Source organism: Belonocnema kinseyi, chromosome 9, assembly GCF_010883055.1.
Source record: "Belonocnema kinseyi isolate 2016_QV_RU_SX_M_011 chromosome 9, B_treatae_v1, whole genome shotgun sequence".
In the NCBI taxonomy this organism is placed as follows: Eukaryota; Metazoa; Arthropoda; class Insecta; order Hymenoptera; family Cynipidae; genus Belonocnema; species Belonocnema kinseyi.
In genome coordinates, this window is record NC_046665.1 from 61,234,310 (window position 1) to 61,303,061 (window position 68,752).

General features: G+C 28.4%; 2 protein-coding genes across 5 annotated transcripts; both read right to left on the reverse strand.

Annotated features, from left to right (window-relative positions):
• Window positions 1-4,081: 4,081 nt before the first annotated feature.
• LOC117180794 lies at window positions 4,082-10,904 on the reverse strand. The gene is made up of 3 exons (XM_033373302.1): window positions 10,680-10,904; window positions 6,221-6,332; window positions 4,082-4,377 (listed from the first exon to the last, which is right to left on the reverse strand). Exons 1-3 carry the CDS (start codon window positions 10,744-10,746, stop codon window positions 4,152-4,154), a joined length of 405 nt encoding a protein of 134 aa, XP_033229193.1. The 5' UTR covers window positions 10,747-10,904; the 3' UTR covers window positions 4,082-4,151.
• A 4,071-nt stretch (window positions 10,905-14,975) lies between these two features.
• LOC117180793 lies at window positions 14,976-46,754 on the reverse strand. 4 transcript variants are annotated; one of them, XM_033373299.1, is made up of 6 exons: window positions 46,692-46,754; window positions 37,705-37,937; window positions 35,656-35,673; window positions 32,311-32,412; window positions 16,535-16,660; window positions 14,976-15,143 (listed from the first exon to the last, which is right to left on the reverse strand). In XM_033373299.1, exons 2-6 carry the CDS (start codon window positions 37,868-37,870, stop codon window positions 15,055-15,057), a joined length of 501 nt encoding a protein of 166 aa, XP_033229190.1. In that variant the 5' UTR covers window positions 37,871-37,937; window positions 46,692-46,754; the 3' UTR covers window positions 14,976-15,054. The 4 variants fall into 4 exon arrangements, with proteins under 4 accessions (XP_033229190.1, XP_033229188.1, XP_033229191.1 ...); XM_033373297.1 differs by having other exon boundaries at window positions 46,377-46,740; XM_033373300.1 differs by lacking the exon at window positions 46,692-46,754 and adding an exon at window positions 41,770-41,812.
• Window positions 46,755-68,752: the final 21,998 nt, after the last annotated feature.

Below are 68,752 nucleotides of genomic sequence, written 5' to 3' on the forward strand. Positions count from 1 at the left end.
GTCGAACACGAGGTAGTTTAAAACGTTTTCTATGAGAACTTTTTAAGAATTTAAATTTAGTGAATAATGAAAACTTTTCCAAATGGTCAGTCGACGACTCGGGTGCACCAGGTCGCGCCCCAGGTATCTTAGCACGTATTCTACGAAAACTTTCTTAAAAATTAGATTGTGTCAACAGCCAAAATTACTCAAAATTGTGTGTCGACGATCGGGTGCGCCAGGTCGAACACGAGGTAGTTTAAAACGTTTTCTATGAGAACTTTTTAAGAATTGAAATTTAGTGAATAATGAAAACAATTCCAAATGGTCAATCGACGACTCGGATGCACCAGGTCGCGCCCCGGGTATCTTAGCACGTATTCTAAGAAAACTTTCTTAAAATTTAGATTGTTTCAACAGCCAAAATTACTCAAAATTGTGTGTCGACGATTCGGGTGCTCCACGTCGAACACGAGGTAGTTTAAAACGTTTTCTATGAGAACTTTTTAAGAATTTAAATTTAGTGAATAATGAAAACAATTCCAAATGGTCAATCGACGACTCGGATGCACCAGGTCGCGCCCCGGGTATCTTAGCACGTATTCTAAGAAAACTTTCTTAAAATTTAGATTGTTTCAACAGCCAAAATTACTCAAAATTGTGTGTCGACGATCCGGGTGCTCCAGGTCGAACCCGAGGTAGTTTAAAACGTTTTCTATAAGAACTTTTTAAGAATTTAAATTTAGTGAATAATGAAAACTTTTCCAAATGGTCAGTCGACGACTCGGGTGCACCAGGGCGCGTCAGGTATCTTAGCACGTATTCTACGAGAACTTTCTTAAAAATTAGATTGTTTCAACAGCCAAAATTACTCAAAATTGTGTGTCGACGATCCGAGTGCTCCAAGTCGAACACGAGGTAGTTTAAAACGTTTTCTATGAGAACTTTTTAAGAATTTAAATTTAGTGAATAATGAAAACAATTCCAAATGGTCAATCGACGACTCGGACTAAAAATTGTAAGTCGACGATCCGGGTGCACCAGTTCTCGTAGAACACGTATTGTACTCCTTGGTGCTCGATCTGATGTACCCAGATCGTCGACTTACAATTTTCAGTAACTTTGGTTGTTGGAATAATCTAAATTTTGAAAGAGTTCTTGTAGAATACGTGCTAAATTATCTGGGGCGCGACATGGTGCACCCGGGTTGTCGAATGATCGTTTTAATTTGTTTTAATTCTTCACAAAATTTAAATTTTTCAAAAGTTCTCGTAGAATCAGTATTTAACTATCTTGTGCTTGACCTGGTTTACCTGGATCGTCGACTCACAATTTTTAGTTACTTTGACTGTTGAAACAATCTAAATTTTGAGAAAGTTATCGTAGAATACGTGTTATAATACCGGGGCGCGACCTGGTGCACCCGGGTCGTCAACTAACCATTTGGAACTGTTTTCATTATTCACAAAATTTAAATTTTTAAAAAATTCTCGTAGAATACGTATTAAATTATCTGGTGCTCGACCCGCTACACCCGGATCGTTGACTCATCATTTTAAGTAATTTTGGCTGTTGGAACAATCTAAAATTTAAAAAAGTTCTCGTAGAATACATGCTAAGCTACCTGGGGCTCAACCTGGTTCACCGGGGTCGTCGCCTCACCATTTGAAGTTATTTTCATTATTCACCAAATTTAAATTTTTTAAAAGTTCTCGGAGAATACGTATTATACTACCTGGTGCTCAATCTGGTGCATCCGGATCCACGACTCACTAATGGTAGTTATTTTGGCAATTGGCACAATTTGAATTTTTTTAAGTTCTCGTAGAATATGTGCTAAACTACCTGTTGTGCGACCCAGTGCATCCGGATAGTGAACTTACCATTTAGAGACGTGGCGGCTTTTGGCGAACCTAAGATTTTCTTTTGTAATGCAAGCTCATTTTCTCTGACACTTACATGTTCTTAAGAATATTAATTTTTGTTTAGCGTGTCCTAAGCATGGGAAACGGACAGGAGCAAGGCTTGTGCCTGTTGCCATTCAGCCGTGACCCATGCTTTAGCCAGATATTTCCAAGTGTCTTGCCATGCTTGAGCCATGCAAATTTTTTTCATGCGGTCTTTTTCAATAATAAATTATTTCCAATATAAATTAACAAACATGTTAGCACTTTTCCTAGTTTGCAAAGTCATTAGTAAAAAATATTCTTCATTTGAACGCTCAGAACTTCAACCACATATATTTATGATGTTAGTTATTAAGTTTTCAAATGTGGCCAAATTTTAGCCCCCGGAATTTTCGAAAATAAGTAAAATATTGCTGTAAAATATTACTAAATACATATTTTTTTATTTAATATATTCTCTAATTGCCAACTTTTGAGGTCAAATAACATATTGTTGAAATCGTTATAATTTGCAGATTCCGAATATTATATTTATAAATTACTAAGTAATAAATTGACCAAACGCTATATTCAGCCTTTTATTCCTCATTAGGTACACAGGACTCCCAGTAACCAGGATCGACGGCAGCAGTTCGGCTGAGTGAGGGGAAGCCGTGTGGTGGGGGAACCATTCACAGGTACCCAGGGTGGAATTGACCATCACCCAACTTATCAACACAATAGAAACATTTTTGTCTTCTATGGATAAAGAAGTTGAGGTTGGAGAAATTAGAGACCATCTCATTTGTAGAAAAGTAATAATAAAAATCAACGCATATGCAAATGATATTGAAATTGTAGATGGAACTTTCCGTCTTTATTTGTATTTATATTTGCATCGTGATCATTTCACGAGCACTTCGCTTTCTCATAGAAGAAGCATTCGTGTTTTTTTAAATAATAGACAAAGTAAAGTTTTCATCTTGATCAATTTAAGAATAGAAATTTACAACTACAAAAATTACAAATTAATACAAAAAAATTAAATACAATGAATAATCAGATAAATCAAATTTTGTATTTAAAATTGTAATTTTTCGAGCTGGAAAAGGGAAGGGGGGAATTCATTCGCACCCAATCCCTTCCCCAGTTTTATGCTAAGTTAATTCAAGGGCATGCGATACTTAGAAAATTGTCGATTTTATCAGTTTTAGGTTCCACCGGATTTTTTTCGAGAATAATAAATATTTTTTCTTAAAAATTTGGGAAATGATAGCGAACATGCTAAAGGACGTCCCAACACACTTTTTTTGTCGGTTAATTCAAGAAAGTTTTAATTATGCAAAATGTGATTAATTTACTTAGCGCTCAGGAAATAGTATCGATTTTTTCAGTGTTAAATTCCCGGCTTTTTTCCTAGGATAAGAAATATTTTGCCTTCAAAATCTGGAAAATGATAGCGAACATGCTAACGGACGTCCCCACACAGTTTTTTGTGTGTTTTTTTTATCAATATTTTTTGATATTGCTAACAACGTGCGTTAATATTTCGAGGTTATGTGTGTTACAATTCACCCGAGCGTTACTTCCAAACTACACAATATTTTTGGACGAAAACTTTGGACTTACAAATAAACATAGTAACTAATCTCCCGGAACTAACCTTGTTTGCAGGCAATCAAAAACGTTTATTTCATAAATAATTTCCAGATTATCGGAAAGGCAGAGATGAAAAACGACGTAACCTCAAAATAATGCATATGCATAACATTTTCATTTAACAGAATACAATTTTTTGCTATTATCCCTCAAGAAAGTGTCCGGGGACGTCCGTTATGATATTTTATAGCATCTCCGAATTCAGTGTTTAAAAATTTTCATTTTTGTGGAAAAAGCCGGGGAAACTGTATCACATGCCCTTAAGCTTAAAGTTGAAAATTTTTAATTTATTTATTATCTTTGTTATTTATAGTTTATTTTTTGACTGTGCAAATTTAAAAAAATGAAGTACTTTATATTTCCATAATTTTTTACGATTGATTTACTAAACTTTACGGTTTGTACTATTAACCAAATTTAAAAATGTAAATAAAAAATTTAATTCTTACTTAGAATGCATAGACATTTTTTCGTGATTATTTTATATTTAATTTAGGGTTAAAAGCAATATTACATTAATTATTAAGTCTAAAATTCTTTATTTTTCATAATTTGAAATACATTTTTTATTCTGATCATGGCCTATTTGTTCCTATATTTATGTAATAATCTCCGAATTTGTAGTTCTTAAATTTTTAAACTTTTTAAAAGGTTCCGATACTCGTCGCTGCAACAACAATTTGCAATTAACTTGTGTTCGCGACACGAATTTGAGTGCAGGAAACTGCAATCTGCAAGTCTGCACTGATGGGGTAATTCGTGGATGTACGGGTCGGTACAGCAACAAGCGTCATGTAATAATTTTTCTCCGCAGTATGAGTACACTGAACTGTCACATAATGGACACCTTTGTCTGAAAAAAATTATTATTTAATATTTATTGTTATTTTAAATATATTTACCTTTCGAGACCAAGATATTATTACAGGGATCACAGTCATTCCCCTATTATCCTGTGTATTCCTTTTTTTCCCCTTTTTTCTCCCGTTCTCGAAAAACTTGCACTTTTCTCTTTAAATATACTACATTTGAAAATTCAATATTTGTATTACGCGGAAATTCTCTGATGTTTAATTTTTTTAATTTACAGAATTGCTTATTATAGTTAATCGAGCGGTTGAAAGCTTGACCGATGGGGTCTACACTCACTTCTGACTTCAAGATACTTTAGGATATTTCAGTCACTTCAGAAGACTCACTGGCTTCAAGAGAATTCAAGTGACTTCATGGGAATTCAAATTACTTCTGATATTTGAGAAGATTGCAAGTGACTTAATGAGAATTCAAGTGATTTCAAATGAACTAACATGATTTTAAGTGACTACGTTTTTTCATGAGACTTCATGTGACTTCATATGAATTCAAATGATGTCCGATATTTCAGAATATTTAAAGTGACTTCAAGAGATTTTAAGTAACTTCAAGAGATTTCAAGTGACTTCATGTGCATTCACGTAAATCATGTGAATTCAAATGATTTCAGATATTTCAGGGGATTTTAAGTTACTTCAAGATGATTCATTCAAGTGATTTTAAATTAATTGAAATGATTTCAAGTTACTTGACGAGACTTCATGAGACTTCATATGACTTTTTGTGAATTCAAGTTACTTCAGATATTTTAGAATATTTCAAGTAACTTCATGTGGATTAAGTGATTTCAGATGTTTTAGAAGATTTCAAGTGACTTCATGAGAATCCAAGTAAGTTCAAAATGAACTAAAATGACTCCAGGTAACTTCAAGAGGATTCAAGTAACTTCAAGTGACTTCAAGTGACTTCGGGAGAAATCAAATGATTTCAAATGAATTTAGGTAATTTCAAGTGAATAAAGTTAGTGACTTTAAGTAAATTCAAGTAACTTAAAATGACTTTAGATATTTTAAGAGATTTCAGGAGATTTTATGATATTTCATTAGAAATGTACTTCTAACTTCGCGTGTTAACAACCCCTCGTAATTAATTTAACCTTTCAAAATTCATATACAAATTTTAATAATTGATTTATTAATCATGATGAAAATAATCAAATAAATATGTACTAAAACAATTTAAGGATTTATTTATAAATAAACAAAACACAATATATTGTAAAGAAAATGTCACTATACACGTGCAACTAGTTTGAAGTCCTGAAAACTAAATTTCTTTAAAAATAAGCACTGTTAAAAAAAACTAGAACCTGAAATAGTACCAATAAACTATTTACAAAATTTTTATATCAAATATTTCAAACTAAAATATTTAAGATTTAAATTAAACGTTAAATCTTAAATTATTTTTTCGAATGAAATAACAATTCTTGGAAATAATTATGTAATTAGACTTATAAGTATCACGATTTAATTTATCACGGCGGTATTTTTTAAAAGAAAAAATGATCTTGACTTCTTATAAAAAGATTATTTCTTATTTTCTACATGTAAAAATAAATCTTTTATCTTTATTATATTTTCCCTTTTTGCGAAAAAATGACGCTATTTTCTCTTTCCTGAGCTCCTTTTGCGCTCTGATTCCTGTTATAATTATTATTCTTAATAAATTTATCAATTCATTTTTGTGAGAAAATGTACACTTCAATTGAATGTAAATCGCAAATAAAATATATTTAATGTATATAGTCAAAAAATAAAGTGAATTCATGTTTAAATAATTGATTGGAATATGACAATATATAAATTTGTATTTTAACTTACTGAAATTGAGAGGGTGCATATCTTCTGTACACCTGCGCCGGTACAAGTTTTTCAAGGAAGGAAATTGCCCCTAGCTGCCAGCCACCTTCTATACTCTTCGAGATTTGATCGTCTATATTTTCAGGGGCATGAAATAAAATTGATTATTTCTCCAAAAATAATGCTAAAGGATTCGGGCCCCTAAGAATATACTACACTTTATACTGTTTGAAAAGTTGGGTAGCCTGCCTCAAGGATCACACATTTTTAAATCAAAATTTCTATTAAATTAGTAAAAATATTTTACAAATACAACTTCTATTCAAATCTGTGAAAGCATTATAATAAACTTGAGGATATGTTTTATTTTTATAACAATTTTACTAATATCAATTTTTATATTAATTGTGTTAATCGATTATGGAAACCGTTTGTAAAAAAGGGACCTAAGTAGTATAGTGTTATGGCCAAAATGAAAGTAAATACCATACAATTCTTTTTGATACGTAAGAAAATTTTTAATCTTCTGAAATTAACTATTTTAAAAAAGTGTTCAAAATTGTATCATTATCTATCATATGCATTAAATATTGAAGAGTCTTCAATTTCAAATCTAAAAAATTTTTTATTTTATTGTAAATCTTCAAAAGGAACTTTTTTTAACTTGAAAATTACATACTTTTAAAATATAAATTTTGCAAATTGAATAAATTTCAAATGTATTTTTTTCAACATAAAATAAATTTTTAATTTTAACTCTTCGAAATTGTAGAAATTTGTATTGTAAATATTTAAAAATAAATTATTTTCAGTTTTAAAAATTTACAAATAATAATTAAGCAAGTTTTAATGTTTACAGTTCAATGTTCTGTAATTATATAATGATTCACATCTGCCAATTCTTTAATTTGGAAGATTTGTGATTTTAAACTTTTGATGTTCAAAGTCCTCCAAATTAAAATATTTTGATTGATACATCTTTTCAAAATGGAAGAATCTTAAATTGCAAACCTTGAAAATTGTAGAAGCATCCAGTGTAAATCGTCAAAATTGAACTAGATATCGAAGAACGGTAAAAAATATTATTTATTTTATACTGTAAACATCTTAATTTAATGAATGTTCAACCGTAAATATTACGAATTGAGGAATTTTTAATAGCAAATAGTTAAGATTTAATAATTTTGCATTGTGATCTTATCAAATTAAAAACTGAACTAAATGAGAAAAACCATCAGTAAACAAAAATACAACCTGAATTATAAACTGTTATTTCATTGTCAAAAACGGTTCTAAGTATAGTGAAAAATAAAAAATCTGCCCGCTTTGCGGTCAAACTCTCGGCGCGCGCCGCGCGCGCGGCTCGCAAATTTGAGCGCGCCTTGGGCGCGCGACTGTGGTTTCTCACACTTCGCGCTCTATAATATATTTATCTCGCGCTTGATATTGTATTTACCTCGCGCTACGTGCTCGATTTTTCTGCACAGACTTTTTAAAACTAAAGATGAAAGTATCGACAATAGTGATTTGGTGATTGTGAATTCTCTTTTGTTAAAGCTTCTTTGGCTTTAACGAACACATTCTCATCACGTATCTCGTGCTTCCCACTCGAGTTTATCCCGGATATTTTATATAATTCCCATAAATGTATATTATTATAATTCGTAACTTGCATTAGTATTAAAACATGCGAAATTTCATTGTTCCGTTTAAAAAAATGCGCAATCTTTTAAAAAAATGTGGTTATTCAACGTTTTATTGCAACTTTTGTCGGTTTTCCATAAACTGAATTTGCTGATTTCCAATGTTTTCTTTTTAACTTCTAAATGAAATGTATGCACACACACACACACACACACACATATATATTTTTTGAAAATGCATTATTATATTTGAGACTATTTTAAATACTGTGAAAGTGTTGCATTAAAAAATCTAACTTTTAGATCTTCCATTATTTTGTATGCTGTCAGAATTTATTTTTTGATTTATCAAGAAAATTCAAAAAGTTGTTATGACAACCTTCTAGGGCATTTAGAAATCACACTTTTTCTTCTCTTGTCATTCTTTCATATCGTCCGTTAATTGGCTTAAAAGGTTCATTTTCGTGTGTTTTTTTGAATTTTGAAAATACTATAACTCTCATAATTTCTAATTTTATGAAAAAAGTCATCAGATAAATTGTTCGACTTTCTAAATACTATGAATATACATACAGAGAATTCTTGAATTTTGAAAAAATGGTATCAAAAATATTCAAAAGGCGCTCACTGTTTGAATTTTTACCCATGATGGCTGGCTAACGAACTTAAGTTTTAGTTTAGGACATTTAAAGAATGTACTAGAGGCCAATCTAATAGAATTATTTTTTCAAAAGTAAAAAAAATATCGTGCTGACAGACAGACAGGCATCAATACATACAGACAGACCGCAGACATACATATTCGTAACAACCTATTCTTCGGATTTAGGAGGTCTCAAAACGTGGGCATTTGACAAAAACTAGGGAGAGGGGGCGAGTTGTTAAATTTTACAGATGTCTGATACCTTCTCTGATGAGAAAGTAAAAAATGTTTGTCTTATTTTTTTCCTATCTTGCATAGTTTGACCGCATAATGCAATTTTTTATTTTTAATTAGTTATCGTACGGTTAAAATTTGAATTTTTCGAAAAAATTCAAAAAGTTAATATGATAATCCTGTAGGGCTATCGAAAAGAAACATTTTTCTTTTCAAGTACTATGAACGACTGTACACAGAATTTTCGGGTCTTGAAAAAATGTGTACTCTAAAATTTTTTAAATGGGCTCATTTTTAGTATTTTTATCCAAAATGTCTGACTAGCGAACTTGGCATTTAGCTTAGGACACTAAAAGGATGTACCAAAAGCCAATCTAAAAGATTAATTTTTTCAAAAGTTATTGTGCTCACAGACAGACAGAGAGATATAAAGACAGACATGACGACAGACAGGCATACAGATAGACACATTCGTAAACACCTGTTTTTCGGATTCAGGGGGTCTCAAAACGTGGAACTTCTGACAAAAACTAGGGAGGTCAAATTTTTTGAATCTCCACACACGAGACGAAAAAGAAATTAAAAGACGAAAGTAGTGGTAAGAAACTGCCCACGCAGCAGGCATATTTTTTTACTGTTAATCACGTTTTTCATAATTAAAGCCAAAACTACGCATTCTATCAAAAAGTGGTTAATAACAAATTTGTAGATCTTTTTCAAATGCACAATTTTGGTGTATTTATCTTTTACTGTATTTTGCACAGTTTGGCCGAAAAATGTAATTTTTGGATTTTTCATTATTTTGAATGCTGTCAGAATTTATTTTTTGATTTATCAAGAAAATTCAAAAAGTTGTTATGATAATCTCGTTGGGCATTCAAAAAGCAACATTTTTCTTCTCTTCACTTTTTTTCATCTCGCGCGTTCTTTGGCATAAAATGTTCATTTAAGTGTGTTCTTTGGAATTTGTTAACTGCTATAACTCTGGTAATTTTTGATTTTTTTTTTAATAAGTCATCAGGATAAATTGTTCGTCTGTTTGAATACTATGAATATCCGTACAGAAAATTTTGGAAATTTGTTAAAAAAATAGCCTCAAAAATTTTCAAAATACGCTCACTTTTTGAATATTTATCCAAAATGGCTGGCTAACGAACTAGACCTTTATTTTAGGACACTCAAAGACTATAACTAAAGGCCAATCCAATCCGTCAATTCTTTCGCAAGTATCGTGCTGACAAATTAAAAATCTACAGACACACAGAATACACACACAGACACAGCCAGACAGACATACATATTCGTAAAAACCTGTTTTTCGCATTCAGGGGGTCTCAAAACGTGGACATTTGACAAAAACAGGGGGGGGGGGCAAATTTTACACAAATCTAATACCTTCTCTTGATGAGAATGTAAAAATGTTGTTAAATGTCGCTAATAAAAGAGGTTAAGAAAGTTAAAAAATTTTCTATATGATTCAAATTTTGCCGTTATAACTTCTAAAGTCAAAACCTCGGACAAACTCGTAAAATAAATGAGGATTCAGTAAAACTAAAAACTATGCAGAAATAAAAGTAAGTTGAAAATTGTGTTTTATTTTTCAAAAACGCAAACAGAATATGCATCGTTGAAAAGAGATTTCAGCAGAAATATTATGTTTATGTTAGATCCATTTTCCTCTGTAAGGAATTTTTTTGGCAATTTTGATTGAAATTAAGCTTTTAAATTCAGTAAGGTTTTAGTAGAGTTTACGAACCCGATTTTAATGTTTATTGACTTTTTAGAATTTTGCTCATAATTTTGTCTAAATTTTAAAATTTTGCTCATAATTTTGTCTAAATATTTCAATAGAAGGTTTCGGAAAAATATTACAAACCTTTATAAGAATGGTATGTTTGTAACTTGAAAGGAATAAGAAGTATTGAGAACAGTTTGTTTTAATTGGAATATTTTTACTTACCATAATTTTCTGCGAAACAGACGGTGACGATAGCACTCAGAAGTATCAATTTTCTGAAAACAGACATCTTTTCACAAGCAAAAAACTAAACTGCCGGTAGGTTGTCTTGAGTTAAAATATTTTCGAAATTGATTCTGATATTTGGCTCGTTTCTGGCCTACGCTTAACATCACCCACGGATTTCCTTACAAGGAATATCTTTCCAAAGGATCCTGCAAGAGGCTTTCTATGTGGATTGGCGAGTCCGTTATTCATAACTGAAAATCCTCCTCTTTTCTACATGGAAACTTGAAACAGGCTCACGCTCGAAAAAACATTTTAACTACATGTAAATTTATAACTTTTAATGCAGAAAAATGTGATCTTATACACGTTTTTTCACTTTCAGGTAGAAAAAATCTCGAAAATTATATAACTAAAATTAATTTTAAAATATTTATTGCAATCATTTTTGTGTTTATTTACGTTTTAAAATTTTTTAAATAATTAATCGAGCCAGCCATCAAACCAATTTTTGAAGAAAGCCAATTTTTCACATTTTCAGCAGCTTTTACTATTATCTACCATTTTTAAATATTTTCAAAATTCCATGAGTCTTCCCTGATTTTTCCCTGACTAATTTTCGATTTTTCCTGACTATTAACATTAAAATTACAACATTCTAATATTGTAACATTTACGATATAGAATATTTTATACATGAAATAAAACAATTTGAAGTTTATAAACTTTTAATTTGTTATAGACAGCGCTGCCGTCACCTAATTTATTTGAATAAAAGTGAAAAAGTTTCCTATGTAAACCCAAAAAGTGATTAATATGCATACTTAATGTGACTTATTATTTTAAATTTAAAAGTATTCGAAAGAAGTTGATTCATAATATTTCAAAATAATTCACGTTAAATTTAAAAGAATTCAAATAAATTGGATTTTTTTAATTTAATAAAATTCCATTAATTTAAGAAAAGTAAGGTGAATTGAAAACAGTTTAAAAATATGAAAAATATGATTCAAGAGAATTTAAAAGAATTTTAAGAAATGTCTAAGAATTCAAGGTCAATTAAAAAGACCTTAATTAAGACCTTCTTTTGAGATGAAATAAACGAAAACTGCAAAACATCCATCGCAATGACTAGAATTGAGGCAATTTATATTAATGTAATTAAATTGAAGAAATTCAGGAGAATTCCAAAGAATTGGAAACAATTAAAATTATTTCTTGAAAAAAGACCCTACTCCATCTTCACTCCATTGGGAGTGAAGATGGAGTAGGATCTTTTTTTCAAGAAATAATTTTAATTTAAAAATATTATTTTCCATCTAGTCTTATTAAGACGTTAAGCATTTTCTGTTATTGAAGATTCTTAACTTGATCGATATTGTGTAGATTTTCTGCCTTCATGGTTTGGAGGGTTGATCTACTGTCGGTAAGGTACAATCTCTGATGATATAGCAGATAATTAAAGAATTTTAAAATGGAAACCATTAAATCTCTTTATATCTTTGAAATATTTTGAAATAGTATTATCAAATTTCTTAAAATTCCTCAATTGTTGAGAATAAAATCTTTGAAATTTTATTAAATGTTATGAAATCCCTTAAATTTCCGTAAAGTTATATGCACTTTGATGATATTCCTTGAAATCCCTTCAAATATTTGAGATCTTGGGAAATTCATTAAAATAATTTTTTGAGAGCCTTTACAATCCCTGAAAATTACTGAAATGCTCGCAAATCTGATAAAATCCCTTGAAATCCGCTAGAAATCATTTAGAATCTTTTTAAATATGCTAAAATCTTACAGGTCCCATAAAATCCTTCAGAAAAATTCTAGGAAATCATTTAAAACCGGATGGATTTTTTTTTAATTTCTGAAAATCATAACCCTTGATATCTGTTAATTCCTTTGAAAAGTCTTTGGAATTTTTCGAAACACCCTGAATTATTTCAAATTTTTTGAAATTCCTTGCAATTTTTTGAAATCCTAACATTTTTTTTGGAATCTTTTAAAATACCTTGAAACATTTCAAGTCCTTTGAAATCCTAATGAATTACTAAAATCAATTGAAAATTTCTTGGCATATTTTAAAATACATATTTTAAAGCTTTTTAAAAAGTCCTTTGAATTTTCAAAATTACCCTAAAATTTCTTTAAAATCCTTTTACATGCCTTTAAATGATTGGATCGAGAAAATTTAAAAATAGATATATATACTGGAATTCAATAGTGACAAACCCATGGATTAATTTTTTGAAAGAAAAGTGACTAAAAAGTGATTTGAGGAGAAAAGGTTACGACTACAGTCACATTTATAAATGTGACTATGTGACAACCCTGATTATTCTTGGCAGTTACTTTAAGTGTTTCAGAAATTCCCCGACTTTTTCAATTTTTTTTTAAATCCTTGACTTTTCCCTGAATTTTTCTAATCGACAAAATTCTCTGACCGTAATTATTTTATTCCGTCGTTTTTTTAACTCAAATTATTTCTCCAATAAAATAATCTTCGGTTTAATTGATGTATACTTTTATGTTAATATATTGGCATTGAGATTGATGGTCTTGATTCTTCTAATTTTCTCTACGTATGGCAATTTTTAATGATCTGTTTTCAATAAATGAATTTCGTCATATTTCCATATTATCATTTTACAGACTTTCTTAGATGCATGAGTTTGCGAAATGAGAAATTAGGTGAAGCGTAGGTTGTTCATGAATTATAAGAAAATAGAAATTTTTCGAACTTACATATTTCCTGTTTGTGTTTATGACGAATAATCTTTACTATCTTTATTTTGTTGTTTTTTTCTATAACTGTGCTTCATAATTTATTTTAAAGATTGCGGGCTTCGAAGTTTCACACTGTTTACTTTGCTGATACTTTTTTAGACAAGGCTACTTTTTTGCTACTTTTTTCAATAAAGCTAGATGAAAAATTGAGGCAATAAAAATAGATTATTTGATGGGTTTCTTAAAATACCTCAAAGAGTGAAGGTGTAGTATATATTTACATTTGGGGTGGGTCAAAAAAGCAAAATGCAAATCGAAATCGGAACTTTGGTAAAAAAAAATAGTGTATTAAGACCCTGCAAGATTATAATCAATTTAATCTTTATTAATGAACGTCTTCAACTTGCGTGTCAGTAAAATGCTCTTTAAAAATTTATATTTCCATAGTTTTAATTTCTTTTCATGAGTCTACTTTTTAAAATGCTTTTATAAATCTCAAACGCCTCCGAAAATGTGTACAGATTTTTATTTAAAGTTTTCTTACGATAAAAAGTGGAATTTTTAGTTTAAACTACTGGTAGGAATAAATTAGAAAAAATTTGGTTAATCTGGGAAATTATAACTGTGAACGATATAAATTTTAGAAAAAATATTTACATTTATTATTTCCCAGACTCATCAATTTTTTGCTAATGCATTAATTAATGATAAAACTCTTTCGTCATTCCTCTAGATTTTAAAATTGTTTTTTTTGTAACGGGGTCCTTTAAACATAAGTTATTATCGCCTAATAAAGAAGGTTGATTAAAAATCGTTCTTCTTTTAGTTTAAAGTATTTTTCACACTACTTTTGTGTTAAAAAGTTACTTTTTGACCGATTAAAAAAGGCTACTTGTTCATACTTTATTTTTATTTTTTAGGGTAATTTTATCTTCAGCATGATACAATGTTTATACTTCTTTTAGTGCCATAGACTATACAGCTTTAGATAAACCGTGAACTTTGAAGATTCCCATGAAATAACAAAATTCACAAAGGATAGATGACCTTTGTGATGTAATAGCAAAATCTAGACAATCGTTTGCGTGTGGTCATTCACGTAATAGTTTTATCGTATTGCTTTCCAGTATTGCCAAGAAAAGTTTAATTTCACGGTAGAATGGATACGAGTAATATGTCGATAATGTAGTTTTCTACTGTTTGAATCTTGAATCTATCATTTCTATATCAAGTTTATAATTTCATATATTACTAACAGATTTTAATTTCTCGAAAATTCCTATCTAAAATAACAAAGTTCATTTTCTTTATCGCTATCTTAGAACTTTCAGAACCCACATTTACTTCCATTGCCTTATTATGAAGTAGACAAATATTTCATATACCTGGAATCGTCAATCCATTAAAAATATCCAAACATATTGGGATATTATTTTAAGTTTAAAACTAGTTATCAATTTAGTTTAATTTGAGTAATAAAATGATACATTTCCGCTGCAGTATAATTTAATTTTGGCTTTTTCTAGGACATCATTATTATTCACAAAAATAAAAAAAAGCTTATTTGAAGCGATGAAAAAATAATTTATTAAAATTAATGGCGCTGTACAAAGTTTTGGTGTCAGAAATGATCCTTGCAGGATTATCGAAATAATCTAAGCATCAGGAGGACGGTTGAGATCGTTGTAATACTAATCTTCATGCGTGTTGAACCTCCTGCTTGATATTTCCCTGAAAAAAAAAGAATTTTCATTAAACTTCTGTGTGAATATTATATATTTGCCTTTTCTAAAGAAGTCTCTCTTTTTTCAAAGATTCTGTGAATTCTCTATGCATAAGTATTTTTCAAGTAACGAAATTCGCTAATAAAACATAGTAAATACCTAAGATATTGTTAAAACTTATTTTTTAAAGTAATTGTTTTTTACATTCTCATTATTTATAATTGAGAAAGTATTAGAATTGTCGGAAACTTGACATCATACTTTTTCAACGGATCTCCACGTTTCGAGACCTCCTGAATCCGAAAATCAGGTTTTCATGATGTCGTCTGTCTGTCCATCCGGCCGTCCGTCCGTCTGGCCGTAAACACGATAACTCGAAAAAATGAACGAATCAAATCCATCTTTGGCACAATTTTTTTAGATCCTAAAAGAAAGGGCGAGTTCGTGAACCAGCCATGTTTGATAAAAATTCGAAAAGTGAGCGCATTTTGAAAATTTTTGAGACCACTTTTTTCTGAATTTGAAAATTCTGTGTACGGATATTTATAATACTAAAAAGAACAAACAATTTATCCTAATGACTTTTTTCGATAAAAAGAAAATTCTCAGAGTTATAGCGTTTTCAAAAAATTTTTAAATCAACCGATAATCAAAATTTGAAGCCAAAAACGCACGATATGAAAAAAAGCCAAGAGAAGAAAAACATTTCTTTTTGAAAGCCCTACAAGATTATCATAACAAATTATTGGATTTTCTTCAAAAATCGAAAATTCAAATTTTTATTGCACACAAAATAATGAAAAATGAATTATTCCATTTTGTGGACAAACTATTTAGGATACGAAAATATATGAATCAACAAAAATTGTTATCTCAAAAAAGATCTACAATTTCGTTAAGAATCACTTCTTGATAGGATCGGAAATCGAGCGCGCAGCGCGAGTGTGACGATTAGAATGTGTACCTCAAAGCCTACAGAGCTTTGAGAAACTTAATCTTTGACTATACTTAATTAAGTAGACAATTCAGAATATGAAGACGCATATAAATATTGCTATCTAAAAGAAATCTTTTTAATAAAGTTGTTTTCAAGCATTCCAAATGCAAATAATAAATATCCGAGCGCGAGGTGTAATAATGTCCGAGCGTGAAGCGCGAGAATCAACCATCGCGCAGCGCGCGATGAGAATGTGCCCGAGAGGCGGGCAGATTTTTTAATGATAAATATTATATTTAAAAAAATGTTCAGTACCGTAAACTGGGACTGAGAGACATAATCAAGGATGCGCCGATTAGCCGTAGCCTTCGATAATTGAAATGTTTTTTTTTTTTAATTTTGCAAAGAATCTTGAGTTTCAATGCTAATTTTTCTATTTTCAAATATAGTTCATTACTCACAATAAGCAGATAAATAGGAATGACAACAGCAGTCTCGAAGCCTCGAATACTCGGCGCAGTCTCCAGCTTGTACTTTACATCCTTGAGGACCAACTCGGCATGCATGTTCCACAAAAGGAAAAACTTCTGAAAGTAAAATAATATTTGTTAGAAAAACTATTAAAACATGTTTTAATCGAGGGTTTAAACAATTTTATTTTTTATATCATTTATACGAAAATGTCTTCATTGCTGAACATTGAGCATTGATGAAACGATTAAATTTTAAAAGTTCTCTTAATGTATTACTTTCCAATTTATTGATTATTATTCCCATCGTGGGAAATTCCTAGAGCCATACATTTAGGTATTCTTGTAAACCTCATGGGTATTCAAATTATGAAAAAAAAACTATAAAAAATATTTTTAAGCTTTAAATAGTGTATCTGCATGTAAGAATGTCCGCTTGGACATATTAAATTGTTCAGAGCTTCTCGTTTCGATCATCGAAGTTAAGCAGCGCTTCGCTTGGTTGCACTCTCGGATAGAGGCCACTGTACTGAATTCTTCCTCTATATATATATATCTTACTCTAATAATGATTTGACTTCAGTATTGTTTAATTCAAATTTTTTTTATTAATTACAATTATCATTAGTTTTTGAAATAATTAAAATTTGAGAAACTAACAATAAGCTTTTTAGGCTTTCGTAGGCGAATCCCTTCTAAAGTGGTTCATGTGTCTGTCTATCTATCGACACGCCCATAAAAAAAGTTTATTAAAGCTACATGACCCTGAGGTTTTTTTAATAAATCCATAGTCCACGACTATACCAAGCGTATAAAAATATTGAGGTCCCTGAGAAAAATTCTCTACCTATAGAAATTCCAATTTTTATCCAGAAAATCATTTTGAGGTGAAGGGACGGAGAATCAAAGGTTATATTTTATGTTTCTTGAAAACAGTGCTTGAAAAATAAGAAAAATGATAAAATTGAGATTTTTAACCACTATGCTAGAATAAAATTTCATATTGTTATCCAAAAATTACATTGAAACTTTTATCATCAAGAACTTCTTTTTTTTTATTACTAGCACACACCTCCCATTGCATTTAATATTCATTATGTATTTTTTAGAGGTTTCGGCAAGCTAAGCGTGATCTTAAATAAATTAAACATTGTAAAGAAGGATTGATATCATGATAAATTTTAATAAAATGTAATATAAAACGAGATTATACAATTTTTCTAACATCTTTGACCAGTCTATATTTTTAAGAACAATTTAGGAGATCGAAACCCTTCACTAAATGTTTAAATGATTTCCATTCTTAAAAAGTGACATGAAATCTGATGATCTTCCTCGAAATTCCTTGACATTTTTTAAATCTCTTGAAACATTCTTCGAATCCTTTAAAAACCCTTAAAATATTTCCAATCCTTTGAAATCCTAATGAATTACGGAAATAAATTGAAAATTCCTTGGAATCTTTTAAAAGCCTCTCAAATCTTCAAAATATTTTGAAATTTATTGACATTCCTTGAAATCTCTTACAATATTCTAAAAATGTTTAAAATTCTACAAAATCTTTCACTTTTTTTAAATCTTTGAAAATGCATCGAAATATTAAAAATCTTTTCAAATCTTTGAAATAGTTTAAAATGTTCAATTCTTGTAAATAAATTTTTTGAAATTTCGTTAAAATATTATAAAATCCCTTGAAATCCCGCCAAGTTACATTAAAACTGATATTATTTGAAATTTCTTAAATCCCTTGAAACTTCTTGGAATCCTTTAAAATATTCTAAAATATGTACAATCCTTTGAAATCTTTTAAAGTTTTTGACTCTTCCTTGGAATCTTTTAAAATGACCTTAAACATTTAAAATCTTTAAAAACCTCTTGAAATTCCCTCGTATCTTTTAAAATAATCTAAAATCTTTCAAATTGTTTGAAATCTTTTGAAATAACTTGAAAATCTTTGTAAACCTTTAAAATTCTTTGAAATACCTCTATTTTTGTGGATAATTTCTTAAATATTTAATTAAAATATTATAAAATCCCTTCAAATGCCATGATGTTTAATATAATCTGATTATAGTCCATGAAAATCGATGAAATTTTTTAAATCAAAATTTAAGAAATTTAAATTAGATTATAATCCAAATTAAAAATCTTGTTTAACGTCCAATAATCAAATTGATGCAAAGTCCTGTACAAAAAAAACAAGAATCCAACGAACAAATTTGGACCGCAAAGAACAACAAAAAATGCTCATATTGTAAACTGAATTTTTTTAAATTTCGGACAAAAATAAAAAAGAGGAAAGAAAAATGAGAAGGCAACCATCCACATCCCCTTCCTTCTTCTTTTCCTTTCTTTCTTTTTTTTTTATTTTTATTGTTATCAAATTAAAACAAAAGAACATTGAAAAAAATTGTCTTCATTGTTCATCGATTCTTCGTTGCTCTCAATTTCTACCTGTTTACATTTTGCTTGCTATGATAAGGGTACTTACTGTATGAGTACCGAAACGTTGGTAAAATCATTTTTATTTTTATTTTCATTCTTCTTTTGTTGTAATTTGATAATAATAAAAATAAAAAAGTCGACAGAAATGAAAAAATAATAAATAATAAATTTTTTTTTAAATTTCAGATTACAATAGGAGCATTGTTTTTTTCTTTGTGGTCCAAATTTGGGCTTTGGATTCTTGTTTTTTTTCAAGAGCTTGCATCCATTTTTTTAATCGCTAAATATCCGTGAAATTTTCTAAGATGTCCTCAAATTTTCAGGATTCTGTGAATTATTTTAAAACCCCTTGACATTTTTTAAAGCTCCTGAAAATTCCTTAAAATTGTATAACATCACTTAAAATCTCGTGAAGTTACATGAAATATGACATTTCTTTATATTCCTGGAAATTCCATGATATATTTGATGTCTAATGAAATCCTTTGGGATCCTGGGAATGTAATTATAACACATTTTATTGAAAGTCTGTAAAATTACTTAAAATTTCCGAAATCCTCGGAAGTCTGATGAAATACATGAAAATTCCTTAAAAATACGTTCGAGTCTTTCAAAATATCCTAAAACCTAATAGACCCCATGAAATGTTTGGTAATCTAAACACATAATTTTAAATTCCTTCAGATGATTAAAATAACTTTGAAATCTTTTGAAATCCCGTGAAATAGTTGAAGTCTTGTGCTATCCTTTCATATGCTGAAGAATTCATTAAGATTTCTTATTGAAAGCCTTATAAATACTTTTAAATTTCTGAAATCCTTTAAAATAGCGTAAAATCTGTTGAAATTCTTTAAGAATCTTAATAATTCTTAATAATCTTATACGAAACTTTAACATTATATATTATATAATTTTGGATAGACGGATTTTCCCGAATCCCCTCTACCTCCAAAATCTGTTATTAATTTATGGATGACCCCTATGTTATAATAATTTTTCTTTTCTTATCAGTGTTTAAGAACTAGGAAAATTAAGAATTTTGTTTTTAGACCACTAAGTTGGAAGCTTTTCTTTAATCCAATTTTTTTGATCGAGGAAAGCTCAAATTTAAACTCTTAGCATATACAGAATTGCGATGAAAAATCAAATTTAGTATGTTCTATTCTTATTTTTGGTTATTCTCAGTGTTTCAAACTGGAAAAAATTATAATAAGTTACAACAGATGAACGTTCACTTACGAAACCTTTCTTGAGACGTGATGCGTGCCACCCGCTTCACGAACTTATCTTATTTTCATGTATCTTCTGTGATACTATATTATATAGGTCAAACTTATTTCTTAAGATATTAAGCTTTAATACTTTTATTAAATGATAATATGAGATAATTATAAATAGTGGTGGAAATATTGGGTCATTTGAGTCTTGCAGCGGGTTGGGGCTTAACAAGAAGTGATATGAAGGGTTTTTTCAGACTAGCTCGACAATCAATCCCTGAAACGAGATATCGAAGTTTCCGGTTGGATATCAATTCCAGAGTCAATGCTGCTTGCCGACTAGTGAAACGTTTAAAGCGAGTTGATTGCACTGGGATTGTTTCAATTAGTCAATATCCCTCTGCAATCAAACCGTTTTAATCGCTTGATTAACCAGTGTATATTTTCGTTAAAAAATATATTTAAAAAGTAAATAATATTCTATATTTTTCCCATACCTATTAATGTGAATCATAATAGTTCGTTATTGGGTATTATTAAACAATTTTGTATTATTTTATAGAAATTCTAATAATTATTCGCTATTTAAAACTTGAATGTTAACTAGATTATAGAAGCATCCAGACTCAGATTCAAATTTTAATTCAAATGCAAATTCAATTCCGGCCCCTTTGCTCTTAACCTTCCAGGTTGTAGTAGAATCACGTAGAAGCCATCCTATATCGATTTAAATTTGTGTGTAGGTCAGTCTTTTGTGTATATAAGTTTATATTTCAATCTAAAAATCGTCACCCTCAAATCAGCCTGACAAGAATGAATTAAATGACAATTTTCGGTCCGTGAAAAAACATTAAAACAAAATTGGGAGCTTATGAGATTTTAGCTGGAACTTATTATATAAAAAAAATAAATATAAAATCTTGAATTTTCGAAGAAGACTAAAGATTTCTAAAAATGTTGGAATATCTTCATTTTTTTTCACTGGAAATTATAATTTTAAAACAAAAACCATCATCAAGATTTTCAATTTCCAATAATATAGGTTATTTTAGCGTTTTACACCGTAAATGGGTATTTTAAAACAAACCTTATTAGATTTTAAAGAATTAAAGATTTGTTTACAATTTACGATTGTCGGTATTATTAGAGTTTTCTAAATCATAATCATTTTTTAACAATTTCAGGTTACGTTAGCGTTTTAAACACAAATTTTGTATTTCTAAAACAATAATAATTATAGTTTGGACGAGATTTGCAATTTTCAAACTGTTTCAGGTTATATTAAAGTTTTTTTTTACAGGAAATCGTTTATTTAAAAAACTAATCATGAAATTTCGAAGAATATATACAATTTTAAATAATTTTTCTGGTGTTTTATTATTATATATAATATAATAATAACATTTCAAGTGTGTTTCCTTGGAAATTATTGTTGTTTTTAATCAAAAATTGTTTAGACTTCAAAGAATATTTAAAATTTTCTAACAACTTTAGTTTTTTTAGTTTATTATATTATTTTTTTATCGTTATATTAAAATAATATAATATTTAATAAATAGTATATTAACATTTTCCACTGGAGAATTGTTATTTAAAACAAAAAAATTAGGTTTAAAAGAAGATTTACCATCTTAAACAATTTTTTTGTTATGTTAGTCTTTTTCATATAAAAGTGCTATTGTTAATAAAAAATAGTTATATTTCAAAGGCGTATCTAACACTGATGGGTGTCCCTATTTGCGGCCGAAACATTTGCAAATTTTCTGTTTATAAAATTCACTTTATGTAATTATAATATACATGGACATTATGATGGTTCATATTAATACTTAGTGGAATTTTTTGGAATGTCTCTGCACTCAGCACTCATTTCTGTTCGAATACTAAAAAAATCACAAAATTTTAGCGAAATCGGTAAATATTTAAGGGTTGCGCGAAGAGCATGAAGTTTCCCATTGATTTAGAATGGGAAAAGTAAACATCTTGTAAATCTAATATTTAAATAACCGCTATAACATGTTACAAATAATTCAGTATTTCAGGATATTGTTCAGAATTCATCAAAGAATAAGAATCACTCATCAATTTTGAGGGTGAATAACTTCAAGCCACTCTTATAGGTCCCCAAAGAAAAACCCCCATAAGTGACAAATTTATATTTTATTGTAATATTGCGGTTTATCAACTATTTTTCAAGTTTTTTCATAAATTGTCATTAATAAATAATTTTATAATTCTCAGTCATCTGTTAAATAATTTTCAATTGTTTAAAGAATTGTAATAAAGTAATTAATGGATAATTTATGAAAAAGTAAAATAATTTGTTCAAATAATTTTACAATATTGCAGTATAGTGATGCGTTTTGAAAGTTTTCTTTTTTCATAAATAATCGTAATTAAATTAATTAATCGGTCATTTAAGAATACCGGGTAAGAGCAAAGAAATGATAAAAGGCCTTAATGCCAATATAACAAATCTTTTAAGAAATGTTAATAATTGACTCCATTAAATCCGACATATTTTAGACAAAAGTAAAGATGTCACTGAGCGAATATTTTCAATTTTTTATAATGATAGTAAATGTTGGGGTTTCTCACTGAAAATCGGTTATTTGAAGAAAACAAATTTTTCAACTTGAAAAATTAAATGTGTAATTTTGAAGAACCTTTAGGTTCTCATTTTTTAAAGTGAAAAATGGTTTAATTATTCTAATGTAAACATTTTCAATAATCTCTTTTTACTTGAAACTGTTTATAATTTTTAATAATAATTGTGCATGAAAAATAAATTAAGTTTGGATTTCATGGACTGCTAATTAAAAATTACTAGTTTTCTTGCCTGTCAATTTAAAGTTGTTTCTCTTCTTTTTCAATCTTATTTTATTTTCTCTGAAAAACTGTTCAGAATATTAAAGCAGAAGAGAATTTTTCATTATTTTGGAAAAGCAACATTTTTCTTTGAAAATATTGTCTTAAAATACGTTTTTTAAATCCAAGTGTCTTAAAAAAAGTTCACAAGAGTGCATTTACAATTCATAGAATCAGTTGATCATGAGAATTAGTCTCCGGCATTCTGCACCAATCTTTATGTGCGTGTCGCAATGCAATTTTAACTATTGTTGTACGTGAGGTGGTTATAGTTTCAGCTCTTATGACTTTTTTACAAATTCTCTAGCAAGCTAAAACATTGTAACATCTCGGCTAAAAAGCATTTTATTAAATTAATCAATCACTCTCTTCACGATAAAAGCCTAGTCAAAATTCTTTCTAATGAGAAAGGATTAGTAATTTTCTGAACAATGAAACTGAATTCTGATCGCTTGTGTTTTTTTAGTCAGAGTTAGGATACTGATTATCAGTAAAAACTGTTAAATTTGAGAAAGTATTTTCTAAATATTTTTAAAAAATCATTCATTCGTGAATCATTCTGTGCTATCAGTCACTACTCACTTCACTATCTAAGAAATTGCAAGAAGTACACGTGCATACGCATCCTACATACTTGAGTGAAAAAAGTAGCATGCAATGCGAACTATAGTTTCCTGAACAGGTGATTGTCCTTCCGTTTGAACCAACATTCGGCTCAGAATAACAATTAGAAAATAACAGTATCATTTAAATATTTCAAAAATAAAATCAATAGAAACAAAATCAATCAAATATTCAACTCACATTCTCTTATGCGTGCAATAATTGCAGGGGTCATCCCTGCTAGGGTTTAAATTAAATTTTGGTTTGTTAGGAATGATAAACGGAAAACTGAAGGAAAGAATTTTATTTTTCAATTAATTTCTGTAGGTAATTTTCTTTGTATAACGCGATGCAGGTAAGAAAAATTAGGAACAATATTTTTATACAGTTTAAATTTGTTTTGCATTAGACTTCTTTGAATTATAACTGTGTGAAATTAAACAGTTTATTTTGAAAATGTTTTAAATCGAAAAATGTAAAATTAAATTTTTTGTAATTAGACAATTTCAAATTATAACCATTAAAATTGACGATATCTAGGTTATCAATTGAAAATGTATGATCTTTAAATACGAATAATTTTATATTAAAGATATTAAAAACGGAACTATATAAAATTTAACAATATTTGACTGTAGAAGAAAAGCTAATCGACTTCTGAATGTTTAATTGTACATGTAAACTTTTCAAATATGGGTATTTTTATTTAAAACTGAACAATATTACCATTAAAAATTTAACAATATGTGACTAAAAAGATTGATAAAACAGTTCAGATCTCCAGATACGTAACAAAAATTTGCTTTCGTGGTAATATTAAATTTTCGAAAGTAAGAATTATTTCAAACATATCTTACTAACTAGAATTAATTATTTCTTAAATTATTTAACTCAATTCAAACATTTGTAGAATTCTTAACGTTTAAAAATTTTTTATTATGAATTTTTAAAAAGTTTATGTTTTTAATATTAGAAAATAAAAATCCAGAGACGTAAACTTGAGCTTTGTGTGCATGCATTTTATTTTAATTTAAATTATCCAGGAAATTTTTAATTATTTATACCTATTTCCATGCATTTTTACGATATCAATGGATTTTAAAAGATTCCAAAGAATTTCAAGAGATTCTGTTTCAAAAATTGGTAGAACTCTTAAAATTTAAACATTTATCATAATGGATGTTTAAATTGTTTACGTTCAGAAAATAAAAATCCAGACATGAGAATAAATTCTTTAATGGCAGAAACATGCAAAAATCATTTAACATGATTTAAAAGATATCAAATTTCTTATGAAAATATTATTTCCTTTTTTCTACATGCAAAAATAAATGTTTAATCTTTTTCCTATTTTCCCCTGTTTTCGCGAAAAAGTTACCCTATTTCCCCTTTTTTTGTATCAGAATATCTGTCATTCCACAACGTTTCTCTATTGCGAATAGCTACTCCATCGATCGCTTAAACCAGGAGCGGCTTAAATTGTGTTTTCGAGTAGAAAAATGAAGAGAAAGGTTGAAATCACTTCAATAGTAAATAAGAAGAAAATATTTTTTAAAACAGAGCTGCAGTAATAGAAAAAATTCTGAAATATTAAAGTTATAATTTTTAAACATTTATTTAAATTAGAAAATAAACACGCGTTTTACGCATGGAAATATAATACTAAAATTAATACAGAATTTTCAAATTTTATTCTATATATTACCTAAAATAATAGAAAATAAAAGCGTATAAAGCAATTACAATTTTTTTGATAATTGATGAAAAAGATATTTTGTCTTCAGAATTAATATTGTATAATAAATATAAAATATAATGTATAATAATATGATATATAATTTCCAACAAAAAAATGTGACATAACCTAAAATTGTGAAAACTGTAAGTTTTATTTTTTAAGTGAAATGAATTATTGTGTAAAATTATCTGTTTTCGGTGATAAATTTGAATAAACGCTATTTTAGTTTAAATGTTCTATTTATTCTTTAGAATCTCATGATTTTTTATTTAGCAATAGCATTTTCAGACGAAAACCATTAACATAATAAAAAAGAATTAAAAATTGTAAATCTTCTTCGCAAAAAAAAAATTATACAAAATTTGTGACCCTAATGATTTTGAATAATAATCTAAAAAGCATAATGATGATATAAATAAGCTTAGGATTTAAAAAATGAGAAACACCAAATTATAAGTCATCTATGAAATTTAATCTTTTTTGTTTAAATCCGCTAGCTTAACCTACAGTAGTAACCATTTCGGATACAAAATTCCAACATAACTTAAAATTTTTTAAACTGTGAACCTTCTTTGAAATATAATTTTTTTAATGTTTGTTTAAAATAACTGATTTCTGGTGAAAAATGTGAATTAACCTCAAAGTTTTTAAAAACTAAAAATCTTGCTCTAGCTAAAATGATTTGCTTAAAAAACAAACACACAATTTTTAATATTAAACGATAATCTAACCTAAAATTGTTAAAAAATTAGGAACCTTTCATATATAATGTTTTTTTATATTTTCAAATGTGAGTTTCCTTATTAAGTGGAAATATTTGTAGATTTAGGTTTCAAAATTTTTAATTTGAGATATAAAAGAATTTCAAGTAGTGAAAAGTCAATCAGGTTTTCAACAACATTGACTGCGAAATTTTCGAGACATCGTGAAACTACTTTTTAGATGAGACTCATTTTTAATCATTTATTTAGATATTGTTATTAAGTTTTTCAAATTTAAAGGAGAGGGGGTTATGAAAAACTTCTTACCTCACTGTGCTCAACCGAATTATTCATTTTGCGTCCCCTATCCAAGGAAGAGAAGCCTTAACATACCTAAGCTTCTATTATTCTTTATGTTTTTAAAGCAAGGCAGTTACATTTTTTTGACGTCTCAAAAATCTCCAACTCATTGTGGTTGAAAACCTGCTTTGCTTTTGAATGACTTGAAATTACTCGATTTATTACGTTTGAAAATGAAATTCCTACTAATTTTCAATTTTTTCGTACTGTTAATTTAATTTTGGTTCATTATGATGGTGAAATGTTTCATTGATCTAAAAAATATACATCAAATCTTAAACGATGTAATTTTATAAAAGAATGAAACTTAATTTCATTCAATATAAAAAATTATTTATTTTTGTTAATTCTTTAATACCGAAGGGTTGATCATTCGACTTTTGATGTACACGAAATATCAGAATTTCAAAAGATTTCAGAATTTATCCTTGGGTTATGAAAAACAATGCAATCTGTGTGAAGTATTTTTAAATATTTCAAGGGGTTTCAACAGATTTACAGAGATTTCAAGGGATTCAATATCAATATAAAAGATTACAAAAAATATTGTAGGATTTTTCAAGGAATTTATTTCATACTTAAGAACTAGTAAAATTTTAATTGAAAGTGTTTCTAACCAAATGCTTTAAATGACAATACAGTAAAACCCTTTAATAGCCCTCTTTTCTATAGTCCTTCCGAGAATTGACGCCGCGCCGCAGGTAGGTGTAACAGGAGCTGCGTGGGGTGCACCGGGTCTGCGGTTGTCACTCAGGCGAGCACTCAGAAATGAACAAACAAAAGCGGAGCGGGCTAAAATAAGTTAGTTTCCACTCACGGTTAGCCCAAAAATAAGCGCCATAGAAGAGTTTCATTGTAATTGTTTAATTGTGTTATTATTGAATTTCAAACCAAAATCACACATTCACACACTCAAACTCATATGGAATAAGTAGAAGCATTCTAGGTTGGATAATAATATTAGATTTATATAGAAATTAAAAATTAAATATTAAAAGTGACATAATTTACAATTGCAAGTGCTAGAAATAGAAAATTTAAAATTAATCTATATTTTTGATGTTAAAAGTAATAGCCAGTTTTATTTTTAGACCGTTAAACATTAAGTAATATCAAGCTCAAATTATTTAAATGAAACAATTTGAAATTGAAAACGCTCAAATTTGTTTCCAATTCCACATCTTTTAAATTTAAAAAATTTTTAAATAATAATAAGCCTAAAATTGAAACATAAACAATTGTATACTTTCTAATTTAAATCGTTCTAAATATTAGAATATTAAATGGACAGCCTTAATAATTGTCTTTCAAAGTGGAATCCATCAGAATTGAACTTTTTATTTTCTTAATGAATTTTATCATTTAAAAAGTTACCAATTTGAAACTGAAGGCGTTTAGGTGTAATATTTTCAAATTTGCAATGCTTACATTGTACTATTTCAAATTTTAGTGTAAAACTTTCAGATTTATTCTTTCAAAATTGAACAATTTTAATTTTTAGATCTCTAAGGTCAGATAATTTCAATACTATTATTTATATAATACTGAAAATTAATTAATTTGATAATTTAAAATGGAATAATTTCAAACTCATATCATTTAAAGTAAACATTTCTGAATTTTCAGTGCATGGATAATTATAAAATTTTAAATTTAAAGCCTTTTATTTTATACAATTTTTAATTTTAAGAGATTTCACAAGATTTTTACCGATTTTAACTAATTCAACAAGAATTTAAGGGATTTAGAGAAATTTTAACAATTTTATATAAGTTTTCAGTAGGTTTAAAAATATTTCACAGTATATTACAAACTAAGATTTAATCGAAAACGTTCCTAATTGAATAGCTTCAAATTCAAATAACTGTGAAAAAAATTTAAAAAATTCATATTCTTGGCATATCTGAGTTTAATGATAATGTTAATTTCAGATAGCAGTTAAAGATTCTATATAAAAAGTCGTATAATTTACAATTGCAAATGCTAGAAATTGAAAAAATGTATAATGAATCAATATTTTTTAACTGAAAATTCTTAAGTCAGGGTAGTGTCATGTTTAAAAATTTCAAAACTGAATAATACATCATTCAAGTTGTCTGAAATGAAACTTTTTAAATTGAAAGTGTTCACATTTTTTTATTTCGCGTCATTCAAAATTGTAATACTAATAGGAAATACTGAATTACTCAAAATTAATAAATTCGGCACTTTAAAAATTGGCCAAATTCAAATTTAAAGCATTGAATTTGAAAAATTTTGATTTTAAAGTGCATGGAATCATAACAGTTTACAATTGAAAGCCATTTACTTTGTAAAGTTTTTTATTCTATGGGATTTTAACTAATTTTAGATGATTTCAAGGGATTTAAAAAAAATTTTAAGGTTTCTGTAAAAATTTTTAATGGATCTCAATATATTTCACGAGATATCACAAAACTTCTAAAAGTTTTAAGTGGTTTCAAAATATTTCAAGATTTTTGTCGAGAAAACGGATTTTCGGAGTATTTCAAAATATTTCAAGGGATTTCACAATATTTAGAGACTTTTCTAAAGCTTTCAAGGGGATTTACGACGGATTTAAAGTGTTTTTAAAAGGTTTAAGAAATTATCAGGCATTTCAAATGATATCAAAAAAATTGTTTGCTCTTTACGGGTTTTCAGAATTCATTTGATTATGATGTATTTTAAACAATTTGAAAGTTTTTCAGAGTATTTGTAATTATTTTATAGGATTCTATGAACTTTCAGAAGTTTTCGAGGTACATATTTTTAAAAATTCTGAAAGGGTTAAAAGGTTTCAAAATATTTGAAGAGTGAAATAGGGTTTGTCAGTGAACCGTTATTAGGAATTTTCTGTTATATTGACATATTTTAAGTATTAGAATATTATTAGGATATAGTCAATAATCTCGCAACTAGCACGCATGTGTTTCTTTCCTAGTTTAGTAAAATATTATGTAATCAGCATTGATTGAGAGTAAAAAAGCTATCGATTATTTGTAACAATAAAATTTAAAATAAAGTTAAAGAAATGACCTCAGAATAAGAAAGAAAAAATGTACATAAAAAAGTATGACTCTTATATAAAATAATTTTCATCTCAATCATAGAATCTGATTGCATATACATTAATATATAACATTTATTCTAAAGAAACATTTAATTGGAATAGATTTCTTCTAAAAACGAAAAATACGTTAAATGTGACTCAATCGCTTTTTTGCATATCTGGCCTCCTAGTTTCAAAAAACAATGTATAAATTGAATAACTTGTGTTTCCAACTTTCGCTCCAGCAACCTATATCACGTGTGATTGTGAAGCATTTATACGATGATTTGAAACGGCATTGGCCGTAAACCCATGCGCAATCGTCTGTTAATTTTTCATTCGGTTTGATACTTTACGCATGGATTGCCACCTTGAGCTTCCGTTTTTATGGTAGAATGATCAATGAATAAGAGTAAAAAGATTTATTCCGCTAGTGTGAAATGTGGGTCTACTCTCTAAAATTAAATTAGTAAAATGTATAAATAATCGTTAGTCAAATTCTACTACACGTAGAAAAATATTCTGCTAAAGTTACAGAATTTTCAATTAAAATAGGGCCAGCCTAGATTCTCTGTAAAGGTTGCCGAATTTTCTGCAAAGTTTACAGAACTTTCAGTTATTTTATAAATTTACCGAGCTATTTGTAGCAAAACTTCGCTACAAGCAGCCACGGCCATAATTTTATTCAAGAAATATTGTTTTACCATTTATATTATTTATGAAAAACATGAAAAAAAGGTGTAGACAGAATTCAAAAAGTGTGCAGTGGAAAATTAATTTTTTTGTAAGCATACTTTCCAGTATTCGAACCTATTATTTTGAAAGCATTATAAATTAAGTTTAATGTTTATTCAAACTATTATTTTTTAGCCTATAAATTACCGAAGTTCTTATTTTTTTATCGTCTTTTTGACTTAAAGATTTAACAATTTAATTGAATTTGTTTTCTTTTTTTGTTTTAAAACTTAAATTTTTTGGTGGAATTTTCATTTTTTTGTTAAAACTGCAACGTTCTGGTTAAAAATTAATCTGGTTCGGTTCAAACTTAACTTCTTCGTTGAAAATTCACATTTACCTGTTCAAAATTTAACTGTTTTATGGAAAATTCAACAATAATTTGGTAAACACTCCGATATTGGGTCGAAAGTTGAACTACTTTGTTAAAAATTATTTTTGTTTAGTTGAAGATTCATCATTTTAGTTAAAAAATTACTTCTTTGGTTGAAAGTAGAATTATTTTTTTAAAAGTGAACAATTTTGTAGAAAATTCAATAATTTTGTGGAAAATGCGTTTTTAAAAATTGTAAATTAATGATTCTAAGTAATATTTAACTTCCGTTTTTGGGTGAAAATTAATCTATTTTAATTCAGAAGTTTAACTATTTGGTAGAAAGTTTGTGGAGTTTGTTAAAGATTCAACTATTCGGTTACAAATTTATGTATTTTTTTTGATAACTGTTCCTTTTTAGTTGAAAATTAATCTTCTTGGTTGAAAATTCAATTATTTGGTTAAAAATCAATGTCTTATTGAGAATTGGTCTTTTTTAGTTGAAAATTATAATCTTTTTGGTTGATAATTCCCTTTTGGCTTGTAAATGTAAAATTTTGGATGCACTTTTTTTCATTAGTGCCAAAAAATTCTTTCATAATTGAAAATTTAACTCTTGTTTAATTTTTTTTTTAATTTAATCTTTTTGGTATAAAAATGCAACTACAATAAAACTCTTCTATAGCGCCGATTTTGGGACTGACGGTGGGTGAGAACTAACTAATTATAACCCGCTCCGCTTTTGTTTGTTTACGCCTGAGTGCTCACTAGAGTGGAAACAGCAGATTTCGCGTATCCCGTGCAGGTCCTGTTACACCTACCTGCGGCGCGGTGTCAATTCTCGGAAGGGCTATAGACGGGAGGGCTATTTAAGTGTTTCACTGTACTTGGTTAAAAATGAGTCGGTTTTGGGTGAGCATCCAACTATTTAGTTGAATATTCGTCTTTTTTGTTCAATCCAGCCGCTTTTAATTTAAAATGAAAATCATCTCTTGGTTAAAATATCAACTATTACATGTTTTTTAATTTGATACGTTTAAAATTAAATAATTTACACTTAATAGCTTGTAGAAGCGAAAAATGGGGAGATTAAAAACTGTATGATTTAAATTCCTATCATTCAATATCATACAAATTGACAATTTGGGCCTTCATTGCTGAATTATTTTAGATTTTACTTGTCCAAAATTAAGTAATTATTGGGGTTTGAAACTTTGTCAATTGAACAATTTCCGATCAATAGCACTGCGAATTGCAGACTTTTGGATTGAATACTCTAAAGGACGAAATTTCTTTAAATCTATAACTTTTTGATGGCAAGTATTGAAAATTTAAATTTTGGTTATTGTGCTATTGTAAACTAGTAGGTGAGCAATCTCAAATGTAGAAATAAAATAAAATAATAGGAATGATTTTTAAGAGTTGTAAATAAAATTAATTTGAAGTTGCAACTGTTAAATAGTAAAAAATTTAAAAATTAGAAGCGTTAATAGTTCAAGAATATTGTAGATTAGAACCTCAAGAATTTCTAAATAGAATTGCAACAATTAAACAATGAACAAAGTAACAAACGTAAAATTCAACAATATTTTAATGTAAACAACTGGAGAGCTCTAAATAAGGTGTTAAAACTTAATTATTTCTGTAACTGAAACTTTTGAATTTATCAAGAAAGTTCTAGTTCAAAAAAATTATATTCTCATTAAAAAAAAATAAAAGCAGTTTAAAAACTTTTTACCGTTATAGCTGCCGTCACAGCAGCAGTGATCAGCTATGACGCTGCCGTCTTTGCAGTATGTGATCTCCTGTCTAGTACAAGGCTTACATCCTGGAACGGGTCCTGCGAAAAAAATTTATTTAAAATCTTAAATTAAATTTTCAATAATTTAACTTTGCTTTTCTAATGTATAAATTGTTAATAACTAGTTTGAAAATACTAGCTAAGAGCATCAAATCTATACACGAGGCGGATAAAAATGATCCGTCCTCGGATAATTGTAGTTTTCAATTGTTAGCAGCGTTTTTATTCAACTTCAGATAAATAATATCTTGGGGGATTTACGATGCATATAACATTTGATGCACATATATTTAAGTGTAATGTTTACCTCATGAGGTATAATGTTTGTGGCATTAATAATGTTAACTTTAACTATATGTTGATTAAAAATTTAGCATTCGACAATATTGCATCCGATAAATCTAATTTCCGCATTAATTATGGGCATTGCCATTCGTAGTTTTTAATTGCATTATTGCTCCATGTGCATCGTATAGTGTTCTTGAAGATGTTACAGAGAGCGTACAGTTACATATAGAATTAAACAACGAACCCTTGAATGACTAATTGCAATGATAAAATTATTGTCTTCGATACTGATAGCAGACGTAATAAAAAAGCACGTGCTTTTCAATGAAAAGTTACCTTTTCATTATATTCTTGATCGACAGAACGTTTATTAATCCACATGGCAATTGCATAAATCTGACGGTCATGCATACAATTTACATCAATTAGTTGCTTGGTTTTACGCAACTGTGCGGGATGCACGGGCGCGTAAAAGAAAAAGAGACTCCTTTCAAATCTTCTTTCCCCATCCATTTGTGCCCTCCACTTTTTTTATTTTCCTTTTAACATAGCGAAACCCTTTTTTCCTCTTTTTTCGCCCTTGAATTTGAAATGCGCCCTAAAAGACCTAAAATCGAAAAGTTCAAACTAACTTCCTCCTTTCCTCCCTTTTTTAAAAAGATTTCGATTCATTTTTAAAAAATCATAAACAGAAATTCAAGTAATTAGAAAACAAGACACATTGAAAGAGATACTTTTTGAATTTTTGAATTTAACAATTTCAAAAATTTCCTAAACGATTTATTTGCAAATTTATAAATTTTAAGGTGAACCTCTCGGTTATATTTAGTTAAAGAATAATAATTAATAGTCTTTAAATAGAAGTAATCATTATGAAAAAAAAGGATTTTAAATTAAATAATAAAATTTTCATATTTAAATATCTCTACCCCTTTTATTAAAATATTCGAGTCATTTGATTTGGAATATTATTTTTGTAATATTGTAATATGGTAATGCTATTTGTAAAATTGTTTAATTGAATAAGGAAATAAGGAGAGCTTTTTCAAGAAAATAGAGGAATACAGTATTTTAAATAATATTAATGTAGGTACTAATATTCAATTCAAAGTAAAACGCTTTAAATTACTAATATTTCAAGTAAGAAGTTGGCATTTTTAACCGAGAAGATGAATTTTCTACAAAAGAAAATGTATTTTCAGTTGATATTAATATTTGTTGATAGTAATATTTGATATTTCAACTGAAATATATTGTTATTTAAAATAAAACAACAGTTTAATGTGTCCAAAAAATATTACTTTTTAACCAAATATTGTGTTTTTTACCAAATTTTTAAGTTTTCTAGCCAGAAAATCATTTGTTGTACAAAACAATTGAATTTTCATCCCAAAAATATGAATTATCAAACAAAAAAGTTAATTTTTAGCCGATTAGTTAAATTTTTCACCAAAATAGCTGAATTTTCAACACGGAAATATGAACTTTCAACAAAATAGATTTTCAACCAATCAGACGAATTTAAAACAAACAATGTAGTTAAACGTTTAACCAAACCATTGAATTTTTAATCAAAACAGATGCAACATTTACCAAAAATGATGAATTTTGAACCGATTAGTTAAATTTTAGTCCAACAAACAATTTTCAGACAAGAAAGAAAAAAATTTAACCAAATTGTTGAAGTTTTAGATTCAAAAAATTAATTTTTTACAAAACAGTTGAATTTTTAACCCAAAGTTATTAATTTCTACCAGAAAATTAATTTTCAACCAAAAAGGATGACTTTTTAATACAATTTTTGAGTTTTTAAACAAATAATTATTAGGGTGTAGTATGGAAACGACCGTGAAGCCTGTGATTAATAAATAAAGATATTTTATCGGCTATAATAGTTTAAAAGTATGAAATAATAATGTAAAATGATGTAAAAATAAATTGTTAGTGTTCGCAATGTAAAAGCATGAAGATTACATTGAGACCCAAAAGTAACCTACCAACAATTTATTCACATAATACCGGAAAAAAACTTCTCATAAAGACACGTAAAATATAGTTCTGATTAGAAATAAAGTGAAAGAATCCTTGGGAAATTTGGAAGCCAAAAGTTTGAAGAATTGAAGGAACTAGTGAAAAAATAGTGGAAGCAATTTAATTGCTACTCATAAGAAAATAGTCCAGAAGTTTTGCTTTCAAACCCAGTCTCTTTTCTCTATTATTCAGTTTCTACTGGTAGCCACATCCTCCAAGTCTCCCTAGTCATCTTTGCATTTTTCAAATTATTTCTTTTTAGCTTACTTAGAAGAATACTTTCAACAATTCAGGGTTCTTTACTGAAAAGAATAAATTAGAATAAGGAATCAAAATCTATCAAAGTTAGTCAAACAATAATTTTAAACACAGAAATTACTATAGAAAACTTTCTAAAGAAAATAAGCTACTGTTAGTGCGCACTTTCGATCAATATTTGCAAGGTATCCATATGGTGTAAAAAATTTTAATATTAAATGAAATCCCCCTTTTTACCTAAAATTTAACTATTGAACCGTGTTGTAATCTCTGAGTTTACTTATTTAACATTTTTTATACAAAGTTAATTTTTTCCTCATCATTTTCTCTTTTTATTTGTGTATTCTAATTTGCGTATTTTAAATTTTATATTAAAATTATGATAAATTTATGAAATCAGGGTATATTTTTATATCGTGATATTTGCTTTTAAAAATTCGAAATACTTTTATGGAGAAGCGAAAAATAGAATGATATCATATGACTCTTTCTTGGTATAAGATTACTGCAAATCAGCAATTGATTTTTTTTTCTTATAATTTTTCAAACAGAACATATCTAAAGTATCCTCCTCTAATCTTCAGGTGTGCAATAGAGTTTGCGTAAGAAACAAGGCGTTCTTTCAAGAGTGCAAATTCCACACGAGATGTTCGCGGACATAGCAAATATTTTTGTTTAATGTGTAATTGTGTGCATAAATCCTACCTTTTCTGTCCTTGCCAACTATCCAGGGAGGCAGAAATAATGATACAAAGAATTCATTTAACTGTGTCGCGATCTCGAAATTCAGAAGTGTAATTTCTCATATTTCTGTGTATTTTAGAAACTCTTTTAAAAAGACGGTCATAAGACAGTGTCTGTGATGTAAAAGTTCCCAAAACATTATTCTTGAAATTGCATTGTTTTTAAGTTATGGGGGGGGGGGGCAAATAAAAAAGTAGTTTTTCTCGAAAGCGATCAACCAATTCTAATGAACACAATATATTTTGCGAAAACAGTAAGAAAGAGTTCGAGAAAATATTTTTTAAAAACTATGATTAATTTGGAAAAAAAGTGTTGAAGAAGGCAACTTAAGGATATTTTTGACAACGAAATGGGAGGTGTCATTTCAAAACATTAGCTCAAAAAAATTTTGAATAATGACGAAAAAAACATTTTAACCTTTTATGTGTGTCAGATTTCAAAAAATATTTTGTTCAGAAATATTCTCTCAAGAAATAAAATTTCAGGATTATCAATGATGGAAATTTTAGTTCACATTCGGCATGGAAAAGAATCTATGACAGCCAAACATCAGATCTCTGAAGAAAAAACCCGCCCGCTTCGCGGGCACAATCTCATAGTGCGCTGTGCGCGCAGCATGCTTCGATCGCAAGTTTGAGTCGCTTTTTACACATTTTCATATTTTCAATAAATATAGATTATTCTATCGGGGGAAACATTTCCTACAACTTTACTATTTCGAGTTTTGAAAGTAAGTAAATAATTTTCAAATTTATTTATTTGCTTTAAAAAATGTTTTCTTTTTTAAACGAAAATGGTTTTAAAGATTTTAGCCATGGACATGGGCAAAAACATGGTTAAAGTATATGTTTTTTGTAAGTTTAAAAAAAGTTTAATCCAAAATAATGTTTTTTACTTGAAATTACAAATTTTTTATCAAATTCATGAAGATTTGTCTAGACTTAAGCAAAATGTATCTAAATTCAAGGCCTCAATTACAAAATTCCAGAACTGGGCCTTAAATTTAGATTCAAGGTTTTGTTTTTTTATATATCCAACTATAATACAGGTCCCAAAATAAATAATTTTTGTGAAATTTAAAGCCATATTAGATGCAAATCGACTAAAAATGAAACATATAAGATTTATGTCCCAAAGGAGTTCTTCTGGAATGTGTATAAAGTATAAAAAAAAGCATTACAGTAAAAATAAATGCCTAAACGTATATTATACCTTAAGGTTGCCTTAAATTCAGCCAAATTTACCGGGATATTTACTTGATATTGCTTAAATACAAACAAATTTTACTGATTGTAATCCCAATAATCTTATGACGTAATTTTAACGATTTTTCTTTACTCTTCTAAAAAATAAACTAGATGGAAAATATCCCAATTAGTATGTTCAATAAACCATTTTTTAAATTTGTTTGTCTTTTTCTTTATACAAAAATGTAAAAACGTACAGGAAAAACTCAACATTTTTAATAGATTCGCATAATTTAATCCTATTTTAAAAAATGAATAAGTAAATAGACAACATTTTTAAGTAAAATATGCACACACAACATTTTTATATAACCACATGGTGCTATCTAATGCCTCGTTCACATATTACAATCATGCAAATAAAAAGAAACATGATAATCAACGCCAAATTGAAGAAGGCTTCCAAAGTCAAAATGATAAAAGGTTAATGTATGTCAATGTTGTAAACATATAAATCTATTTTTATATACATATGACAATTGAAGGCACAAGCATAAAGTTCTATCTTAAAATCCAATAATTTATTACACCAAAGTTTTGGCACTTTCGACGTTAAATTTTGTATCATTTTTTTAATTGTTTTGCCAGAAACGGGTGCAAAAATTTTAATCTGATTATTAGTAAACGTCTTCAATCTTCATGTACAAACTACCCAATTTTGAACAGCCTCTTCCTTAAAGTTGGCAAAGTAGAAGATAGCACCTTATGGTTTTAGGGGTCAGGACTTATCTGATTTTTGAAAGACCTTTCAACAAAAAATTACCCGGATAAAGTTTGAGGTTCCTTGCTTGGCTGATGGCTTCCTGATAAGTGACCTCGTGCTCGAGCAAATATTCATCATTAGGATGATGGTCCACAACCGAAACAGCTTTCAAGTTGCCAATAGTAAAAACCAGAACCAGTATCTTCCAAGTGCCAGAAGGGAACATGCTAGGGCCTCTTCTTCGACATCGTCGATCCTTTTCACCAGTTCACGACTTGCTCGAGATTGAGCCCCTGTTTACACAAAAGCGTAACCAAAGCCTTAGCTTTTAAGGTGAACCCTTCGCCACGTTCATTCTTATATTCTTGATCCAGACTCCTGATTTCTCATTCGTCTATGCACGCATCGTATACATATAGGATACTTACGTGCCTCCAAGTACGGGGTTTGATATCGATCGAGTACAATTCGCCTTATTTCGAGGGGTGATTCATCCCCCCGACTCGGCCACCCTCTACTTAATTCGACATCCTCCTCATAGCATTGGAGTCACGAAAGAACGCAATATGTGCTCAGTGCACTTTACTAACGAAAATAAAAGTTGCATTTCCTGATGAGATTTTACCATTTCCTGCATTTATAGGTTTTAACAATAGTCAATCAGCTTGAAGGACTCTGAATCTGGGCTTCAAATATTTCCTTCTCAACTGGTAAACTTGTCACCTTTTGGATTATTTTAAAATGCGAGAAGTTTATAATTTACATCAATTATTATCTTTAAGAAGATTCATTTTAAACATTATAACTTGAAATTACTCAACAGTTGGGCTTTAAATTTGAGACTGTATAATTTGAATATAAAATTATTCGTTTTTTATTAATTCAGACTTCATATACCAAAATGTAATTTTTTAAATCCAAAAATAAATTTCTGATAAAAGAGTAGAATTTTAAAGTCAAAAAGTCGAATAATTTAGTAAAAATTCAACAAAAAAATAGGATTTTCAATCTAGAAAGGTAGATTTTCAATCAAATAGTTGAATTAAAAATATATATAATTTCTAACTAATCATTTGCATTTACAATCAAATAATTTTGAAACATATGGTGGAATTTTTTAGCAAAAAATAGGTCGAACTTCAAATAAGTAGTTAAATTTTTAAGCCAGAAAAGAACACTTATTTCCAAGAAAATAGTTAAATTAAACAGACTAAATAATTGGTAGCCAAAGGTTGGCATTTTAAAACAAATAGTTGAACTTTCTATCAAAAGAGACGAATTTTGAACAAAATAGTTTATTTTTTAACCAAAAAGTTGAAATTTTAATGAAACAGTTGAATTTCCAAGCAAACAGATGAATTTTTTGAAGATAGTTTAATTTTCCACAAAAAAAGTTCATTTTGAACCAATAAATATGAGTTTTCAACAGAAAAAGGTGACTTTTCAACCATGAAAGATATTCAACGAAATAGTTAGATTTTTAAACAACAAAAAATGACTTGTGATCAAAGAAATTACATTTTTAGTCGAATTTTCGAGCCAAAAAGATGAATTTTGTATAAGGTACTTAAGTCATTAGCCTGAATAGTTTAATTTTCAACAAATAGATCATTTTCAAGTATAAAAGATAAATTTGGAACCAAATAGTTCGACTTTTTAAAAAATACAAATTTCCATCAAAATAGATGAATTCGTAAACAAATAGTTACATTTTTTTATCAAAGAAGAGGAATTTTCAATCCAAAAGGATGAATATTCTATTCAGAAAGTCAATTGTTCAATAAAGAAGCTTAATTTACGATTAAAAAGATGAATTTTGAACCAAAAATAATAAACTTCTAACAAAAAATATTTGGATTTTCTTATTAGTTTGATTGTTTTAGTTCGCATTTAAGCGAAAAAAAACGAGAAAAAGGGAAAAGGGGAAATTTCTTTAAAACAGAGAAAGAATCCATTTTATTTAAAAATGGGACAAAAAAGGGAATATATTTATTGATCATAATTGCAATTTAAAAAAACTAAAACTTTAAATACGGATTTACGGCGCTAGAAAGTATTCAATTTCAAAGGCTAATAATTTCAACTTTTTCTAGTTTAATTTCAATTCTAAAACTTTCATTATAATCATAATGGAAACTAAGCATAGAGAACTTCTGATAAAAACTGAAGAAGTTGATTAGTTGCATTTTATTTTTCCATTATTTTTTTAAAAGTTTTTTACCTGCTGCGTGGTAAAATAGGTACAATTTACTGCGTAATTGCTGCAGAAAAACTTAGAAAATTTAAGATCAGATGTTACCTAAACTGTTCGCAACCATTTTAAATGTGAATGGGCATGCTCATTCGCAGGTTTCATCACACCTATTCACCTTTTTCATCTAGTTTGAAATTTATCAACTCTTTTATCTAATTTGTAAATTTATCACATTTTGTAGCTTCTCAATTAATAAAGTAAAATTTTATTTACAATTTTAATGTACAAAACCTTGTGAAACCGCTTACTCGTTTTATCAGTCGACGAAAGATATAATTTGTTTGTTTTTTTTTCAAGAAAAGAAGGTAACAGTGATTTTACCGATTTAATAAAAAATGTTTGACAAATTTATAAATTTGATAAATTTAGTTATAAATTTTATATAGCAGATTACGCAGACTATTGAAAAGAGTTGTTGATCCTTCAAGTGTGGTATTATTTAAACAAATACAGTGATTTAATTTTTCCGTCTCGCATCTGATAAAACTTTTATTTTTCTTTCTAAATCCGCCCGAAAATTCTTTAAAAACTTCAAAATAAACAAAATGATGGAGATTTTTATGAAAATGTTGAAAGATAATTTATTCAAATAGCCTAGCAGTTTTCTATTCTTAATTTGCCCTTCGGGGTTCTAAAAATAAGTCTCTCGACACTTTTTTCTAACGCTTTATGATCCAAATTTTTACTCAAATATAAACAAAAAAACGTTTACTTAAAATTGTTCCGTGAAAATATAATTTTGATGTCTTTTGATCTTTTGATCGTTTGATAAAAGTATATTTGACAATTAAAAACAAAATTTTAACTTATACTCGATTTTTCTATTCATTTTTTATAAAAATATCTTATCAGCCATAGAATGGACGAATAAAATCGAATTATTTTGACCAAAAAATTTATCCTGTATTATTCACATTTAAGTTAAAAATTGGTTAAATTTGTCGAAAAATGAAAAAATTAGATAGTTTCAAATTTGAAAAGCGTTAAATTTTGAAAAAAAATGCAATTTATAAAACTGTCTGAAATGAAGAACCTCAAAATGAAAATCTTTAGCGTTAAAAGAATTCATGGTGATAAATTTTTAAATTGAAAAATCTAAAATTATCCAATTGAAGAATGTCGTATTCGATCTGTCCGGTCATAAAATTATAATAAAGATTAAGATGATTCAGTCATAAAATAGATTGGATAAGATAATTTCTTTTGAATATAATACATTCTTCAGAAAAGAAAGAAGAAGAATTTGTTGTTATACATAAAAGTACAATTTACTTTTTGAAATATCCATAGATCAAATAAAATTTCCTCCCATAAAATTTTCGGAATTGTCTATTCCCCTCATGGCATCAACATTCAACACGTGAGAATTATTTGGTACATAAAGTGTTTCAGATACCGTGACTCACGGTTTAACAAGAAAAGCGATCGGTAATTAAGTTCAATTGAAGACGTCACCCGGAAAGACCGAAACTCTATCCCCAGAGTTGCAAAGATAAGTTTTAGAAATTTAGATCAGCTACAATGTTGAGCTTGATTTTTTTTGTTGGCTTATTTTACAGAATTAGAGCAAATTAATCAATAAATTAAAACCCCTCGTTGGCATTAATTAAAGAAAATAATTAAGGGAATTTTCTTTTAAAACAAAAGTACTCGAATTTTCTTCTGAAACGAAACCATACCGAATTTTTTAAATGTCCCTTTCGTGTACCCGCAGATAAAGTGTTCTAACGCACCACAAAAGCTAAAGAGTTAATTTAGGCACCAGATCAAAAAGAAAGCGGATGTATTTTATCCACTTTAGGTATTACGTCACGTAATTCTAGTTGTTGTTTGAAAGAAAGAATATGAAGTTTAGGGCACTACAAATTTACCGATTACAAAAGAATTAGGTCTCTTAAGAAGATGTTTTCCAGTTCTCACCAAGAGTGGTACTAAAAGTGAAATGAAATTCTCGTATCTTGAATCTGTATTTTAAAAAGAGTAAAAGATATTTATTCATATTTCGTAGTAACATTTGTATAATTTGGACGCGAAGTGCTTTTATCTCGCTGCTCTTTGAACTGCTCTAGGTTGACGACACTTTTTCTTTCTCGTTCTTTAAAATATGATGTCGAAGCAAAAGAAATTATCATTCGACTTATCGATAGAGCACGACCTCACAAAAGAAAAACTTATGATACATTCTTTTGTAATGCAGCTGTATATTAAGTAATTAAGTCATGATCCCGGATTATATTACTTTATTTTGCTAACCTTATTTTTTCAATTCTGGATGGAAACTGAAAGAGCTGAGAACGCAAATATTTTATAGAGGTATAATTATAATGTTATCTAATTCATTTCAGTAGAACCATTTTCTTATAAACGTTATAAACGTTAAATTTTTGAATAAGTTGAATTCTATTAACAAACTATTATTAGTTTCAAAAATCCTATAAAAATCAGTTTTTCTCTCCTTTATTTTATTTTTAATTAGGGTTACAAATGACAGGATATTTCATTATTCATACGACATAGAGAGAGCGGGAAACATTTAATCAAATATTTTTTTTAAAGAACTTCTTAACAGAAATGATTTCCATATAAATCTCAAGTTACTACAAAATTTTGTATAAATATTATTTTGCGGACTATTATTTAATAATTTAATTACAAACCCTACATTTTTATTTGTCATAATTTCGATATAGTAATCTAAAATCGGATCGTACGACTTTTTTTTGACGTTTTGAAGAAAAATGCGACTAATCGACTTTTTTTCAAAATTTCCCTAAACTTAACCTAGTTTCAATTTTAATCACAATGAAACTTTAAAAATTAAACTTCAAAAGTAAAAAACTTGCACCATTTTAATTGAGAATGTTGATTGAATCATTTTTCATTAAAGCTTTATACTATGCAAATTTTTAACTAATAGCATTTGAAATTGAAAAATTTCTCATTTCGTGAATGCTTATTTATAGATTTTATTTTTTCAAATTAAAATTCTTAATATTTGGACAATTTCAAGTGAACCAGGTTAAAAATCGATTCACTTCCCATTTAATAACATTCTTCACATCATTTCCCCTATCTCCCTATTCCCTCTTTTTTATGGAATTAATTTTTTTCCTCTTTTTTCAAAAAACTAGATTTATAGAACACAATCAGAAAACCCAATTACTTTTGGTTGATAATTGATTCTTTTCAATTAAAATTGTACTATTTGGTTGAAAATTAAATTCTTTTTTTAAAAAGTAATTTGTTCTGGTCGAAAACTTAACTGATTTATTGAACATTCGCGTGTCTGGTTAGAAAATTTTTCTTTTCAATTGACAAAACCTCTTTTTTGTTATAAAAGTAATCTTTCTTAATTGCAAATTTATCTTCCCTGGTTGATAATTAATTTTTTTGTTGAAAATGTAACTGACATTTTACAAAATCGCCTTTATGGCATAAAAATTCAACTGTTTGGTTAAAAAAACATCTATTGTAACTAAAATTTGTATTTTTTTATTGCAAGTTCAAATACGTGACAAATTTCAAGATAGGCAAAAAAGGTGAATAGATGACAATCCGTGATGAGCGCTAGTTTATATTTAAAATGGTACAAGCTATTTAGGTTGCTATCTAATCTTAAATCTTGCAAGTCTTTCTGCAGTAATTACTCAGTAAATTGTATTCTTTTTTACTACGCAGGAAGTAAAAAACTTTTTCAAAAGCAATTGACAATTGAATAGTTCTCACTCTGAGCTTCAAGAAATAATTTTTTAATTCATCTGCCCTTTCCAAATTGAACTAACTAAATTTCAAATCCCGACTCCTGCAACTGTTTCGATATTTTTCGAAAAGTACGGCTTTTCTGATTTTTTTTGAAATACGTGTCTTTTTTCGTCTTTTTTGAAAAGGGTGACTTTTTGCAACTTTTACATTTTTCACAATGAAACTTTTAAAATGGAAATTTAAAATTATAAAATTCGTACTATTTTAATTGGAACTTAAAAATTGAATAATTTTTCATTAAAATATTGTACTTAGAAATTTTTAGTTTTTAGGGTTTGAAATTGAACCATTTCTAATTTCGTGAATCAATATTTAAAGTTTTAATTTTTTAAACTGAAATCTTTAATAAGTGGATATTTTCAAGTGGAACAGGTTTAAGATTGATTAATTTCAAATGCAGTTACAGTCTCAGACACTATCTCCTATTCCCCCTGTTTAAGAAAAATCGAGAGAAAAATTGATCTTTTTTCCCCCTTTTCGTTTTTTTTCGGTTAAATGAGAACTAGGTTAATCAAATCCAGTAAGAAAACCCAACTATTTTTTATTAAAAATTCATTCATTTTGATATAAAATCAACTCTTTGGTTAAAAATTTAATAATAAAGTAAAATAATTTAATAATTAATTCAACTGTCTTCTAAAATTTTTGTTTGGCTTGACAGCTATTTTATTGAAATCGGTTTTTGGTTGAGATTGAATCTTCTTTATTTGAAAATTCGACCATTTGGTTGAAAATTGAATTTTTTGTTCAAAAGTCATTCATGTCTTTGAATGAAAATTCCTGTTTAGTAATTTTAAATTAATCTTTTATGGTGGAAAACGCAACTTTTTATATTCTCATCATTTATAACTAAAAAAGTATTAGAATTGTTAGAAATTTCACACTTTGGTCTTTTATCGGATGTGTACGTTTTGAAGCCCCTCTGAAGCCGAAAATTAAGTTTTGGCTATATCGTCTGTCTGTCTGTCATTTCAGATTTAAAATATTTAAAAAGTTCGAGCATTTTCAAAATATTTGAGACCATTTTTATAAAGATTAAGTCATTTTCAAACAATTTATCCTTGTGACTTTTTTTTATAAAAAGAAAATTATCAGAGTTATAGCATTTACAAATTTGTTAAAATTAAACGAAAATTAAAATTTTAGGCCAAGCAACACACGAGATGGAAAAAGTCATGAAAAGAAAAATGCTGCTTTTTTAAAGTCATACAAGATTATTATAACAATTTCTTTAATTTTCTTGAAAAATCAAAAATTCTAATTTTGATCACACAAAAAATGATGAAAAATAAAAAGTCTCATTTTGTGACCAAACTATGCAATCTGCGAAAAAAGATAAACGGACAGAAATTGCACTCCCAAAAAGGATCTACAAATTTGTATAATCACTTCTTGATAGAATGCCCAGTTTTTGTTTTATTCGTAAAAAAACAATAATACAATTTTTTAAAAATATTTTGATAAGCGATACAAGCAACACGCGCGAAGTCACCCATTATCGAGCACGAATCGCGAGATTTGACGGACGCGCACCAGAGGCGGTGAAAATGTGCTCGCGCAGCGGGTAGATTTTTTGCTGTTGAAAATTCATCTTTTTTTGTAAAAAATTAACTTTTTTGTTGCAAATTCAACGACACCAGAAGAGCTTTTTAGTACCCCGCGGCTTAGTCATTCCTAGAACTGCTGACCCTCGCAGTTTCTCAGGGGGACTGGGCGAGAGAGAGCGTTTGCGGCTCTCGTCTCGGAAGGGCCACAGTGCGCGAGTACTCAGTCCATTATATTGTGCAACATAATATTTTCCAATTAGAAATGATTCAGGCAGCCCTGAATGTTTACGTTGCGATTCCCTCAATTTAGTTTCAAGGCTATTTTCAGGCAAACCCTAACACTGAAACTAAACCGAGAGTTGGGTGATTGAAAGCTCAACTATTTGGTTGCAAATGAAATAAACATTCGGTTGAAAGTAAAATTTTTTTTTGACATTTTCGTCTTTGAAGCTTAAAAGTTCAATTATTTGGTTAACGTTGAACTTTTTTTGCTTGAAAATTCCACCATTTGGTTGAAAATTTATCTGTGTGGGTTTGTTAAAAATTCTTCTTTTTTTCTTGAAAGTTCTCAACTATTTGGCTATAAATTCAAATATTTAATTCAAAACTTTTTTTAAATTCAACTATTTTATTTAAAATTTATCTTTAAATGGAAAAATCAACTGTTTACTAATCCATTTGACTTTTCAACTAAAAACTGAACTCTTTTGTTAAAAATTCGTATTTGGGTTGAAAACTCGTCTCTTGTGGTTGAAAATTCAACTACTTTTTTAAATATGTTATATCTTTCGACTTGAAATCAAAGGAATTACAAAATCGTTATATTGAATTCAATATTGTATCTGCATTTATTTTATTTTAAAGAATACACTACAGAATCCTTCAAACTGAATTACTATTGTTAACAACTTGTTTTAACTGCCAAATTTATTTTTATTGTGCAAAGAATATTTGAAAACTAATGAATGTTATGTACTTTATATTCCTAAACAAATTAAGTTATTATTTCTGTCATTAATGTTTCTGATACTGCCTTTTTCATAATATTTAAAAATTTCATGCGACTTTTTTCGAAATTCTAAATCTCTTAAAATTATCGCAATATAAAATTCTTATAAAAAATGTATTTAATACAATATTGCATATTGTTTTACAAAATTATCTCTTACCGGCATCTTACGCATAAATTAAACACTTATTTCCATAAATCCTCATTTCACAGCACCTTTAACTCTTACTTTTCAGTCACATTATAATTATGATATCATAGCACTCTTTATAAGTTTTGGTCCAGCAATGATAAAATATCACTCAAAAACTTGTTGTCGGTTGAAAATTTGTTATTGTACGAACAAAATTGAGAAATTACTGAAATAGAATATGGCACGCGATATTTTGTATGTAGACTAAAGATGGCTGAGTTTTAGACCGAGTTTATTTAATTTGGAGCGCTTTATTTTTTATGTAACCTGGAGAATACAGACCGATTTCTGTCATCAAATCGAAGCGTCGCGTAATCCGCGTAACCATCGAAGACTGCAGACTGCGCTCTACTGCGAGTGGAGGGCTGAAAAGATCCACACGACAGCGACTCACTTACCACCACCACCATCAATCCCGTGACAATAGCGCCGCGTTATCATTTCGATTTCGACAAGAAAACTTGAAAAAATTCAGATTAATCAGTTTTTTCGTTCAGTTTTCCTTTCAATTTTATATTCTTGAGAGGTATTTGATTTTTGGGGTGGTTTCACCATTAAAAGCTTTCAATTTTTTAGAGTAATTATACAGAAAAAAGTCTGTGTTTGGTTCCAACTTCATACCTGAAATTAAGCGCGATTTTATAAATTACGTAAATTTTTTCTCTGTATTTTTCAAACACGTATCCCCCTTTGTGAGGCTGCTGAATTTTTGAACAATCTCCTCCTTCAACCCCCCATCATACCAAATTTTTACAGACTAAATTTTCTTCATGTATTTAGGTGATAACCAAAAAATCTAGGATATTTTTAACAAAAAATATTATTTGTTTATATCAAATAGATGAAGTTTTAAACTAAAAATGATCAATTGAGGCGCCGTATGCTAAAAAGGAGATATAAAATTATTTTGTTGGAGTGGGGGGGGGGGGCCTAAGCACTTAAGAATAAAGTTCTGAATTTTAATTTTTCAAATAAGTATCCGCATTGAAAATTTAATTACGCATATTTTCTTCTCATTAGAAAAAGTTGTAGCTTTTTTAGTTTTTAAATCATTAATAAAAAACTTTTTTTTACCTGATTAATACATTTCATCCTTTTTCAATTTAATACGTGACGAACTCGGAACTTTCAACATTTTTTTGATAAGATCCATAAGGAGTATGCATTGACATCTTTTGCGACTGATGACAGCTAAAGTGTAAAATGATTGTTAGAAAAAAAGTTAACAATTTTTTTCTGAGGTGTTGCACAAGTTGTACACCAACAACTTTGATCGTTTCGGGAGTCAAGCAAATTTTGAGCAAGCAAAAATTGTTTGCGAGAAAGTTGTTCAGGAAGGTGTTGCCCCAAAGCAGAGCTAAATGAACTTTACCTTAGAGTAATTTAGAGAATTTTTAATTTTAATACAATAATATATGAAAATTCATGATTTATAATCATTATTTTTTTCTTCCTGATTCAAATATTTAAACTTTGCCACTTCTATAGACACGAGATTCATAAAAGTTTAAACAATAAAAAATCTGTACATGTTTCCTTTTATTTGCAAAAATTAAAGATAATTTTTAGAATAAATCTACTATTATTTTAAAGAGTTGATAATGAGCTTTAACTAAAGAAAGTCTGGTTAAATCAACAAGTTAATTGACCTAAAATTATTTTTTGAGTAAAAGTTATAACTCTTGTATTTTATATATTTAATTAAATACTTAAAAGTTAACAATGAAAATCTGTGCTAAATATAGCATTTCTACTTTATTTTTTTATTTTATTTATCTTATTAAGTTCATTTATTGTATATATTTATTGCAAGACATTTTTTTGGAGGGATAAAGTTTTATTCAGACAACTTCGCGTTTTTAAAAGACATGTGTTAACATGGAAAAACAAAAGAAAGTTTGACCGATATTTGGTTAAAGTTTATCCTGTAAAGTTAATTTTTGTTGAAGCGAATCTTTCATCGGAAATCGATGTAAAGTTTATCTTCTGTATTTTCTGTATTAACTGAAGAAATTTTACATTGGCATTTTTTCGTTTTGGTCGAAATTCGCTCGACTCCCGAAACGATCGAAATTGTTTGTGCACGAAGAAGACAGTGCATACTTCATATTAATTTTATTTAAAAATTTGACAAGTTCAGATTTCTTCGCGAGGTGAAATGATAAAAGGGGAAAATTTTAATCAGAGAAAAAAAACAGTTTTTTATAAATAATTCAAAAACTAAGAAAGTTACAACTTTTTTATTAAGAGAAAAAGATGCGTAATTAAGTTACCAATGCGGATACCCATGTAAAAAATTCAAATTCGAAACTTTAATCTCAAGTGCTCAGGGGCCTCCCCATTCCATGAAAATAATTTTATATCTCCTTTTTGCATCCGGAGCTTAAATGGTAAAATTTAAAAATCGGGAATTCGAGAGTTTTTAATTTTCGCATACTTTACTTGATTTGCAAATCCTGCAGGAAAATTATATTTCGGATTTTACTAGGCTTTCAGTGTTTGATTTCGGGGATATACATACTGTCACTAAAGCTCGCAAAGTTCATAAACAAACTCTCTAAATTTGAATCAGTTAAAATTTTTACTAATTTTAATCAGTGGCTCAATTCTAGCTATGAAACATTTATTTTTTACTAATGTGTCAGTAACAATACTATTTTATCAGTAAAACTACTGATTCATAGCTAGAATTGAGTCACTAGTTGAAATTAGTAAACAGTTCATTCCTCGTAACAATAATATAATACCATATGGATTTACGTAGTAATAACTCGTTATCGAAAGACTTTGTTTTATCCTCCCACGAACTCTGAAATCTACACACAAAAATTAGTAAAAAATGATAATTTTTCTCTAAACAGCCTATCTTATTTTTCCCATTTAATAATAATTGGCATAATAAAGGTATCCCTGTCGGAAGACTGTGTTTTGCCCACCAACTTGCACTGAAATGTACATAAAAGAAGGAAAAATCCTTTAAAGTTGCGGTTCTCAAGTTTTCTTTCATTTCTCCCTTGTATTTAATGTCAAGCAACAACAGAGAAAGATTCTTTTCAATTCTTCTCTCGGAATACTACGCGCTTTATCCACGGACGCATTTTTTCATACATTTAAGAGGACATGCCTGGATAAAACGCAGTTTTCCGGTAAAGGATGAATCTTTTTTTTCTGTTACCTGAAATTAAATATGTACAAGAAGTGAAAGAAAATCCGAGAACCGAGTATTTTGTGGAAAGTTTCAATTTTTCCCAAAGCTTTGTGTACATTTCAGAGTGTGTGGGAGGACAAAACGAACAGTATTCCAATAAGGGTATCGGGATGAAACTTACTTTCTCTGGTATTATCGGACATCATGTACAAGTAATCCGTTAAATATAAATAAGATTCAAAAACCAGACGTTTAGAAAAATTTCTAAATTTTTTCATGAAAAATAAAATGCAGACTTCCGCTAATGCATATTGGGATCAGTCTTTTGTTGGTGTTGTCTGGCATAAAGTAAAAGTAATTAATTTTTTAAAAATTCGAAAACCGAGCGTTAAAATAATAAATAAGACGTTATAACGAGTCAGTACCACCTAAAGTCATGTACTACATTATTTGTCAGATAATTAAACACTAATAATTTGATTTGGGGTCGTGAGTCAATTCGATAACGTTTTTTTCTTTAATTTTTAACCATTTACCCCCCTTTCTTAGGATCCGTAAGCTCGTAATTTTTTCTGACTAAATTTTTTTCGTGAATGTAGTCATTACTGTTTCTTATAAATTAAGAAAGTGGTTCATTTTTCGAACATGTAGTTGTCTTTTCAACCAGAAAAGACGAATTCTCAACAAAAAATCTAATAGTTGATATTTAAAGAAAATATTTTCATTTTAAATCAAATACCGTTGAATTGAACCAAAAAAATATATTTTTTACCAAAAGAGATGATTTTTCAAATAAAAAAGACGAATTTTCAACAAGAATTGCTATTTCCCATCAAATAAGATTTTTCAGTCAATAAATACAATAGATTTCATCCAAGACGTTGAGTTTTCAAGCCAAAAAGACGTTATTTTTACAAAATACTTGAATTATCAAACAATAAGATTAGTTTCCTACTTAAAGAGACGATATGTCTAGAAAATACATACACTGTTAACCGAATAGTAGAATTTTTAACTAGGGAGATTAATTTTCTGCCAAAAAATACGAATTTCGAACAAATGACGTAAATTTTTAACCAAATAGTTCAATTATTTAGCTAAAAATGATGAATTATCAACCAAAAATGGAATAGTTAAATATTCATCTAGAAAAAATTAATGTCCAATAAAGAAATTAATTTTATACAAAGAACAAAAATAATATTTATCAAAGTAGTACAATCTTGAACCAAGGAACCTAAAATATTGAACCTAAAATTATGAATCAACAACAAAAAATGCATTTTTAAGAAAGCGGTTTGACTTTTAACCAAAGAATTGAGTTTAAAAAAATATTATTTTAATTTAAACCCACTTGAACTTAATCAAACAGGTCAAATTTTATTTAATACTTTAATCCTTAACTAAAACATGTTAAATTTCAGAAAAGTAGTTGCATTTATATTTAAAAAAATTGATTTTCTGGCAAAAAATACTAATTTTCAACAAAGCACATAAATTTGTAGCAAATAGTACCATTTTTAACCAAAAGAATTAGTTTTCTATTAATAAATATTAATTTTTAATAAAATACGTGCATTTTCAACCAAACAGCTTTTTTAATGTAAAAAAGATACATTTTCAACCACAAAAATCCATTTTCAACCCATTGTTTAATTTTTAACTACACACTGGCTTTCTTAACAAAAATATAAAAAATCTACAATAAGAGATGAACTTTTCAACCGAAAGGACGAATGTTGAACAAAATAGCTGAATTTTCAAACAAAAGTGATGACTTTTTAACAAAATATTGTTGAGTTTTCAACAAATGCATTAAATTTTGAACCAAATAATACAAATTTTATCAGAAAAAGATGAATCCTTACCCTGAAATTTAATAGCAAACTTTTTTATCCGAAAAGAATGAACTTTTCAATTCAGTTCGCATTTAAGTGGAAAAACGAGAAAAATGGGAAAAACTACGAAACCTGCGATAAAGAAGTATTTTTATCATTTAAAGACTATAGAATAATAGTTTAAATAAATATTGAAGTTCAGTTTTAATACCTTCAAGATATTAGGTTAGAAAACCAGAATTTTTGTAGAAAAAAACAACTGACAAAGAGGTTTTTAAATGAAATCTATTTAACATTTGCTTTAGTGATTTGCAGACTTAAAATATCTTATGTAAGCTCGCTCACGCACTTCGCGCTCGTTTTCGTACGTTTAATGCGTACACATTAACTATATTTTTTCAAATATCATAAACATTATAACTTAAATCGAAAACTGTGGTTTAAACTTCTGAGAAATTAGAAACATAAATTGGAACTGAAATTTTTTTCTAGTTGTTTTTAAAGAAGGTTCTCAAAGCACCAGCACCTTAACCTATTAAAATAAATTTCTTTTCCTTTTTTTTGAAAATCTTTAAAAGCATATAACTTTTTTAATTTTTATCTAAATTAAAAACGTCATTAGGATAATTTGCAAGTCTTTTTGCCGCGTACCAGAAAAATTCACAAAAGTTGATAAAACTCATAGAAAAAGGTTATTTTCAAATTTTGAAAAAACTCTAACTTTTTGAATTTTCGTCCAATCGAAAAATCTAACTGATATATCTTCTAAATATATTTGATATCTAATGAAGAATTTAACTTCAATTTCCTTATCTATCAGAAAAATATTATTTTCTAATTTTCTGAAAGTTTTCAAATTTTTGTAAATTATATAACTTTTCTAATTTTTATGAAAATTGAAAGTTTCATCTGGATAAGTTGCAAGTTTTCTACCCATATATAATAAACTTTGACACAAATACCCAAAAGAATGTACGTAATTTACACACGGCCCCTTTCAGTCTTTTTAAAATGTGTTTCATTTTAGTTTATAAATGTTGCGAACTTTAGTGATATTATACGTAAAACTTTAAATTAAATTCACGTAATTAAAGAACTTAGAGCGATAAGAAATTAACGATGTTTTCGTGAAATAGTGATGGATGTTAGAATACAGAAGTACTTCCTTTCCACGGAGGCAATTTCAGTTAAATCCATTGGGAGGAAGTTTCTATAGTCAAAGGAAAATTTCCTGGCGAATTTTACGACTCGATTGAATTATCGCCATTGTTCGTCAGACGGTGAAACGGATTTGTTTCCACTCGTCAGGAAATCGATCCACGGCACCTTATTATTGCATGTCTCCCGCACATCTACGTGCAATAAATTCATATTGCACCATTGTTACGTCTACGACTGGCTTTTCCTGGACTCCGTAGAAACGCAAATCGAAAATTCGCTAATGATGCATTTAACGTTAAAAACGTAAAGACTCAACGGATTCTCATAACAGGACGCACAATAGAAACATTTTTATAGAGTACACGGATAAAATTGGTTGTCGAAACTTTACTTGACTCCATAAGACTATAGGTTAGGCCTGAAAATCAGGAAAAAGACAGGGATTTTGAAATAAATCTTGCAGAAATATTCTGCTTTAAAAATATAATAAGATTACCTGAATTGAAATACTTTGGATACAATTGGGCCCGCGTGGTCAGCTTTACGTGATGATTTTGTGAAGATCTTCGCCTGGGGTGCTTGCTAGAGAGATTGATCAGCGACCTGGATCGGAGCGGTTTTGCGGAATGAACGTGTTACGTAAATAAAGTGCTAAGAAATTCTAGATTAATCTAAAAACTTAAACCCGTCGATCCCTGTTTTACCGCTATATATATATAACGAGGCTAGAACCGAGTGAGTCACGTTTACCCCGAATGGGATATAAGATTTTGGTTTTTGAATATTATTTCAAGTCTACGAAATGTTTAGAAATTTCTGGCCAATCGGAAAGTCTTAGGCTGTAAAGTAAAGTTTCGAAAACTTATTTTTTCGTGTATAGCGGTAAATTTTCTTGATCAGTTTACTAATTAAGGTAATGTGACGTTATACTGTAAAAGTCCTTGATTCTGCAATAAAATCATTGATTGATAGCAATGAAGCAGAACGAGGTGTAAGATTTTCCTTATTTGAAAATTTGTGGAAAATAAAACAGAGATAATATATCCAGCCTTTTCAAATAATAAGTTATAATTATTCATCAAATAAAAATTTAGGATATTTGAATCAGATAAAAATCAAACTCAGAACACTTTTTTAACGTCCAATAATCTAGTTGATGTAAAGAATTCCTGAAAATAAAATCAAGAATCTAACGACTTTTATTATATATTTTCTTGCCTTGATAAGGGTGCTGTATGAGTGCCGAAACGTTGGTGAATATTATTATTATTTTTTTTACAAATGTTTTTATTGTGATTTGATAATGGTAGAAATAAAAAGGACGAAAGAAATAAAAAAGACAAGGAAGGGGATTTGTTCGTGGCCTTCTCATTTTTCTTTCCTCCTTTTTATTTTTGTTTAAATTAAAGATGAATAGTTTTCTTTTCGTTTTTTACGGAGAAAGAGGAAGAAGAAGGTATTCTCTTTTTTCAGATTGCAATGGGAATTTTTTCGGTGGTCGTCCAAATTTGGTCGTTAGATTCTTGATTTCATATTTATCAAATATTGGATTTAAAATTAATAATAATAATCTTCAAATTCATTCAGTAACTTTATCCATATTGAAGCTCCTAATATAAGACGGGGCAGAGTTGTTCGTTTATAGGGTAAAGTTGATTACCTCCAAATTCGCACAAAATAATTTTGAAAATAATGTTTAACTACTGTACTAATTAAAATAATCAATAATTTTTTAATTTTTCTCTAGAAAATATGATATTGAGTTTTAAAATATTTAAATTAGGAGGTGAGAAACTTTACCCTACAGTAGCGACTTTATCCCTTTCTATACGGTACGTTAGTAGGGTGAATTAAAAAAAAACTTTTCGAATACGAACACGTAAGTTGTAACTTTTTAGTCAAAAAATTAAAAAAAAAATGAAAACCGGATATTTTTTAGAAGTCCCTTGCGTAAAAAATCCACAGACACAAATTTACTAAAGTCAAGATATATTTAGAAGAATTGAAGAGATTCAAAAAGAATTTTAAACTTTAAAACTTGTTTGGAAATGTAGATATTTAAAGATTAAAAAAAAACTTTAGAAGCTTTAAAATAACTTCGAAAGTTGTCAAGAGAATAAACAAATTTTCTTAAAATTCCTGGAGAAATTTAGAATTAGAATATTGTAAGTAAATTTGCTACATTTTAAATGATTTAAAAAAATTTAAAGAAAAATTCGAGTCAGTTAAAACTATTTTTAGGAATATAAGATTTTCTCGATAGATTAAAAATATTTAAAAACTTGGAAACTTTTCCGAAAATTTATCGAATATTTCTTGATTTCTTTGAAACTTTTAAAATTCCTAAACATTTTTTGATAGGACTCAAATTTTTCCTAGTTTTTTGTAAAATCCTATAAAATAAAATAAAAGTTTCTTTCAAATCTTCTAGATTCTTTTTTGGCACATTTGAAATATTCAAAAATTTTTTTAAGTGTCTCAAGAATCTTATAAAAATGATATTTAATAAATTTAAAGAAAAACTGATAATACTTTTTTTCTTGTTTTCATACCTCAGAATTTAATTTCAGCTCGCCAGTTTGGGCGCGCTTAGGACTCGCGATTGTTGGTTCTCGCGCTTCGCGCTCGATGATGTATTTATTTCGCGTTTCGCGCTCGATTTTGTATTTAATTCGCGCTAAGCGCTCGGGCTTAGTATTTTTCTTACATTTGTGCATTCTGAATTAAAGATCAACGAATCGATAACTGTAATTTTGCGATTTGTTATTCTTTTCTAGGTGCACAATTTTTGTCCATCTTTCTCTTTCCGTATCCTGCTTTATTTGACCACAAAATGGAGTTATTGCTTTTTCATTAGTTTTGTTTCGATGAAAATTTGAATTTTCGATTTTTTTAGCAAAATTAAAAAAATTGTTCAGAAAATCTTGTAAGTCCGTAAAAAAGTAACGTTTTTCTTCTCTTGACTTTTTCCCATATCACGCTTTGTTTAGCTTCAAATGTTCATTTTCGTTTGGTTTTTTGGATTTTGGAAATGCTATAACTTTGTTAATTTTAATTTTATAAAAAAAAGTAAATGTGATAAATTGTTCATATTTTGGTCTACTGTAAATAGCTACCAAAATAATTTTCAAATATTAAAAAAAGTGGTCTCAAAATTTTTCAAAATGCTCTTACTTTTTTAAATTTTGTCGAAAAAAGGTGGCTAATGAACTCGATCTTTTTTTTATATTCATATAATGTGTACCAAAGGTCAATTCGAATTAGCACTCACATCAAGTGACTTAAATATTTGTATGACTAAAAAAAATATTGATAAAATATTCAGTTTTACTTCAAAATATTGTTTAATTTATTTCTAGATAATACTTCATCATAAAAAACCTTCTTTTTCTTTAGAAAATGTTACGGTCTGTTACATCCTTACTCTGCTGAAATGAATTACAAAATTCGATGAAAATCCAAGGGATTCAGCACGATCGAAAATGTTCCAAATTTAATCAAAACGACCTAGAGTCTTCACTTAGAGAACTACTTTATAAATCGAATATGCCCTAAATTAAATTTATAAAAGGACTCTGAAAGAACCACAGGCAAGCCTTACATAAGAAATTCCAACGCGTGTCAATTTTCGTTTGATAGAAATACAGAAGCACCATTTATAGTGGGTCCTATGTTTCTTTATTCGCGTGATCGACAAAAGAATATCAGGTTTTATGGAGGTTTTGAAGCTAGGAAAGTAAGAAAAGCTTAGACAGAGAAAGAATTTGGAACGCTTTGATGGTCCTTTTTTGGTATCTTTCCCATAAAGTATAATATAAATAAGCGGACGGTCACTTTCTGAATCCTTGTTCTATTCATCCGGTGTACCCATTTCAGCCTTGCCCAGCCATGCCTATGGCATGTCATGCAGGCTCTTGCTATTCAGCAGCTGACATCCCTTGCACGTGAATCACGGGCTCATATGTATTATTTGAACGTACGAAACGATGTATGCGAGTATGTTGAGATTGGACGCAGGATCACCAGAAGGGGACGTGTAAGACGCATTGAAAACCTTGCGAAGAAGGGTCTGGTTACTTTACTACGTCCTTCTTACCTATTGATCCTGCGACGAGGGTCCTTGTTTTATATAGGGTAGACTCTCTGCAGAACACCAAAACGGAGTGTTCATTTTTTTCCTTCCAATAACAAAAGTTAGGTCAAAAATGTACAGTGCAGTATATTGTCTGAATCAGTTTATTATACGGTTGCCGAATCTAACATATTTAAATTAGGAGGTTCCCAAAATGCATTGGAATTTTTATTTTTATTTTCATGAATATCGCCTGCATATTTACGAAAATGCATTGTAAAATTTTTTTTCCGAATTTTTATGCATATCGCCCGGAAATGTCTTAGAATCCACAAAAACATAAAGCCTTTTTTTAAAGGAAAAATTATATTCAGATGTGGCGCAAGTCCCATGCAGTTTAGCACGTATTTAGCGCTATTTGGTTTTTTGCGGTTCTTAACAATTAAAACTGTTTCTTATACATAAAATACTGTTATATGCTGATCATCAGATTTTTCAATGAATTGTTTTTAAAAATTATTATTGTTTTTAGCAATTGTCTCTTAGAATAGAGATATAGAGTCACAATTTAACATTATTGTTAATAATAGTCTCTTTGAAAAATGATAGAAATTGCGATTTTTCTGAAAATTTCAACTTTTTGTTCACCTTTCACTTACAGTGAGTTAATATTTTATTCCATTTAGCAAATATATTTGTTTAAACAAACTATTATTGCTTATAGCTATCTTCTTCTATATTAATATTAGATAGCTGCGTTTTTTCATGCTTAACTTTTGGCCAATAATTAAATAATTAAATTTGGCAAAATAATAGTTTAAACGAATTGCGGAAGAGACGCTAGTAGACACATGGGAAAGAAATCTGTTTAAATGGTTCGGATATGTTGAGAAAATGCCAAATGAACGACTAACGAAACAAGTGTATCAAGGTAAAGTAAATGGCAACGTGCCCAGGGGTAGACCGCGGAAAGAATGGTTGGAATGTGTGAATGAGACCCTACTTAGAAGAGACATAAGAAGTCACAGAAACACGAGAGCCTGCATGAAAAAATGCATGGACATAAAAGATGCTAGAGAAGTATGCCAGGACAGGAAAGTATGGCGGCAAATAGTTAATAAAGAGAGTGTCAGTAGAGTGAATGACGCCTGAAACAAAGACCTTGGCTATTAATGGACCCAAGTGGGGAACCTTACATAATGACTTCATGAGTTTCTTCGCTTGGGGTGATTGCTAGAGAGATTGATCAGCAACCTGGGTCGGAGCAGTGTTGCGGAACGAGCGTGTTATTTACTTAAATAGCACGAGAATTCTGGATCAATCTGAAAAATTTCTATCCCTTCCACACACTACTCCTTTCCCCTGCCGAGTGAGTCACGCCTACCCCGAAAGGGAAATGGCTTAATGGTGTAATAATAATAATAATTATTGTCCCTATCCCTTACTATCTTCATCTATATTAATGCCAGATAGTTTCGTGTTTTTTATAAAAATTTTAGCCACTTTTTACTTAGTGAAGTTATAAATAATCAAATTAACATACATCATTGTTTAGACAATTTATTATTGTTTATAATTATATTCTCTTAGATAAGTGCTAGAAATTTGCAGTTTTTTATAAAATATTTAATTTTGTTTTACCTTTTTTGTTGTAAACAAATCAAAAATGAAAAATAGACACAATCATGTTTTAAACAATATTCATATTTTCTGTTAATATAATTCTCTGAAATTAATCAGATATTTGAAATATTTTTCCAATTTTCTATATGGATCATATTAAATTTAAATTTTCCTTGAAGTAGATTCAAATGGCCTGTTTCTTTACATAAATATTAACATTTATTATTTGTTTCTAATTAAATAGTCGTAGAAAAGCAGAAAATTTGATTAGACAATTATGTTTGATAAATTCCATTAATTTCCTTAGCTCTAAATGAAAAGTCGATAAAAAGTGAAAAATTTAGAGGAAACGTAAGTATTTAGCATTGATGTAGATAAGCTTGTTAAATTTGGATAATTATTATAAAATTCTTAGTGAAAAGTGGATAAGAATATTAAAATTAAATAAAAACCCGCAGATTTCTAGCAGTTATCTAAGAGAAGATAATTATAAACAATAATAAATTGTTCAAATAACTATGTTTGTTAACTTGCATCATTTATTACTTTACTAATTAATAGGTGGGTAAAAAGTACCAAAAAATGCTAAAGAAACCGCAACTATCTATACTATAGCATTAATAAAAAGGACATAGATTTAAACAACAATAATTTGTTTAAATAATTACATCTGCTCAATTGAATTAACTATTAACTCACTCTAAGTGAACAGTTGATAAGTAGTTGAAAATTTCAGAAAAAACCGTAACTTTATAGCATTATTTGAATGGAATATTATTAGAAATAATAATAAATTATTTAAACAATTAACGTTGTTAACTTTAATTATTTATTCACCTCACTCTGATTGAAAATTGAACAAGAGAAGGAAATTTGGTGAAAAACTGCAATTTTCTAGGATTATTTTAATAAAATATTATTAACAATAATAATTAATTGTTTAAACAATTATGTTTGTTAACCTCAATTAAGTTTTACCACATTCTAATTGAAAATTGGACAGAAAGTGGAAATTTTTTGAAAAAACTGCGACTTTCCATCTCTATCTTAGAGAAAAATGCTAAAAATAATATTGAATAGTTTAAACAATTCATTTAGAAATCTAATTATCAGTATAAAGTAGTACTTTATGTATGAGAAATAATTTTCATTAAAAAAACAGCGAAAAATATCATAATTATAGCCAAAAACTCGCAAAACCCATTTTTTTACTCATGTTTTTTTTTGGGACCCTATACAAACGACTTATGGGGGTAATATTTGAAAACTATTTTTTTTTAATTTTATGGCTAATTGTGGAGAGAAATGTTGAGTTCCAACTCGATTCACCTAATATTGACGATTTTAAATAAAACTTTAAAAAACGTATTTTTTCTTATGACAAATACGTGTTAAACTCCATGGGACTTGCGCCGCCTCTAAATTATATATATATATATATGCTTTTTGATTTAAAAAATTAAATAATTTTTTTTGTGGCTTGAATTGAATTTCCAGGCGATATGCATGAAAATTCGAAGAAGAACTATTCGGAATTGGGTTGAAACTCAACATTTTTCTTTGCACTTAGCCATATAGTACGATTAAAAAATTACCCTTTGGATTTTTTCATAGAGTACCAAAAAAAATCTCATGAGTGAAAAATTGGGTTATGGGAGTTTCTGGCGCTAATTATGATTTTTTTTGCGTTTTTTTAGTACAAATTGTTTGTAGCACGTCAAATACTACTTTGTATTGATAAATAAATGTTTACATACATTTTTTAAACAATTTATTATTGTTTTCAACAATTTTAGAAACCTCTAAAGCTGTTATTTTATAATTCAACACACTGATATATCCAACTTCAAAATGATAATTAAGTGAAGTTATAAATTTATCAATTCCTTCAAGATTAAGTAAGACATATAAAAATTGTATAAAATTTTGAAAATCAAAATTACTCGCAAATTTAAAACATTTCTCAACTTTTAATTCAAATTAAAAAAATGGAATTGTTAATTCATAATGCCCACGAAATTGGAGACCTTTAAATTAAAAACTGAGAAACCTTAAATAAAAATTGAATGGAAAATAGGGCACATTCTTAAACGTCCTAAATTGAAAAAACACCACAAATTCGAAAGCGGTTAAATATTTTTAAATCTTCAATATTAAAATCTTCTAAAGTTTCACAGTACAATTCATACTTAAATGGGTTACACCTTACATTTTTCTGACCCCAAATCCAGAAGGTGAACCGAAATTCAGTAAAAATTTATCTGAAAAAAAAAGTTTTTCCTTATAAATTCTAATTTGTTGATTACCATCCATTAAATTACGAATATATTACATCCCGACGTTCTTTTGATATATATTCATGTGTATTATTTTTTCAAAAATAATATTGAATGTGCTTTTACTTTTCGAATTAAATTAAATTTTTAATTTCCTAAATTCTTTGAAACGTTGTTCTTAGGTTTTCTTCAACTCTAAGGATTCATACATTTCTCATAGAAAAATATTTTTCTTAAAAAAAGGTTCTTCTTTTGAAAAAAAATTACGCTTAAATCTTCAAGTCTAAGAATCGAACAAAACAAGCTTGTATTTGGTGAAAGCTTTTTTGGGCGCTTAATATTGGGGGGCGGGGCGTTTAAAATGTTCTTTTTGCATTTTTTTAAATTTGATTTTCTGAATGGAAAGCCTTTCAAGAATATTATGTGAAAATTTGAGATGAATCAGAACAAAACTAACGAGGATACAGCGGTTTTAGCAACCGCGCCTCATACACGACTCAGCGCAGGACAACACGGCTCAGAGCTGAAAAACAGACAAAAGAAGGCAGGATTGGTCGCAGACGTGAGCAAAAAGATGCTTTAGACATCATGGATGATAGCAAAATTTTTTATGGACCGGGCGTCAATTATGAATGGATTATGTTTTATTACATATTTTTTAGTGTTCAGAACTTTAAAGCGTTTTTCCCACAACTCACGTTTCCAAAGTCGGTGCCCCTGTTAACTTCAAAACTACTGCCCCGATCCTTTTGAAATTTTGAACACTATTTCTTTACATAATTTACGAGGTAACGCTGGAGAGTTCTTTTTTAATTTATTAATATTTTTTACTTTACAATAACAAATTACCCGATTTTTTCGCAAAAAACGCGTTTTTCACTTCAAAGTGTTCCCAAAAAGTGAAAAATTGAAATTGCGAAAAACCCTCCCAGCGTTACCTGGGGAAAGCAATTATCTAACGAAAGAACTTTGATTTTTTGATTTATGATGATATAGCACCGAGACATGAGAGGCATCGGAATTTTCCAAAATATTCTTCGAATGCTATACTTTAATGTACCACTCGTTTTAATAAATAGATTTTAACTGTGTCGTTGAAAAAAAATCACAAATATGTGCCTTGTTTTGCACGAATTAACTTCCCCCCCCCCCCCTCGAAGACATCTTTACATTTTTGAAAAAGTTCATTTCGAAACATTTAAAGTTTTTTGGCTCTTCAAATTTTGGGCACCTAATTTTCGAAACTATCATTTTTGGGACTTTTTGAATTGTAGATTTAATATTTTATTTGTTACAATTAAGAAGTTCATCCACTTTTGATAATATTTTAAGTTTAAAAATTCTCGATGGCAAGATATAAAATGTTTCACGCTTAAAAGACCCAGGAACGTTTGCCCGCATATCTGTTTCATTAGCATTTATTTCTAAGTAGAAGCGGAATTTTTATCGTCTGTCAGAGCAGCTGTTCTCGTTAAAAAGAGTTGACAAACCTGCTTCTACTGTTTCGCGATTAAAACCTAAACATGTTGTTGTACCTTTATTAAAACACTTAACATTGTGTTAGTATTAAACACAGGATAAAAGAAAGTGATTCAATAAATTTCGTCTATCAAATCGTGGGTGTGTCGATGCCTAGCCTTTTTACGCTCCAAATACTTTTTATTGTTTCACACCCTGTATCTTGTGGATGTCCTGGCGACAGATAATTCGCGGTATGATTACTATTTGCAGTCCATTCGACACTCCCTCAAACTTCCTGCGGGCCTTTGGGGATGTTATATTAATTACAGAGTTCCTAGAGAACCTGGAAAATCTGCAAAAGTCCTGGAATTTAAAAAAGAGACTAGAAATTTTGATTATCATTACCAACCTCGAACTCACCACACTTTTGACACTATTTGACACTTTTTTAAAGCAATTGCACTATTTTGATACTGTAGTCGAAGCAGGATTTAGTGTCGGTTTTGAGACTTACGGTGACCATAAATCCAGAGTCAATCATCCACGCGGCGCGGCGTCAATTCTCAGAAACACTAAATTCAGAATCCCTAATTCCAGTTTCGACTGTATTTCCAAAAAAAATGACACTATATACACTATTTTCTGACAGTTATCCGATAATGCCACCATTTATTTACTTTTCCTTAACAAATATTTTAGAACGTCTCCGCTAATTGGCTAAAATAATATGCCCGGCATGTCAACGAATCACAACATATCGGAGAATATTCACATCCTTAACCAAAACAGATTAATTTTCATCCATACAGTTTCATTTTTCATCAAAATTGTTTTTAATCGAAAAAGAACTTTCTCTAAAAAGAGATGAATTTTTTTATCAATATGACGAATATCCAACCCATAAAGATTTTTCAGTTCACAAAGAAAAAAAATCCATCTAAAATGTGAAATATTCAAGCTAAAAAGAAGAGCTTTCAACAAAACAGTTGAATTTTCAACCAAACAGTTAAATTTTCAACCAAAAAGTTGAATTTTAAACCAAGAAAATTGATTTTTTAACTGAAAAGATGAATTTTTAACAAAATACGCATAAATGTTTAACCGAGGGTTTGACAACTCATGAAGTCAGGTGTACAACATTATAGTCACTTGGAGACACTTGAATTAATTTGAAGTCACTCGACTTTGCATGAAGTCTCATGAATTCACATGAAGTAACTTGAATTATCCTGAAATCACTTGAAGTCGCCTAAAGTCAGCGAAATCTTCTAAAGTCATTAAAATATCCTGATGAATCTTCAAGTCAGAAGTAGGTCCACGCCCAGTCGTTAGAGTTGTCAACCCCTCGTTTTTAACCAACTAACTAGTGGAACTTTTAACCAAGAAGATTAGTTTTCAACCAAAAAGACGAATTTTCAAGAAATTACATAATTTTTCAACTAAATAGTTTAAATAGTGGATGCGATGTACATGTTTTATTTTATTTATTTTTAGTTTATATATTTTTTCTCAACATTTCTAATCAATTGTTTGCATTTTTAAGCCAAAAATATCAAGTTTTAAGGGAAAAAATTAGATAAATTTTCATTGAGAAGGATTAATTTTTATTTAAAAAATTAATGTTCTACAATACAGTTTGATTTTGTACCAAGTAATTGAATTTTATAACCATTAGTTGAATTTTTAAGCCAAAAAGACGAATTTGATATAAAAAGTTGAATTTTCAAACAAAATTATGTATATGCATCCAAAAAAGTGGTCCTTTAAGACAGTAGTACAACTGTTAACTAAAAAGTTGAAGTTTCAACCTAAAAAGAAGAATTTTCAATGAAAAATATAATAGTTGATATTTCAATAAAAAAATATTGCAATTTAAAATAAAAAACATATTGATTTAACCAACAAATACGAGTTTTCAACATAATACTTTATTTTTAATGAAAAAATTGATTTTCTACCAAAAAAGTTGAATTGTCAATCAAATATTTCAATTTGCTACCAAATTGATTATAATAGCACTAAAGTTAGTAAAAGTATGCGTTAGGGTAGCTCGAAAAAAATCAAAATGATTAGATTCATTGGTAATAGCACGCAATAGTTTCTTTGTAGCTATAAAAAAATTTTAATTAAAGAAATTTCTTACCATTAGGCACGTCGACTGAAAACTTTCAATTTTCTATTCTTTTTTTAAGGTTTTAACGGAAAAAAATTTGTACCGAAAGTTACCAAAAAAAATTTTTTTTATTTCTTTAATGCTCTTTTCAATAAACTGAAGAAATACCTACATATTTTTTCAAACGTTGAAACCAAAATTTTATATTTTTAACGGATGCTCAAACATGAGCCATTATGACACGGTATAATTCGGATTGAAAAATTCTGTTCTTTTTTGTGTAAAAATGGCGCTTGCTTCAGGATCCGTAAAGAAATAGAAAAGAAAATGGTTTAATTCTTTAAAATATGTGGGCATTTCCTTTTGGCTTATTAAAAAGAGCATCGAAAAGTAAAAAATGAACATTTTTTGTAACTTTAGGTACAACTTAAAAAATTGAATTTTTCATCATTTTTTGAAATATTATATTTCGATGGAAAATTTTCTTTCTTACTTTTTCCACCTAAAGTTATTGAATTCCATAAACTTCACCAAAACCAAATTTTTAATTGATTTACCCAATGGTAATATATGTTTTAAAATCTTTTTAAAATTTTTTCTTAATGCCACAAAGAAGCTTCTCAGTGCTCTTACAAATGGATATAATCATTTTGAGTTACTTAGGCAAAAAAGACACAAGAAAATATATCAGTCAGTTTTAAAAACTATATTTTGATATATTACTATATTTACCTCTCAAGTCTTTTTTACCTAAATAATATTAAACAAACACGTGCAACTCTAAATTCGATCCATTTTGTAATTCCCTTTCTAATTTTTCACCAAAACGGGGTTTCACCACGGGTTTGAAATTTAAATAAAAAGTATAAAAAATTATTTTCTTTAACTTTATGATGTTGCGCTTGGCTTTACAGTTGAACAAACAAAGAATTGTTAAAATAGTGTAGTATTCCATACCACAAAAGATAACTTTTCCATATAGTATCCATAATCCATATGGTATGAAATAAAAAAAATGCATACATGTAAAGAATTTAGCGATTAATTCGTTCTTCCATTTAAAAAATATAACGATTTTAATCTGAAACGGTTGAATCAATAGTGTTGCGAAAGAGAAAAAAATGTCTCACACTTAATTGAAATATTTTTCTTATAAAATTTAATTTATAAATAAAATTTAATTGTCTTTGTTAATCGAATTTCTAGTTTTTTGTATAAAAGCGTTGCATTTTCCCATTTTTTTCATTACTCAGTCTTCCCCGTTTTTCGAATAAAAACCCCCTTTTATTCATTCCTATTTATTTGTATCTTATTTTTATTTATCTCTTATTCCATGTAGAAGCGCTTATTTTTTCCACATTAAAGGAAAAACTCTATTTGTTGTGATAATATTAAAAGGTTAAAAGGACTCCGATTTATTTTTATTCGTTACAAATAAATGTTAATTAACAAAGAAATTGAGTCAATATATTTTTTTTATTACATAGAAGGTTATTAAATATTCAAATGTATATTTTTATCATCAAAAAACGGTTACAATGTTTTATATTCACAAAAACAAATGAAAACCTCTCTCTCCTAAATTAAATTGTTTACTTTTGAACAAACTTTCTGAAAATTGTGATCATCATGTTTAGAATAAGACAAAAGGCTGAAAGATATCTCGCAAATATGCTGACAAGAGTTTTCAATTGCTGTAGGCGGATATAACTCGTGTTGACTTCTGTAATCTGCTTGTTAATTAATTAAAAGTCTGTCTCTTCGCGTGGCCTTAATAGAACATAATCATTGTAACTCTAATTTCCGAGAATAGAGCAAATTTTTGCACGGATCTGGTTACATCCTAAGTAGAATTTAAGTTTCAAAATTTTTTATAAGGGTAATTGTCCAAAACTGCACTTTTTTAAATTATCTCAGTAAACTTGCTTATATCAAAGCACAATTTAGTAACGTTTCAAAGTTTTAGACGACTTCGTTTAGAAATTATAAATGAAAAAATACGTAAAAGGTTTTCGTCAAGCAGCTGTCCCAAACTAAAAATTTTTTAATAAAAAATTGCTTAATAATATTAAAACCCTTTTTCAAATATTTTAGATTCACAGAAATCACTTATCATTAAGCTTTTGAAAACAAATTATAAAAATGGAGGGTAGAGTTCAATATTGTAAAGTGGAAGATTTCAAAAACTTTGTGTATACTTTTCCGACATTATTTGCTCGATTTGAATTTTCTTCTCCGGCATACTTTGTCGGCGATGAATTTTTAAACTTGTTGAGATTAACCTAGAATTCTGTACAATTCACTATAATTTTTTTTAATCTTCCCTGCATATATTTTCAAACGATTTTTAAAAGAAGACCAATTTCCAACAAAATATTTGAATCCTCAAGTGAAACATTTTAATTTTCATCCAAGCAATTGCTTTTTTTTACCAAAAAGAATTATTTTTCTACCAAGAAGACAAATTTTCAACAACAAAAAATGAATTTTCAACTAGAAAAGATCAATTTTAAACGAAAATGGAAAAGTATATTTTCAAGTTGAAGAATTTAATTTTTAACTAATAAAATGAATTGTCAAAAAAGTCTTAAATTTTATCCAGAGAGGTGAATTATCAATCAATAAAATAAATTTTTGAGAAAGTAGTGTCCTTTTCAACAAATTAATAATATTTTAATCCAAATATGCAGTCGAATTTTTAACCGAACGAGATGAATTCCGAACCAAAAATATAATAGTACACTTTTCAGCAACAAAAAATTAAAATTTAACCAAAAATATTTGAATTTTCTAACTGGGTTCTATTGCATAATTCAGTTCGCATTTAAGCGAAAAAATGGTGAAAGGGGGAAGTTTCTTGAAAACAAGAGAAAAAAGAATTCTTGACAAAGGGGCAAAGAGGAGAATAGGGGAAATTGTATGAAGTTTGAAATAGAAAAGTGATTTTAAGATAGGGTGACAAAAAATGGTGGAGAAGTTTAATAATGTTCTCTCAAGCAAATGCAACATCTCAAAATCAAAAATTGATGGAAAAAATGGCGGCTAATTAAGAACTCAAAAAATGCCTTTTCCTTACTATTATTAACGTAATACTTCTTAACTTCGCGTACAAACTGTTTGGCTTCAGAAACTACTTGATGATCTTACAATCTGAAAATTTAAAAAATGGCAGCTAATTCAAAATCCTAAACAGAAACTGTTTTGTTTCAGAAATTACTTAATAATTTTTAAAATCTGACATTTTTAAAAGAGAATGGTGGCTAACTCAAAATAAAAAAATCTTATTACTACAGTTTCAAAGAAATACTTTTAAACCTTGTCAAAAGAAGATATGTTGATTCAGAAACTATAACAAAATTCAAGATTTTTATTAAAAGGATACAATTAAAGAATATGAAAATAAATCTCTCTCTTATTTTCTGGAATTAAATCAACATCTGTTTCTAATAAAGTTTAGAGTTATCTCGTTTAAAACTGAAGTATTAAGCTTTTTTACTTTTGAATTAGCCAGCGTTTTTTATTTTTTCGATATTTATAATTTTTTAATTATTGCAAATAGTTTCTGAAGAAAACAGTTTCTTTTCACGAAGATTCAAAGTATTCCGTTTAAACACGTAAAAATGAGCTGTTTAAAATGTTTAATTGGCTGCCATTTTTTTTTAATTTTTAAGTTTATCAAACAATTTCTGAATCCAAATATTCGGTTTTCCGGAAAAGGTATTTTTGAGTTTGGAATCAGCCACAATTTTGTATTTTTTCAAATTATTGGATTTTGAGATCTTGCATTCGCTTGAGAAAAAATTATTAAGTTTTTCCCAAAATTGTTGTTCAGTTTTTGTTTATAACTTTAGGAAACAGCCGTCATTTTGTGATTTTTCAAAATTTCGAGTTTTTGAGTATGAAGATATTTTAAGCGCCTATGCAAAATTTTTCGTGCTTTCTTTTTTGAGACATACAAACAAATTCCGCCAGTGGGAGAAAACGAATTAAACATTTTGTTTGATAAGAACCATCTTATAGTAGGAATAGTCTTTCTCCTTTGAGTATAAATTTTAAAACTCACTGCATTATCCCTATCTTATTTTGTCTACCCACACTTTGTTTTACGTTAACACAATTTATTACAACTTTTTCAACTGATTTTATGTTTATTTATTATTTAACATTTAACTCTCTGGATAAATAGTTCAGAACAAAACCACGTACCAGCAGTCGGTATGGTAGGTTTCCATAATTCTGTACTTCTATTTTTAAAATATTTTTTGCTGTTAATTTTATCTTTGATTTTAGCATCCAGTTTTAGTTTTCCAACGCATGTGTTTTTTTTTCGCTATGCCTAGGATTTTATACTATTAAAATTGCTGCATTTTTATTAAATTTTATTTCGGAGTAATCCCTATGGAATTTGTGATTGTCTCCCCCTTTCCTTGAATTCCTCAAACCTCCGATTCAGTGTATACCGAAAACGTCAGTTCTGTAAATAGAAATCTGATGGCAGTGAGAATGAGCTGAGGTGTAATTATCTGTAACGTTGTAAATCTGAAGTCTCTGATCGCGTATGTGCAGTAAACTTGTCATTTGATATTTTAGTCTAACTAATTGTACTATCGATACAAATCGCGTCTTTCAGAGTGCATGATATTCCTCAAAA

Coding starts and splice junctions, on each gene's coding strand:
- LOC117180794 (XM_033373302.1), bottom strand. CDS start 10,746: ATGTCTGTTTTCAGAAAATTGATACTTCTGAGTGCTATCGTCACCGTC. Junction 6,333..10,679: donor CTGTTTCGCAGAAAATTATG/GTAAGTAAAAAT, acceptor CTGAAAATATAG/ACGATCAAATCTCGAAGAGT. Junction 4,378..6,220: donor TATGCACCCTCTCAATTTCA/GTAAGTTAAAAT, acceptor AATTTTTTTCAG/ACAAAGGTGTCCATTATGTG.
- LOC117180793 (XM_033373299.1), bottom strand. CDS start 37,870: ATGTTCCCTTCTGGCACTTGGAAGATACTGGTTCTGGTTTTTACTATT. Junction 16,661..32,310: donor CTGTGACGGCAGCTATAACG/GTAAAAAGTTTT, acceptor TTTTACTTTCAG/AAGTTTTTCCTTTTGTGGAA. Junction 15,144..16,534: donor TTCCTATTTATCTGCTTATT/GTGAGTAATGAA, acceptor TTTTTTTTTCAG/GGAAATATCAAGCAGGAGGT.